Raw genomic sequence first — 72,089 nt, 5'->3', positions numbered from 1 at the left:
CAGTGAATCCAGGAGCTGGTTTCTTGAAAAGATAAACAAAATTGATAGATCGCTAGCAAGACTACTGAAGAAGAAAAGAGAGAAGAATCAAATAGATGCAATAAAAAATGATAAAGGGGATATCACCACCGATCCCACAGAAATACAAACCACCATCAGATAATACTATAAACACCTCTGTGCAAATAAGCTAGAAAATCAAGAAGAAATGGATAAATTCCTGGACACATACACCCTCCCAAGACTAAACAAGGAAGAAGTTAAATCTCTGAATAGACCAATAACAGGCTCTGAAATTGAGGCAATAATTAATAGCCTACCAACCAAAAAAAGTCCAGGACCAGACAGATTCACAGCCAAATTCTACCAGACGTACAAAGAGGAGCTGGTGCCATTCCTTCTGAAATTATTCCAATCAATAAGAAAAGACAGAATCCTCCATAGCTCATCTTATGAGGCCAGCATCATCCTGATACCAAAGCCTGGCAGAGACACAATAGAAAAAGAAAATTTTAGACTAATCTCCCTGATGAACATTGATGCAAAAATCCTCAATGAAATACTGACAAACCAAATCCACACATCAAAAAGCTTACCTACCATGATCAAGTCAGCTTCATCCCTGGGATGCAAGGCTGGTTCAACATACCCACATCGATAAACATAATCCGTCACATAAACAAAATCCACATGATTATCTCAATAGATGCAGAAAAGGCCTTCAATAAAATTCAACACCACTTCATGCTAAAAGCTCTCAATAAACTAGGTATTGATGGGACGTATCTCAAAATAGTAAGAGGTATTTATGACAAACTCACAGCCAATATCATACTGAATGGGCAAAAACTGAAAGCATTCCCTTTGAAAACCAGCACGAGACAAGGATGCCCTCTCTTACCACTCCTATTCAACATAGTGTTGGAAGTTCTTGCCAAGGCAATCAGGCAAGAGAAAGAAATAAAAGGTATTTAATTAGGAAAAGAGGAAGTCAAATTGTCCCTGTTTACGGATGACATGATTGTACATTTAGAAAACCCCATTGTCTCAGCCCAAAATCTCCTTAAGCTGATAAGCAACTTCAGCAAAGTCTCAGGGTACAAAACAAATGTGCAAAAATCACAAGCACTCCTATACACCAATAACAGACAAACAGAGAGCCAAACCATGAGTGAACTCCCATTCACAATTGCTACAGAGAGAATAAAATACCTAGGAATGCAACTTACAAGGGATGTGAAGGACCTCTTCAAGGAGAACTACAACCCACTGCTTTCAATGAAATAAAAGTGGACTTAAACAAATGGAAGAACATTCCATGCTCATGGATAGGAAGAATCAATATTGTGAAAATGGCCATACTACCCAAGGTAATTTATAGATTCAATACCATCCCTATCAAGCTACCGCTGACTTTCTTCACAGAATTGGAAACAATTACTTCAAAGTTCCTATGGAACCAAAAAAGAGTCTGCATAGCCAAGACAATCCTAAGCAAATAGAACAAAGCTGGAGGCATCACACTACCTGACTTCAAACTATACTACAAGGCTACAGTAACCAAAACAGCATGGTTCTGGTACCAAAACAGATATATAGACCAATGGAACAGAACAAAGGCCTCAGAAATAACACCACACATCTACAACCATCTGATCTTTGACAAACCTGACAAAAACAAGAATTGGGGAAAGGATTCCCTATTTATTAAATGGTGCTGGGAAAACTGGCTAGCCATAGGTAGAAAGCTGAAACTGGATCCCTTCCTTACACCTTATACAAAAATTAATTCAAGATGGATTAAGACTTAAATATTAGATGTAAAACCCTAAAATCCCTAGAAGAAAACCCAGGCATTTCCATTCAGGACATAGGCATAGGCAAAGACTTCATGACTAAAACACCAAAAGCAATGGCAACAAAAGCAAAAACAGACAAATGGGATCTAATTAAACTAAAGCACTCTGCACTGCAGAAGAAACACCATCAGAGTGAACAGGCAACCTACAAAATGGGAGAAAAATTTTGCAATCTACCATTCTGACAAAGGGCTAATATCCAGAATCTACAAAGAACTTAAACAAATTTCCACGAATAAAACAAACAATGCCATCAAAAAGTGGGCAAAGGATATGAAAAGACACTTCTCAAAAGAAAACATTTATGCAGCCAACAGACACATGAAAAAATTCTCATCATCACTGGTCATCAGAGAAATGCAAATCAAAACCACAATGAGATACCATCTCACGCCAGTTAGAATGACGATCATTGAAAAGTCAGGAAACAACAGATGCTGGAGAGGATGTGGAGAAATAGGAACGCTTTTACACTGTTGGTGGGAGTGTAAATTAGTTCAACCATTGTGGAAGACAGTGTGGCGATTCCTCAAGGATCTAGAACTAGAAACACCATTTGACCCAGCCATCCCATTCCTGGCTATATACCCAAAGGATTATAAATCATGTTACTATAAAGTCACATGCACATGTATTTTTATTGCAGTACTATTCACAATAGCAAAGACTTAGAACCAACCCAAATGTCCATCAATCAAAGACTGGATTTAGAAAATGTGGCACACATACACCATGGAATACTATGCAGCCATAACAAAGGATGAGTTCATGTCCTTTGCTGGGACATGGGTGAAGCTGGAAACCATCATTCTCAGTAAACTATCACAAGGACAGAAAACCAAACACTGCATGTTCTCACTCATAGGTGGGAGTTGATCAGCATGAACACTTGGACACAGGGCAGGGAACATCACACACTGGGGCCTGTCATAGAGTGGGAGGCTGGGGAAGGGATAGCTTTAGGAGAAATACCTAATGTAAACGACGAGTTAATGGGTGAAGCAAACCAGCATGGCACATACATACCTATGTAACAAACCTGTGCGTTGTGCACATGTACCCTAGAACTCAAAGTATAATAATAAAAAAAGAGAAATACATAAATGTCCTTGTTGTTTCCGGAAATATTTGGGCCACTGATTCTCTCTTGGTTGTAAGTTGACCTGCCAAACAAAGAGTTCTGTAATGTTTATGTTATTATTGAGAAAATACTTATGAATTGCTTTAAGAAATATAAGACGATAATATCAAAAGATAATCATCTCTGGGTGGCTTCTTCCTAGAGAAATTTTAAAGCAAATATCTGCAGCAGTGCTCAGTTTATGCCTTTTACTGTGTACAATAAAACAAGTAACAACAACAATATAATCCCTGAATTATTTACAAAAAAAAACCTCCAAGACATTATAGTATTTGGAGCAGTACTACAATGAATAGTCTTTCATGACTCACAGATACTTCATTTTCCTGTGAGCTCTGAATAATTTAAAATTTTATGTTAACAAATACCACTATAAAAATTAAAATTTTGATTTAAAAAACATGACCATCAGTGTGAAATACTGTTGAGCTATCAAGTGATAGAAGGACTGAGAATTGTTCATTTCCTTCAGTCACAGGAAGACTTTGGTTTTAGTGGGTGATAAGGATGGAAGTCAGATAAGAGTGAGTCAAATTGTTAATTGGCGGTGAGGAAGTGAAAATAGTAATATTTTTGAGAAGTTGTAAAGAAATAGATAGAAGGCAGTTGTTGGTTTTTACAAGTTTTCTGGCTCTGGACCCTTCCCAGTTCTGACCACCCTTTTTCTTTCCCCTAACCATCCTTTGCATTTTTATAGCTATTTAGAAGTCACTGGTTTTCAAAAACCACAAATGCATCCAGCCTAGGGAGGAATTGGAAGTTTCCACACAAGGCCCCAAAGGCATCGTTTCAGATGCACTCAAATGTCTTTTTAGTAATACAACTGTTTTTTAAATATCTCATAAATAATTCTACCGTATTAAAAATAGATGAATTTTGAGCTGCTCTGATTTAAATAAGTATGGAGGGCCTGAAGCCCCAAACTCAGGCCCTCTACTTGACTTTCTGAAGTATCCCTTAACAGGCATTTCTAAAAACCCCCATGGATCCAGGGAACTCAGGTTTAAAGTCACCGTCTCATTCACAGGTTATTTGGACAGAAAGATAATGACTGTCAACTCCTGATTCTGAGGGTTTTATTTTTCTCTCCAAGGGCTTCTCTTGGACGTTACTGAGAAATGCCACTTGTCAACAAATATCCTGGGCTAGAACCAAAATAACAGATTTTTAAGATAACAGAGATCCTTATGAAGGTCAAATTCAGCCAAGCACCATTTAAATGTCACCCTGTTCTCCAAAATATCATCGTGGCAAGAAATTCCATTTCATACTAGATTTCTGTGCTCTGTTCTATTTTGGCCATCACTCTATGGAAGCTTGGAATGCCATTTCATACTAGATTTCTGTGCTCTGTTCTATTTTGGCCATCACTCTATGGAAGCTTGGAATGCCATTTCGTACTAGATTTCTCTGCTGTGTTCTATTTTGGCCATCACTCTATGGAAGCTTGGAATGCCATTTCATACTAGATTTCTCTGCTGTGTTCTATTTTGGCCATCACTCTATGGAAGCTTGGAATGCCATTCATACTAGATTTCTCTGCTGTGTTCTATTTTGGCCATCACTCTATGGAAGCTTGGAATGCCAGGGCAGGAAATGGGAGCAGAATGCATGTGAGAGAACTGCAGTACTTGTAGACTGCACAGTGCACTGCCTCCCTGCTTCCCCAAGGACGCCGGAGCATGCCAGCAGATGAAGTCTGAATAGTGTCCCTTTTTTGACAAAGTATAAGTTGTGTGGGATCTTATAGAAATGACAGCAGCATAAATAATAGAAAATAACATATATTTATTTGTGCAGCCCAGAGTGCATGAAAGAGCTGCCCAAGTGAATGGAGCCGGGCATTCAGGACTTCTTTCTGTTAGTAACTACTGCCTGGCAGCGGAGAAAATCATTCTGCTGGGTGAATGAATGCAGGTGTGAAGAAACAGAGAGGGAGAGAAACCACCTTGTACTGGAATAATAGCATATGCAATGTCCTTAAATAGTTCATACTCTTCCTGGCAAGCACAGAAAAGCCCAGAAGAAAAATGAGGAGAAAATAAATCATATTACTTCTCAGTAGCTTTTCAATATGGGTATTGTTCTCCTCATCTCGTAAATGAGAAAACCGAGGTTCTAAGAAATTGAGTGACGTGTCCCAGGTCAAAGAGCTGGTAAGAGGAGAAACTAGGATTTTTCTCATATCATTTTTAAAATGTTCTAATTACAACAGTAAGTTTAGAAAAAAGCATTCATCAAGAGTGTCACTAAGAGAACACAGGGCTTCCCTTCCTTAAGCCGTAGAAATAATACTATTCATGGTCTCCTCATGTTTGTTGATTGAAATGGGTCAGCTTATGATATGGTTTGGGTCTGTGTCCCCACTCAGATTTCACCTAGAATTATAATAGTCCCCACATGTTGTGGAAGGGACCTGGTGGGAGGTAACTGAGTCATGGGAGTGGGTTTTTCCTGTGCTGTTCTTGTGACAGTGAGTAAGTCTCAGGAGGACTGACGATTGTGTGAAGGGTAGTTCCCCTGCACATGCTCTCTTTCCTGCCACCATGTAAGATGTCTTTGCTCTTCTTTCATCTTCCACCGATTGTGAGGCTTCCCCAGCCATGTGGAACTATAAGTTCATTAGACCCCTTTCCTTTATAAATTACCTAGTCTCGGGTGTGTCTTTATTAGCAGTATGAGAGCAGACTAATACAGCTTACGGGCGGCATTTTTATAACATCTCTGCTAGTGAGCCTAAAGACCAGAGCGATGATCACGAAGTAAAATCTGAGGTGCTAACAAGAGGGTGTCAGAACATCTCATTCCAAGCTCAGAATTCCAGTCCTGCTGCCTGTTTTGCCACCATTAGAGCTTTTAAAAAGTTCTTGACTTTTCAGCTTTTGTCTTTGTTAAAAATGCAAAGGTCCTTGGTAAATTCAGCTCACTAATCTTTTCTTTAAACTTTAGTTATTCACAATCTTTTTTTTATCTTTTTTTAATTAATAAAACAAGTTTATTTGAAGAAGCAATTATTTGTATTATCAAATTATATATACATGTATTATACAATGTGCAGTCATAGATATATATATATATAAATTAATCTAAAAGTTAATCCAAAAATCCAAGAAACCCTAACACAATAAAATTATTTTGAGCTCTTAAAAAAGTTATCCAAGTTTAACAAAGAAGGAAACAACAGACACTGGGCTCTACTTGAGGGTGGAGGGTGGGAAGAGGGAGAGGAACAGAAAAGATACTTACTGGGTACTGGGCTTAATACCTGGATGATGAAATAATATGTACAACAAATTCCCATGACATGTGTTTACCTATGCAACAAACCTTCACATGTACTCCCAAAACTAAAATAAAAGTTAAAAGAAAAAGTTTTCCAAGTTTAAGGACCATGCTCGTTTTCTCTGATTATTCGCAACTCAGTTTCTCAAAAGACATAGTTACCAGAATACATGTACCTAACCAAAAATGTCTAAGTAAAAATAGATGACAGAGATCTTCATAGAATTGGAATCTGGGAAGAATCTTCCAAGTATGTAACATGTCAATGATATAAATTCACCAAAAATAATCCAAGAGAAAACCCAATGAGCAAATCAAGATTCGACAAGATAGATGCAATTGAAGGACTAGAAAAAATAAAGTTCAAAATTATTTGTCCTTGTTAGTCACAAATATTACTTGATAGTCCCCTAAGCAGCAACAGTATTTCCTTTGTTTGTTTGTGCATGTGTGTGTTTATTGACACATAATAGCTGTATAGTTGTTATGAGGTACATGTGATTTTTGTAACAATTAATTACACATTGCATACAATGTGTAATAATCAAATTAGGATAATTAGCATAGCCATCACCTCAAATATTTATCATTTCTTTGTGTTGGGAATATTACAAATATTTTCTTCTAGCTATTTTGAAATATACCATAAATTATTGTTAACTAATGTCATCCCACTGTGATTTCAAACACTAGAAATGATTTCTTCTATCTAACTGTATGTTTGTACCCATTAACCAACCTCTCTTCACCTTTCCTTGCCCCCACCCTTCCCAGCCTCTGGTAACTATCATTCTGCTCTTCACTTCCATAGGATCAACTTATTTAGCTTCCGTATATGAATGAGAATATGTGATATTTGTCTTTCTATGTCTGGCATATTATACTTAACATAATGTAAGTTTCACCCATGTTGTTGTAAATGACATGATTTCATTCTTTTTCATCCAGTATATATGCCACATCCTCTTTATATATTCATTCATTGATGGACATTTAGGTTGCTTCCATATCTTGGCTATTGCATATAGTGGTACCAAAAACATGGGGGTGCAGATATCTCCTTGGCATACTGATGTCCTTTCCTTTGGAATTATGTCCAGTAGTGGAATTGCTGGATCATATGGTGGTTCTATTTTTAGTTTTATGAGGACCTTCCATACTGTTTTCCATAGTGGCTGTGCTAATTTATATTTTCCACCAATAGTGCTCTAGTGTTCCCCTTTCCCCACGTCTGCAGTATGTGCTTTTTTTTGTCTAATTGATAATGGCCATTTTAAATGGAGTGAGATGATATTTCACAGTGGTTTTGTTTTGGATTTCCCTGATTATTAGTGATGTTGAACATATTTTCATACACCTATTGGCCATATTCATATACCTGCTTTTATGTCCGCTCACCTGAGATCCACTGTTATAGTCTGGGTTTCAATATCATGCTTGCAATATCATTCTATTTAGCATGTTACTTGAACTGAGATTGGAAACGCTATCCAATCAAAGAGGCTTTTCTTTCCTTTAAATCAAACGATTCCTAATCAGTGGTTTGGCAATGTTTGGAGATAGTTTGGTTGTCAAAACTGGAGGTGTAATAGGAAGGCAGGAACTACTGGCATGCAGTGGCAGAGGCCAGAATACTACTAAAACTACTAATATATATAAAAAATATCTTTTTTGTGAAATGTCTATTTAAATCCTTTGCCAGTTTTTTTAGATGGGGGTCTCACTGTGCTGCCCAGGCTGGTCTCAAACTCCTGGGCTCAAATGATCCTTCTGCTTTACCTTCTCAAGTAGCTGCTGCCCATTTTTAAATCCAATTATTTGTTTTGTTTTTGCTTTTGAGTAGTTTGTATTTCTTATATATATTAATAATATGTTACTTTATATTATTAATTCCTTGTCAGATGGATAGTTTGCAAATATTTTCTTCTACCTGTAGGTTGTCTCTTCACTTTGTTGATTGTCTCCTTTGCTGGGCAGAAGCTTTTTAGATTGATGTAATTCCATTTGTCTATTTTTGCTTTTGTCATCTGTGCTTTTGATGTCTTGCCCAAAAAATATTTGCCCAGACTGATGTACTGAAGCATTACCCCAATGTTTTCTTCTAGTAGCTTCATAGGACTTACATTTAAGTCTTTAATCCATTTTGATTTGATATTTATATATGGTGAGAGATAGGGGTCTAGTTTCATTCTTCTGCATATGAATATTCAGTTTTCCCTACACCATTTATTAAAGAGGCTTTCCTTTTCCCAATGCCTTTTCCCAATGTCCTTTTCTTGGTGCCTTTGTTCAAAAACGAATTGATTGTAAGCATATGGGTTTATTTCTGTATTTCATTCTCTGTTGTTACATTGGTCTAGGTCTTTGTTTTTACATGAGTATCATGCTGTTTTGGTTACTACGGCCTTGTAGAATATTTTGAAGTCTAGTAATGTTATGTCTCCAGCTTTATTCTTTTTGTCTGGGATTGCTTTGGCTACTCAGGGTCTTTAGTGGTTCCATACAAATTTTAGGATTGTCTTTTCTATTTCTGTGAACAGTGTCATTGGTATTTTGATACGAATTACATTTAATCTGTAGATTTCGTTGGATTGTATGGTCATTATACCAATATTAATGATTCCAATTCACCAGCATATAGCTGCAATCTTTTGTTATGTATTGTGGTGGTATTACCCAAGGCTAAGGCTAAACCTTGATATCTTGTAGTGATGTTAGATGGGGTGTCGAGGGGGTAGGGTACTGGAAGGGAACTCCCTTACAATTAATTTTCAAAGAACTAAAATTCACATGTGAGTAATTAATTAAAAGACCTGGCTCTATTACCATGGCATATTTGGCATGGCCCCTCCTACTTTTTCACATATTTCCTTTCATCGTGTTCCTTTTTGGCTATTCCTCTGAAAAAGCACTTTTAATTACCATCTTAACTGGATTTTATGAGAATAAAAGTGTTGGAAATTGGCTTCACATGAACTAAATGTCCTACCTAGGAAAGCTCCTATTTCCCTGTTACCTCACGAGGGAGGATTTATGTGACTGCCTCAGCTGCCCTAACCACTGTCCAGGGTTCTGATATACTTTGCTTGGGCATAATGGATGCTGAAGAAAACACCCCGGGGGAAACTGCTCTTACGTCCCCTCACCTGAGATCCACTGTTAGAGTCTGGGTTGCAATATCACGCTTGCAGTATCATTCTATTTAGCTTGTTACTTGAACTGAGATTGGAAATGCTATCCAATCAAAGAGGCTTTCTTTCCTTTAAATCAAATGATTCCTAACCAGTGGTTTGGCAATGTTTGGAGTTAGTTTTTGTTGTCAAAACTGGAGGTGTAATAGGGAGGCAGGAACTACTGGCATGTAGTTTGCAGAGGCCAGAATACTACTAATTATACTAAAATGCACAAGACAGACCCCCACAACAAAGAATTATGTAGTCCAAAATGTCAATAGTGGCAAGGTTGGAAAATTTTGCTTTAAGTAAGAGGATGGAACATCATCACTGCTCCTCTTCTGCCATGATGAGTTAGGAAAGCTTCTAAAGAAAGGAGCTTTGTGGTTAAGAGTTTGAGCACTGAGTCGTGGATATGAGACAAGCATGGATTTTACTCTCAGAGCTGCCACTTGTAAGCTCTGTGATCTTAGATAAATTACATCACCTCAGCTGGGTGCGGTGGCTCATGCCTGTAATCCCAGCACTTTGGGAGGCTGAGGAGGGTAGATCACGAGGTCGGGAGTTTGAGACCAGCCTGACTAAGATGATGAAATTCCATCTCTACTAAAAATACAAAAATTAGCCAGGCACAGTGGCAGGTACCTGTAATCCCAGCTACTCAGGAGGCTGAGGCAGGAGAATCTCTTGAACCCGGATGGCAGAGGTTGCAGTGAGCTGAGATTGCACCATTGCAATCCAGCCTGGGTGACAGAGTGACACTCCGTCTCAAAAAAAAAAAAAAAAAATTACATCACCTCTCTACAAACCAGTTCTCTTATTTGTAAGATTAACAATAGTATTACTTTATTGAGTTTCTGTGAAGAATCATCAAATGCATACAAAATGCTTGACACACACCCTGGCAAATGGAAGCCTATTTTGGCTATGATGATTGTTACTCTCTAGCAAGAGCTTTACCAACTTTCAGTTCAGTACACTCAAACCAGACAGAAATAACTCTTGATACAAACAAGACCCAGATCCATAAACCAAAGAAAATCCCTCAGTCAATTTTACAAAATTAACTATTTCTTAGCTCACCATTGCTCCATGATCCCTTTCTGATGCCAAAGGGGAATATGAGGGATGAGAGTGCTGTGACCAATTTGGCACATCACTAACATTCACACCTTCTTTTATCACACCTTGCTGCTGTGAAGCAGAGGGAAAGTAAGGATAAGTGCATTGAGTGCAAAGGTGAAACAAAGATGCCTAAGACACGATTTCTGATAAAAAGACTCAAGGGGTTGCTTTAGAGTGGGGGAACCAAGCCATGGACAGAGAAGCCTGAGACACAGCAGAAGATGGTAAAGTGCCAGGGAGATGAGGCCAGGATCCAGAGAGCAGTATAGGAGTTCCAAGGGAAGACACCTTCTCTGGGCAAGGAAAATTTTGAGAAGGTAGTAACATTTGGGCTGCATCTATTAGGTTGGTGCAAAAATCATTGTGTTTTTTTTTGCCATTACTTTCAAAGGCAAGAACCGCAATGACTTTTGCATCAACCTAATAAAAATAACTTTGGTAAGTGAGGATTTGGAGAAGTCTGTCCAGACAGAAGGGATGATCTGAGCAATTGATTACAGAGAGGGAATAAATTATGAGGCATAGGGAGGATATGATTGAGTTTAAGATAGCAGGTGCACCACTTATGTGTTGTGAGATAAGGCTGCAAATATAGGTGGGGACTGGGTTGTAGGGAGTCATGGATGTTACACAGTCACTGCTCTTATAGATCTCACGACCTCCACTCAGAAAGTCACCATGCAAGAGATTAAGTGCCCTCCTAAAGGCAGGCATAGTGTACTGTGAGAGGATGGAGAAGGAAGGGTCTGCCTCACCTACCAGAGCCAGGGACAGCATCACAATTGAGGTGACTGTTTAAGGTGAGACCTCAAAGATGGGTACAGACTTTTCAAGGAAAAAGAAGGAAGCTAGATGGTTATGCTGAGAAGATAATCTAAGCAGAAGAAAAAGAAACTCCTAATCTAAGCAGAGGAGGGAAAGTCATTTGAAATAGTTGAGCCAGGAGTGGGTGTGGGTGTGGGGCAGAGGGGGAGACTATAAGGTGGACTGGAGCAAGATCACAAAGCTGCTGTGTGCCCCATTCAAGAATGTGAGCATTTCTCTGCAGTGACAGGGAGCCACAGAGCAGGCTTAGGATGGGGAGCAATAGGGAAGATTTGTTTTTCAGTAACATTGCTCTGATGGCACTGGGAAAAGTGGTTCGAAGAGGTAAAGGCTATGTGAAAAGAAGCTAGCTTGGCAGGTTTCATTTGTCACAGCCCAGGGGAGAGGAGAGGAGAGGAGAGGAGAGGCTGAACCTAGCAGTGCTAATAGGGAGGTGGCAGAAGGAACTGAGTTTTCAGCAAGTAGAATTTTCCTAACTTGGTGATTGATAGAAATGAAGGTAGTGGCAGGTGAGGGTGGAGAGCACAGGATTGGAGATGACTCAGACACACACTATGATCATTATTATCACAGGCTTTTGCATCACACTGTCTGGGTTTGAATACTGGCTGTATCACTTACTAGTTCAGTCAAATTACTAAGCATCAGCTTTTCTATTTTTAAATTGGGAGTGATAAAAACAGGACCAACTTTATATGGTTTTTGTAGGACATAATCCAAGAAAAACACTTAGTACAGTGCTTGGCACATGGTATAGATTCCATAAATAGTACAATATTAGTTCCTCCTTCTCTTCCTCCTTCTCCTTCATTCTTCCTATTAATAATTTTCAATCATCATCTTTAAGAACATCATCATTATTATCATTATCAAAATCATCATCATCGTCATCAACATCATCATTTCTAAATGGTTCTGGCTCGATGGTAGAATGGTGAAGTTATTCACTAAATAAACAAATGCAGTAGGCAGCACCAGAGAGAATCATCATCGAACGTTTCCAACATAATGTGACCATCAACCAAGTCTAAGCCGAAGTGCAGCCACTGTCTAGTTTCATGCTTGTATAGGTAGGAATCAAAAAGGTAGACTAAACTTACTTTATACGTACTTTTAACTTTAATGAATTAAACTGAACACTCATGGCAGAGGAAGATAGAAAGCCAAGAGAAAAAAAAAAAAAGGAGAAAATGGGAGAGAGGGGAAAAAAGGAAAATTTAAATAGTAGAGCTAAAATAACTCATCCAATAAACATTTGCCTTGTGGCTAGGGACAAGAAATGAGTGTCCACATGGAGTTTGTCGACATGGCATTCAGTGTCTAGAGGTACACACATCTTAGATAACATATTCCCAAGCATAAACTGACCCCTTTATCTGTGCCCAAATAAAAACAGGGCTGTGTCATCCAATGCTGGTGTATTGGACCTGTGAAATGGTGTAGTTTCCAACATGCCATTTTCCTAAGAAATTTTATAGGTGATTTTCAATGCATATTATTTTTGTTTTATGAGCTGACATTAAAAACCAACCCCTAAGTAAAATGTTATTCTACTCTGTATTCACTTTTATTTTGCCTTAGAATATATCTTATCCTGAGTGTTCTGCTTAAAAACTTCTCCCACAACGTAATGCTTAATACATTGCTGTCATGCTAAAAGTACTCATGTTCAATTCATATTTGACGACATGAATGAAATCTGCAGCAAAGTGATCAGGCATATTTTCATTCTGGAATGTAAAACCCCAAAGATACTTCCTTAGCAAAAGTAGCTTGAGAATTTGTTTTAGTTGGAAGATTTGGGAGTGAGGGAGGTTGCATTAATAAAAGTGTTTGCATTAATGAAGCTACTTGTCTGGGCTTTCATATTTGGGACCTCAGATGAGAGATACAATGACCAATCATTCATTGTAAATAATATCAATTATATTTCTTTTTATACTTATACTTTGGATGAACGAGGTTTTGGTGATCACTACGTCCCAAATATCCACATTAAAATGAATATTTCTTTCCTCTCAGTGATCTTCCCTAGAGTCAGGTAAGCCTGGATTCAAATTCTGGCCCTATTTATTCCTAACTGTAGAACCTTAGAGGGTTACTGTGACAACTCAAAAAATTTAATGACATAATACATGAAAATACCTTGCTGATAAATGCAAAGTTTTCCACAAGCATTAGTTGCTGCTGCCCCGCTGAAGCCTCTCAACCTGGCCACAAGGTCAGTTTTAGATGGAAGGTCTCTGATCCCAAGTTCAAGAGGCTTCAGTAAGGTGGTTCATGGGGCAGCCTGTGCTATGGGTAGCTGGAGCTATGCACAACTATGATTGTTCTGCTCAGTTCGCTTTAGAGAAATAAAATCTTCCCCAAATATATGTCATAATTTTCCCAATAAACTTGAAGTTGACCTCTTGGGTTCTTTCTACCATCTCATGATCAAGGAGAGAGTTTTGAATCACTTGTTTAATCTCAGGTGCTGGCTGACTGATCAAGTTATTCAAACTGAAACATGAAGTTTGGCATTAGAGCTGTTTGGTTTGGTTATGCCCATTGATCAAATGCACTGCATAAGCACCACATTTTCTCTTTCATCCCATGTTCTGTAGATGTGGCCCACCTCAGTAGGATTTTTATCAACATCAAGATAAAATCATATATAAGCACATGTACATCATGTAGGTGTACATGGCAGAAATGAGATGGCCACCTCTTTGCAAAGGCTCCTGGAAACCCTCAGACTGCGCTGCCATCTATTTTATCCAAAATGGAGGAACAGAGTCAATTGTCTTTACTTTTTAAAAATAAAGAATAATAAAAGCAAATGACTCAAGGACACTTCAGATATTCTTTAGGTTAAGAGCATGCATTGATTACCTGAAGAACAAACACCATTTATTCTTTGCCGATCATTCTTTCTTACCAAGTTTAGATGGATTGTATTCATTCTAAACCAAATGATTAATTAAACTGACTGCTTGAGTTCTCCCTTCTTCCCTTCAGCTTTGGTGGTAATTAATCATGGCTATTTCTGGCTTTTAATAGCATTAATGTTGTGCTTTACTATATTATTTTGGTTGTCTCTTCGAAACTCAATTATGTCAGCATACAATAATGCAGAGGATAGGTTCAGAAATGTAAATTACCCTTGATTCACTCCTTCCCTGAAAGGGAGCTCCTGGAGTCTTTCAGAAGAATGCTTCCTGTCATTGAATGTGACGTTATCCATTAAGACCCAGGTGTCTGGAGCTTTTTACAGTGCTTTCAATAGGAGGCCAGATTCTTTGGGCCATGAGAAGCATGTCCTTGAACAATGGTGAGCAATTTCCCTATTAAAAGAGGATTTAAGAGCTTCTGATCAAGGGGCAAGGACATCAAATAGGAAATATCACAAGGATCTTAAATTCACTAATATAATTTATGTTGAAAAGTATCACATATTTTAAGCCCTCTTTCAACATAAAATGTTTCTAGTTTAAGATGGTGATTTTGCCATTCTGAACTCTCCTGAAACTCTTATAAATATTTGGAGAGTGAAAAAACATATTATTATAACACATATACAGACACCCCAAGTGTATTACAGCAGCAGTAGGTCGTTTCCCAGTGTTTAGAAGGCCTATGGTGATAAAAAGAGACTTCTGATGGGTGGCAGATGCTTCCACACACATGAAAGAGAGAAAACCTTTCCTAGTGAACTTTAGGACAGCACTTTGTCCCTTCTCTACTTTTTGAACAAGATAGCCAAGGTCTGTGTCAGCAGAAACTCTAAGGCCATCACAGTGTATTTTGTAGGAAAAAAAACGCAGAAAGCAGAAGAGGCTGGTGGTAGAGTGCTGAGGTTTGGGAGCTACACTTCCAACCAGTTAACTGTAGGCCAGAGAGGAAACAGGAAGATGCGGTGCAGGCTGGGGAATGTAGCTGCTCCTGTATTTCATCTCTTCTACTGGTCAAAGAGGAGCGAAGGTAGGAGAAGGAGGCTCAGCTCTATCCTGGTTTGCCCATGAAAAAGAACATCTTGGAACCGTGAGAAATAAGCTAGTAGCCAGACACTTTAATTTGTTCTCCAGTCTCTACCTGAAAAGGGAATACCACTCACATCTGAGGATACACCTGTGAGCTCTTCTGCTTAATATGCCTGTCTATTATTAGCATACTATGAAATGAACTTTATGCTTCAACTGTAATCTTTTGGATTGGTTGAGAAAAATTTATTTTTCCCCTTGGTCCACTTAAATGGCACAAAGAACCTGTCTCTCAGTATATAAGCAAATTCCTCATAACCAGGAAAATGGGTCAGCAAATTACATTAAAGATTAAAAATCAATAATAGTGACAATATAAAGCAAACTTTAGTCTGACATGACCAGGCCTTCTTTATCAATGCTAACAGTTTTCTCCCCTTCCATATCTCCCCATATCTTGTTCATTAGGATATTTTCCAGCCCAACCAAGAGAACACTAGGTTTTCTTTCCTTATTTTCCTCCCTTTTTCTGTAATTTTCTCTACTTCAGAAGCTGGGCACCGATAATGCACTTCACCCATTCTATCCTTAGTTGTAAGATGGGTGTAATAGTAGGATTACAGTGCAGTGTAGTTTTGAGTACTGATACACTGCAATGCACACAGGACACTTAGCACAGGGCCCAGCACATACAAACACCTCATATCAGAAAAACCTAGAAAACCTTATGACACAACTATAATTCTGGACCAGGTCACAGACATTGCTTAGCTATAAAAGGCCTGGCCTACATTCAGTTAGAAACAGAAAATCCAGACCTAAGGGCAATTTAGTGGCAGGAGCAGAGGAAGTGCATCCAAGAAGCCTGGGTGTCCCCTTGACCACAGCTTGTACAGTTTCTATCCCTCTTCACCATATTCTTTTTGTTCAAATATCACAAGTCCCCTTTCACTCATTAAAGAAAGTCAGGCTTGCTTCTCTTTCCTTCAGAAATCAAAGTAGAAACTAACCCACATGGTCCACAGAGCATTAATATCATGGTCACTAAGAACTAGGAATTAATTCTCTAGCAATCTGCTGTGGACATGCTGAGCAGGATCTCTTTGGGCCCTCATCTCTTCATCTGACCAACTACCTGGAGAATTTCTCCATCTGCTACTGTGGCAAATTGCTGCTTTGATGTGAGGATGTATAATCTCTATCTTAGTCTATTACTGGTTTTTGTTGTTGTTGTTGTTGTTTTCTTTTTTGAGACAGGGTCTTGCTCTTTTGCCCAGGCTGGAGTGCAGTGGTGCAATCATGTCTCACTGCAGCCTTGACCTCCCAGGCTCAAGCGATCCTTCCACCTCAGCCTCCCACATAGCTGGAACCACAGGCATGTGCCACCATGCTGGCTAATTTTCTACTTAATTTTATTTTTTGTAGAAACAGGGTCTTACCATGTTGCCCAGGCTGGTCTCAAACTCCTGGGCTCAAGCGATCCTCCTACCTTGGCCTCCCAGAGTGCTGGCATTACAGGTGTGAGCCACTGCACCTGGCCAATTGCTATTGAAATTATCTTGCAATTCTGCCCAAATGGTTTTGAGCAGAGATCTATCCGGACAACATTACTTGTTCAAATCCTAGTGATTTAACACAATAGAAGGTTATTTGTCACTTCCTTCAAGTATAAATCCGGTATCCCTCAACATTGTACAGTTCTTTTTTAAGCAGTGATTTTAGAAGCCAGCCTTCTTTCATCTTGAACAAGGGACTTCTAAAGCCAGCAAGTGTGTCTGTGTCAAGCTAGTGGAGAGGGAAAGAGCTTTGATGGGTCAGGCTTTGGACACCAGACATTACTTCTGCTCACATATTATTTGCTAGAACTTCATCACACAATCACACCAAACAAGGAAGTCTGGGAAATATCATATAATATCTGCACCCATGAGAGAGGGGAAATAGTTTCAAAGGCCCCAGACAGTGCCTTCTGGCTAACATAGTCTAGAGAGAACTTGCCTCAATCCTGAGTTTGCATCTAGCACACGCATGTCACATACTCTTTAAACCTCTGGAGAATACATATGGAGTCAGACAAATTCACAACCATACTTAAGACCCCGTGGAACATCCCATCTATGAAAATTACTTATTTCAGGAAACAGAAAAATAGGATGAGAAATGCCATTCTCTGTGAGCCAGAAGACATGGTCTCTTTGAAGAAGCTACGGAAGCCACAAGGAGAGAAAAGTCTGAGAAGGACACAGGGCTGCAAATAGCACTGCTGTTAGAAATAGTACCACATACAAAATATTGCATCCTGCTTTTTCACATACATTTGTGTGATAAATATTTTCCCAGGTCATCCAGTACACTTTCACGGCCTTTGGTGGCTTATTTCATACATCTGAAAATTTACAATTGAGACTTCCCAGCCTGCTTCATTTTCTTCCTCTGCAAATGTTTAGTTATGATCACTTCCTAATGCTTCTTAATATACTTTAGAATTTAACATACACGTGTATATTGGGAAACGGATATCTTATGGTATTGAATCTTCTTATTCAAGGATATACTATATTCCTCAATTTATTCAGGCTTTCTTTTGGGCCACTTAATAAAATTTGAACATTATTTTCATACTTTTGTATATTTACTCACTAGTAAACTTAGGCAAGTCACTTAATCTTCTGAAGTCTGAGTTTTCTCTTCTTATTGGGATTAATAATAATAACTATATAGGAATCTATTATGTGTTAAATGGGATAATATATGTAAAAGCATTTAGCATAATGCCTGATGTCATAACTGTTCAATAAATGAGTGCAATTGTTACAATTATTGCTAGATTTATTATCTATTTATTTATTTATTTTTTAAATATATTTTTTTGAGAGGGAGTCTCGCTCTGTCACCCTGGCTAGAGTGTAGTGGCGTGATCTCAGCTTACTGCAACCTCTGCTCCTGGGTTCAATCAATTCCCCTGCCTTAGCCTCCTGAGTAGCTGGGATTACAGGCATCTGCCACCCTACCTGGCTAATTTTTCTGTTTTTAGTAGAGATGGTGTTTCCCCATGTTGGCCAGGCTGGTCTTAAACTCCTGTCCTCACATGATCCACCCACCTCGGCCTCCCAAAATACTGGGATTATAGGCATGAGCCATCCCACCTGGCTGATGTATTGTCATTTTATTTGTCCATGTATGTAAACATTTATGACTACAGTCATTTCCCTATATTTTCTAATTAGTTTTTAGAGGTAAAGAGGATTTTTTGTATATTTACTGGATTCATGATTTTTCTAGATTCTGAATATTTCTAATAGCTTAGTTGATTACCTTGGTTTTTCATGCAGGCATTAGAAAATACTATTATAATAATAAAAAGGTTGGATCTTATTTCTAATACCTAAACTTTATTTTAATCACTATTACATTGCCTGAAACTTCCAGAACAATGCAAACTAATAGTAGTGATAGCAGGTGTACCTGCCAGTGGTAGTGACAGCAGGGTGTCTGCCTTATTCCTAGGTTATAAAACATGAGAGGCATTTTTGTTAAAGTGTAGTATATGGTCCTGCTTGAGATATATGATACTCATCATGTTAAAAAAAATCAACTTTTACTCCTATTCCTTTTTGCATGAGATTTTTCTAATTTAATGTTGTATATAGTTTGAAATATATATATATATAAATATATATATACTTTGAAAACTATAGAAAATAGCATTGATTTGGCAAATATAATTTAGGAATTTATTGTAAGGTGTTATGTTTTTACAAAATTGAGCTAATAACATTTTGAGTTAGTAGAGTTGAACCATTTTTACATCAGTGGAGTAAATCTTACTTGGTTTTAATGTATTTTTACAATAAACTTCTGGGCTTGAATTCTTAATGTTTATTAAGAATAAATGGTTTGGTATAAATATGTAGGATTAGACTATAATTTTTAAAATTCATTATTTGTCAGATTTTGGCATTGGGTTTTGAGGAATTTATTAAATGATTTGGAACTTCTCTTTGCCTATGTTCTAAAACAGTTAATATAATGAAGAAATGATTTTTTTTTTTTTTTTTTGAGACGGAGTTTTGCTCTTGTTGTCCAGGCTGGAGTGCAATGGCACGATCTTGGCTCACCACAACCTTTGCCTCCCAGGTTCAAGTGATTCTCCTGCCTCAGCCTCTCAAGTACCTGGGATTACAGGCATGTGCCACCATACCTGGCTAATTTTGTATTTTTAGTAGAGACGGGGTTTCTCCATTTTGGTCAGGCTGGTCTTGAACTCCTGACCTCAGGTGATCCTCCCACCTCAGCCTCCCAAAGTGCTGGGATTACAGGCATGAGCCACCATGCCTGGCCTGATTTTTTTTAAGTTTGAAATAATTAACCCATAAAACCGTTTTGAATTGGCACCTTTTCCAAAAGAACTATTGGGTATCATTTACCATTTCTTCTTAGTTTATTGTTTTATTCAGACTTCCTTTTTTCATCTTCAGCCCATTTATAAGTTATGTTTTTCTAGGAAATTATTTCCTTTCACCAGGATTTTTTTAAATAAGGGAGATAGGTATAAGTATACTTTTAAAGTAATTTTTAACTAAAATTATACTTTTAGTTAAAGTAATTTTTAACTAAAAGTATTAAAAAGTTAATAATTCTTTTTTTTTTTTTTGAGACAGAGTCTCGCTCTTTCACCCAGGCTGGAGTGTAGTGGCGCATCTCGGCTCACTGCAACCTCCACCTCCTGGGTTCACACCATTCTCTTGCCTCAGCCTCCCGAGTAGCTGGGACTGCAGGTGCCCGCCACCACGCCCGGCTAATTTTTTGTATTTTTTTTTAGTAGAGACGGGGTTTCACCATGTTAGCCAGGATGGTCTCCATCTCCTAACCTCATGATCCACCCGCCTCAGCCTCCCAAAGTGCAGGGATTACAGGCGTGAGCCACCACGCCCAGCCAAAAAGTTAATAATTCTTAATATGAATTCCATTTTCCTTGTCTGAAAAATAAATCGAACGGATAGGACAAATTCTAGAGTCCATTAGAACTTTAACAGTTTATGTCTGTGATTGTTTAATTAAAGCAAGTCCTAAATCTAATGAAAAAATTAAAAAATAACTTTCTAGTGCTGGATGTATCTCTACCTTCCCATCTAAGTATCATCACTCAGACTCTTGCCATTTCCTTTCTTGAGACACTCCTGAGTTTCTTTTATTAAGTATCCTCCCCTCGAATTTATGCTGTTTCAATGCCAAATTTAGTTTCCTAAAACCAGTTTGCATATAATACCTGTTAGCATTCAGCCCACTCCCACCTAGCAGCACCTATTTTCATTCTTCTCTTCTTCAAATCCCAAGATTCCTCTGCTCTCTAAAGCCCTCTATGTGTGCGTTCGTGATCCTTCCCACCATTATGGTCTCTTTCACATGTATGGTCTATTCCACTACATTTGCAAGTGGCTTTGTTAGGCTATATTGTCTTCTTTCTATGCATATGTCCTGTTCATCTGAATTGATAATGTGATAGCGGTAGTGGTGGTGAGCCTGTAGGGTCAGGTTTATATTTGAAAGCCAAAGTCATTGTGCAGACTTGGCTGATGGCAGCCTTTACTGAGGGCCCTTGGAAACACAAATGTGACACCTCTGAGGCTGGAGACACTGTTTTTGATAGAACAGTTCCTTTGATTTCCTCTTCTATTCACCCAGAAAACCACCTCCACAAATATTTCTTGCATGGCAATCAGTTCCTAACCATTTAGGAAAGGGAAAAAATTTCATTAGGATAAACTAATGTAATATATGATATGATATAATAAATATAATACAACAAAAATACGCTTAAGCAGAGAGATGATTTAATAGCTCATGCAGAAATCAGAAGAGTATTCAGGCACTGCTCTGTGAAGAACTGTAGCTGGGCAGAACAATGAATGGCTAAAGTAACTTTTACTCTCCTTAGAAGGAAGACTATGGCTTTGTGTAAAAAATCATACCCTGACTTTTAAAGGCTGGAAGTGGACAAAGAATTTCTGTATGGGGAGCACCCAAATCTCAAAGTTTTGACTCACTTTTCTCCCTTCTATTACCCTTTTCCTTCTTGGTTTCCTCCCAGTGGCTACTAATGCCATAGTGAGCTCAAACAAGTTCAAAATTCATTGGTGATTTCCTCATGGAGCAGCAGAAGACAGGCTGACACATTTAAAATAAGACTAAGCCAAAGACAGAGAACAAAACAGAAACTAATGCCAAAAGTAACAACTGACTACACTTGTTTAGTGATAAAATCCCTCAGGATGCCTCTATGGAACTGAGGTCTCCTTTCATGAAAGGTTAGGGATGGAGTTTTAGTGGGAAGGAGATAATAGTTTGGAAACTGAAGGTAGAAACAATAAGATCAAATAATTCTAGAGTGTGGAAGAAATCTAAGCACACCCATCAATGTTTCAGGATAAAATCTAAATTCCTGACAGCAGCCCAAAAGACTTTGAAGGACTTGAACCTCTCTTTCCTCTTAGAATTCATCTCCTGCTTTTTCCTGGGCTTCTCCTTCCTTTCTAGCTATTCCAGCAGCCTTGTTCTTCTTCCAACAATGAAAGCTTTCTTCTGCCCCAAAGACTTTTTACTTGATATAGTCTTTGCTCAAAATTCATCTTTTCAGTGTGTTTGTATTTAGAGGCCATTATAGATAAAATAATTCCTCATCTTACTCTATTCTCTAACGCTGCACTGTTATTCTTCATAAAACTTAACATGACCTGACCATACTAATATTTGTGTTTTTATATTTCATACATCTCTTCCTCTGAAAAGAAAGCTCCGGGCTGAGAACGCTGGCTCACGCCTGTAATCTCAGCACTTTGGAAGGCTGAGGCCGGTAGATCACCTTAGGTCAGGAGTTTGAGACCAGCCTGACCAACATGGTGAAACTCTGTCTCTACTAAAAATACAAAAACCAGTCGGGTGTGGTGGCGCCTATAATCCCAGCTACTTGGGAGGTTGAGGCAGGAGAATCACTTGAACCTGGGAGGTAGGAGAATCGCTTGAACCCAGGAGGCAGAGATTACAGTGAGCCGAGATTGCACCACTGCACTCCAGCCCTGGTGACAGAGTGAGACTCTGTCTCAAAAAAAAAAAAAAGAAAAAGAAAAGAGAAAGCTCCATGAGGGCAGGCACTTTGCTGGCTCCCTTCAGGAGATGAGTACGGTAATAGTCCTTGCAATGTCCCTGTGACTACCAGTCTCTCCCTTCCAAATCATATGTGCATACACCATGATTAAATTAATATTCTTAGAGCCAAGTTGCACTCTCATGACTACATTGCCCAAAACATTTAATTGTTGCTTATTGCTCACAGAATTACATCAGAGTTCCTCACCATTGTAATTTGATTCAGTCCCAGACTAGCTTTTATAATATTATCTCTCAGCATTTCTCTGCAATTTATTTGAACCAAACTGGATTTTGCAAAGTGCAAAAAACAATGTGCTCTATATCCTCACTTTGTCTTTTTTTCTCCTCCATTCCATTGTGAGACTGTGTTTTACTTATCTCTGTGTGGCCCCAGTAGATCAGAGTGCATGATTTATGGCTAATATGCATTTATTGAGCACTTGTTGGTTGCTAGCAGACCAGGTGAATGCTGGATTAGAAATAAAGTAGTTAGCTGAGGTAGAAATTGTTATTAATTCCATTGTACAGATGAGGTTAGAAAACTCATCCAGGGTTACAGTGGTGGAGCTGGGATTCCAACCCAGTCACTTCATTACCATGGTCAATGCCATGGCCAAGACATACCCAAAGACAGATCACGAGAAGTTTTACTCATGAGGAAGCCACAGAATCTGGAGATATAACATCGCGTTATTTTTGGATGTGAATTTGGGGATTTCTGTTTTGTTTTTTTTTCCTCATGGTTGATAGAAAGAATTTATTTCTGAGCTTGACACATGTCTGTGCTGTTTTACCTTTTTGATGGAAATGATGTATCCTCCAGATTTACAAAACTGTTCTGGAAAATATGCATTCTACATTACTGTTCCGTTCAGTCACCTGATATTTTAAGCCAGTCAATAGTGCTTGTTTAAGACAATCAAGGGACCAGGAAACAATTAGTCAGGAGGCCTTGACAACCAGAGAGTAAATTACATTTATGAGCGCACTCTGCAGCCATTGCAAAAAGCTCTTTAATGAGAACGGGGGCTATTTGTTCTCGTCCATTAAACAGTGTCTATATGGATGCTTGTTGTTGGCTTGTGGAACCCTCAGCTTTTGTTTCTACAGATCAAAGTGGATATTCTTCATACATATTGTAGTACAGACCACTTGCAAGGCAACGTGAACTATAGTGGGCAGGGTGTCGACATTTCATGGACTTGGAATTCATATGAATCTTTCGAAGGCACTTTAGCACATTTTTATTAGCTATTTGACCATAGGATATAATGAAAAATGCATTAAACTTGAATTTAGGAGACTAGATTTTAGACCTTCCTCTCATGGTTTGTGATCTGGGAAAGTCATTTTACTTCTCTGTTGTAAAATAGGAGATGATAATTAGACAAAGTTTCTCCCACTTAAGAATTCTGATTGTATGTTGGCCGTATCATGGTGTGAAGATGCAAAACTACAGTTTGTAAAAATCTAATATAATTCATAGAGAGTCCTTTCTAGTTTCCTAAGCTCCAGAAAGATATATTAAAATATCTGAAACACCTGGTAGTTATAGTTAGGAGAGGAACTGGATTAGATGTGTTTGGTCAAAACCAAGCACTGGAGTCTGTTTCATGGGACGAGTTAACCTAAGTCTACGTGCTTAGACTGTGCTATTGTACTAGGAACAAGTTCCTTAGACTGTGCTGTTGTACTAGGAACAAGTATGTGTAGTATCTCTGATGTGGAGTAATAGAGAGTAATATGTCTCCTCAAATATCTTAAGGTATTCAGCCTTAGGGAGCATATCATTAGAATGCATGAAGTAGAAGTAAAATAAAATCCAACTCAAGCTGTTGTTAAAAACAAATAGAGAAATTTATTTAAAATGTTGTATACATTTCATCCAGAATTATTTTTTAAACATGTATTCATACAGTATATTTACAAATGCCCCTTGACTTATGATGCGGTTACATCTGGCAAACCCATCATGTAAATTGAAAAGATTTTAGGTTGAAATACATTTAATACACCTGACCTACTGAATATCATAGCGTAGCCTTGCCTACCCTAAACATTCTCAGAACACTTTCTTTTTTTTTAATTTATTTTTTTTTTTAAATTATTTTTATTATTATTATTATTATACTTTAGGTTTTATGGTACATGTGCGCAAAGTGCAGGTAAGTTACATATGTATACATGTGCCATGCTGGTGCGCTGCACCCACTAACTCGTCATCTAGCATTAGGTATATCTCCCAATGCTATCCCTCCCCCCTCCCCCCACCCCACAACAGTCCCTGAAGTGTGATGTTCCCCTTCCTGTGTCCATGTGTTCTCATTGTTCAATTCCCACCTATGAGTGAGAATATGCGGTGTTTGGTTTTTTGTTCTTGCGATAGTTTACTGAGAATGATGATTTCCAATTTCATCCATGTCCCTACAAAGGACATGAACTCATCATTTTTTATGTCTGCATAGTATTCCATGGTGTATATGTGCCACATTTTCTTAATCCAGTCTATCATTGTTGGACATTTGGGTTGGTTCCAAGTCTTTGCTATTGTGAATAATGCCACAATAAACATACGTGTGCATGTGTCTTTATAGCAGCATGATTTATAGTCCTTTGGGTATATACCCAGTAATGGGATGGCTGGGTCAAATGGAATTTCTAGTTCTAGATCCCTGAGGAATCCCCACACTGACTTCCACAATGGTTGAACTAGTTTACAGTCCCACCAACAGTGTAAAAGTGTTCCTATTTCTCCACATCCTCTCCAGCACCTGTTGTTTCCTGACTTTTTAATGATTGCCATTCTAACCGGTGTGAGTTGGTATCTCATTGTGGTTTTGATTTGCATTTCTCTGATGGCCAGTGATGGTGAGCATTTTTTCATGTGTTTTTTGGCTGCATAAATGTCTTCTTTTGAGAAGTGTCTGTTCATGTCCTTCGCCCACTTTTTGATGGGGTTGTTTGTTTTTTTCTTGTAAATTTGTTGGAGTTCATTGTAGATTCTGGATATTAGCCCTTTGTCAGATGAGTAGGTTGCGAAAATTTTCTCCCATTTTGTGGGTTGCCTGTTCACTCTGATGGTAGTTTCCTTTGCTGTGCAGAAGCTCTTTAGTTTAATTAGATCCCATTTGTCAATTTTGGCTTTTGTTGCCATTGCTTTTGGTGTTTTAGACATGAAGTCCTTACCCATGCCTATGTCCTGAATGGCAATGCCTAGGTTTTCTTCTAGGGTTTTTATGGTTTTAGGTCTAACATTTAAGTCTTTAATCCATCTTGAATTGATTTTTGTATAAGGTGTAAGGAAGGGATCCAGTTTCAGCTTTCTACGTATGGCTAGCCAGTTTTCCCAGCACCATTTATTAAATAGGGAATCCTTTCCCCATTGCTTGTTTTTCTCAGGTTTGTCAAAGATCAGATAGTTGTAGATACGTGGCATTATTTCTGAGGGCTCTGTTCTGTTCCATTGACCTATATCTCTGTTTTGGTACCAGTACCATGCTGTTTTGGTTACTGTAGCCTTGTAGTATAGTTTGAAGTCAGGTAGCGTGATGCCTCCAGCTTTGTTCTTTTGGCTTAGGATTGACTTGGCGATGCGGGCTCTTTTTTGGTTCCATATGAACTTTAAAGTAGTTTTTTCCAATTCTGTGAAGAAAGTCATTGGTAGCTTGATGGGGATGGCATTGAATCTGTAAATTACCTTGGGAAGGATGGCCATTTTCACGATATTGATTCTTCCTACCCATGAGCATGGAATGTTCTTCCATTTGTTTGTATCCTCTCTTATTTCCTTGAGCAGTGGTTTGTAGTTCTCCTTGAAGAGGTCCTTCACATCCCTTGTAAGTTGGATTCCTAGGTATTTTATTCTCTTTGAAGCAATTGTGAATGGGAGTTCACTCATGATTTGGCTCTCCGTTTGTCTGTTGTTGGTGTATAAGAATGCTTGTGATTTTTGTACATTGACTTTGTATCCTGAGACTTTGCTGAAGTTGCTTATCAGCTTAAGGAGATTTTGGGCTGAGACAATGGGGTTTTCTAGATATACAATCATGTCATCTGCAAACAGGGACAATTTGACTTCCTCTTTTCCTAATTGAATACCCTTTATTTCCTTCTTCTGCCTAATTGCCCTGGCCAGAACTTCCAACACTATGTTGAATAGAAGTGGTGAGAGAGGGCATCCCTGTCTTGTGCCAGTTTTCAAAGGGAATGCTTCCAGTTTTTACCCATTCAGTATGATATTGACTGTGGGTTTGTCATAGATAGCTCTTATTATTTTGAGATACGTCCCATCAATACCTAATTTATTGAGAGTTTTTAGCATGAAGGGTTGTTGAATTTTGTCAAAGGCCTTTTCTGCATCTATTGAGATAATCATGTGGTTTTTGTCTTTGGTTCTGTTTATATGCTGGATTACATTTATTGATTTGCGTATATTGAACCAGCCTTGCATCCCAGGGATGAAGCCCACTTGATCATGGTGGATAAGTTTTTTGATGTGCTGCTGGATTCTGTTTGCCAGTATTTTATTGAGGATTTTTGCATCAATGTTCATCAAGGATATTGGTCTAAAATTCTCTTTTTTTGTTGTGTCTGTTCCCTGCTTTGGTATCAGGATGATGCTGGCCTCATAAAATGAGTTAGGGAGGATTCCCTCTTTTTCTATTGATTGGAATAGTTTCAGAAGGAATGGTACAAGTTCCTCCTTGTACCTCTGGTAGAGTTCGGCTGTGAACCCATCTGGTCCTGGACTGTTTTTGGTTGGTAAGCTATTGATTATTGCCACAATTTCAGCTCCTGTTATTGGTCTATTCAGAGATTCAACTTCTTCCTGGTTTAGTCTTGGGAGGGTGTATGTGTTGAGGAAATTATCCATTTCTTCTAGATTTTCTAGTTTATTTGCATAGAGGTGTTTGTAATATTCTCTGATGGTAGTTTGTATTTCTGTGGGATCGGTGGTGATATCCCCTTTATCATTTTTTATTACATCTATTTGATTCTTCTCCCTTTTTTTCTTTATTAATCTTGCTAGCGGTCTGTCAATTTTGTTGATCCTTTCAAAAAACCAGCTCCTGGATTCATTAATTTTTTGAAGGGTTTTTGGTGTCTCTATTTCCTTCAGTTCTGCTCTGATTTTAGTTATTTCTTGCCTTCTGCTAGCTTTTGAATGTGTTTGCTCTTGCTTTTCTAGTTCTTTTAATCGAGATGTTAGGGTGTCAATTCTGGATCTTTCCTGCTTTCTCTTGTGGGCATTTAGTGCTATAAATTTCCCTCTACACACTGCTTTGAATGCATCCCAGAGATTCTGGTATGTTGTGTCTTGGTTTTCGTTGGTTTCAAAGAACATCTTTATTTCTGCCTTCATTTTGTTATGTACCCAGTAGTCATTCAGGAGCAGGTTGTTCAGTTTCCATGTAGTTGAGCAGTTTTGAGTGAGATTCTTAATCCTGAGTTCTAGCTTGATTGCACTGTGATCTGAGAGATAGTTTGTTATAATTTCTGTTCTTTTACATTTACTGAGGAGAGCTTTACTTCCAACTATGTGGTCAATTTTGCAATAGGTGGGGTGTGGTGATGAAAAAAATGTATATTCTGTTGATTTGGGGTGGAGAGTTCTGTAGATGTCTATTAGGTCTGCTTGGTGCAGAGCTGAGTTCAATTCCTGGGTATTCTTGTTGACTTTCTGTCTCGTTGATCTGTCTAATGTTGACAGTGGGGTGTTGAAGTCTCCCATTATTAATGTGTGGGAGTCTAAGTCTCTTTGTAGGTCACTCAGGACTTGCTTTATGAATCTGGGTGCTCCTGTATTGGGTGCATATATATTTAGGATAGTTAGCTCTTCTTGTTGAATTAATCCCTTTACCATTATGTAATGGCCTTCTTTGTCTCTTTTGATCTTTGTTGGTTTAAAGTCTGTTTTATCAGAAACTAGGATTGCAACTCCTGCCTTTTTTTGTTTTCCATTTGCTTGGTAGATCTTCCTCTATCCTTTTATTTTGAGCCTATGTGTGTCTCTGCACGTGAGATGGGTTTCCTGAATACAGCACACTGATGAGTCTTGACTCTTTATCCAGTTTGCCAGTCTGTGTCTTTTAATTGGAGCATTTAGTCCATTTACATTTAAAGTTAATATTGTTATGTGTGAATTTGATCCTGTCATTATGATGTTAGCTGGTTCTTTTGCTCATTAGTTGATGCAGTCTCTTCCTAGTCTCGATGGTCTTTACATTTTGGCATGATTTTGCAGCGGCTGGTACCGGTTGTGCCTTTCCATGTTTAGCGCTTCCTTCAGGAGCTCTTTTAGGGCAGGCCTGGTGGTGACAAAATCTCTCAGCCTTTGCTTGTCGGTAAAGTATTTTATTTCTCCTTCACTTATGAAGCTTAGTTTGGCTGTATATGAAATTCTGGGTTGAAAATTCTTTTCTTTAAGAATGTTGAATATTGGCCCCCACTCTCTTCTGGCTTGTAGGGTTTCTGCCGAGAGATGTGCTGTTAGTCTGATGGGCTTCCCTTTGATGGTAACCCGACCTTTCTCTCTGGCTGCCCTTAACATTTTTTCCTTCATTTCAACTTTGGTGAATCTGACAATTATGTGTCTTGGAGTTGCTCTTCTCGAGGAGTATCTTTGTGGCATTCTCTGTATTTCCTGAATCTGAATGTTGGCCTGCCTTGCTAGATTGGGGAAGTTCTCCTGGATAATATCCTGCAGAGTGTTTTCCAACTTGTTTCCATTCTCCCCGTCACTTTCAGGTACAGCAATCAGACGTAGATTTGGTCTTTTCACATAGTCCCACATTTCTTGGAGGCTTTGCTCGTTTCTTTTTATTCTTTTTTCTCTAAACTTCCCTTCTCGCTTCATTTCATTCATTTCATCTTCCAGGGCTGACACCCTTTCTTCCATTTGATTTCATCGGCTCCTGATGCTTCTGCATTCTTCACGTAGTTCTCGAGCCTTGGTTTTCAGCTCCATCAGCTCCTTTAAGCACTTCTGTGTATTGGTTATTCTAGTTATACATTCTTCTAAATTTTTTTCAAAGTTTTCAACTTCTTTGCCTTTGGTTTGAATATCCTCCCGTAGCTCGGAGTAATTTGATCGTCTGAAGCCTTCTTCTCTCAGCTCGTCAAAGTCATTCTCCATCCAGCTTTGTTCCATTGCTGGTGAGGAACTGCGTTCCTTTGGAGGAGGAGAGGTACTCTGCTTTTTAGAGTTTCCAGTTTTTCTGCTCTGTTTTTTCCCCATCTTTGTGGTTTTATCTACTTTTGGTCTTTGATGATGGTGATGTACAGATGGGTTTTTGGTGTGAATGTCCTTTCTGTTAGTTTTCCTTCTAACAGACAGGACCTTCAGCTGCAGTTCTTTTGGAGTACCTGGCCGGCGGTGTGAGGTGTCAGTCTGACGCTGCTGGGGGTGCCTCCCAGTTAGGTTGCTCGGGGGTCAGGGGTCAGGGACCCACTTGAGGAGGCAGTCTGCCTGTTCTCAGATCTCCAGCTGCGTGCTGGGAGAACCACTGCTCTCCTCAAAGCTGTCAGACAGGGACATTTAAGTCTGCAGAGGTTACTGCTGTCTTTTTGTTTGTCTGTGCCCTGCCCCCAGAGGTGGAGCCTACAGAGGCAGTCAGGCCTCCTTTAGCTGTGGTGGGCTCCACCCAGTTCAAGCTTCCTGGCTGCTTTGTTTACCTAAGCGAGCCTGGGCAATGGCGGGCGCCCCTCCCCCAGCCTCGCTGCCGCCTTGCTGTTTGATCTCAGACTGCTGTGCTAGCAATCAGGGAGACTCTGTGGGCGTAGGACCCTCTGAGCCAGGTGCGGGCTATAATCTCCTGGTGCACCGTTTCCTAAGCCCGTAGGAAAAGCACAGTGTTCGGGTGGGAGTGGCCCGATTTTCCAGGTGCCGTCTGTCACCCCTGGAAAGGGAACTCCCTGACCCCTTGCGCTTCCCGAGTGAGGCAATGCCTCGCCCCTGCTTCGGCTGGCACACGGTGCGCTCACCCACTGACCTGCGCCCACTGTCTGGCACTCCCTAGTGAGATGAACACGGTACCTCAGATGGAAATGCAGAAATCACCCGTCTTCTGCGTGGCTCACGCTGGGAGCTGTAGACGGGAGCTGTTCCTATGCGGCCATCTTGGCTCCTCCCTCCAGAACACTTTCATTAACCTACAGTTGGGGAAAATCATTTGGCAACACTGAAAACTATCGAATACCAGTTGTTTACCCTTGTGATGGCTTGGCTGACTCAGAGTTGTGGCTGACTGCTGCTGTGCAGCGCTGTGAGAGAGTATCGCTAGCCCAGAACAGATCAACATTTGAAATTTGAAGTATGATTTCTACTGAATGTGTATGTCATTTTTGCACCTTTATAAAGTCAAAAGATCATCACAAGTTGAACCATCATAAGTCAGAGACTGTATATACAAATGTATATGTATATTCGTAGTATATCTGTGTAATATACATACAAATATATGATTTGTATAGGTTGTATGATTTAACACATATGTAGCATGATATATAAATGGCTTTTAATCTTTTTTCTGGATTATATCTTTTGAATTATAACTTGGGATATGCAAAAGTATTTTAGTTCAATTATTTAAGTCAATGTACAGTAGTAATCTATTTTTAACTTCTCTCCATACATATATATGGACATTTAGGTTGTTTCCATTTGTTTGCTTAAAAAAAAAGTATCCAGTGGCCAGGCACCGTGGCTTACACCTGTAATCCCAGCACTTTTGGAGGGCAAGGCGGGCAGATCACTTGAGGTTAGGAGTTTGAGACGAGTCTGGCCAACTTGGTGAAACCCCATCTCTTAGCTGGGTATGGTGGCGCATGCCTGTAATCCCAGCCACTCGGGAGGCTGAGGCAGAAGAAGGTTGAACCCGGGAGATGAAGGTTGCAGTGAGGTGAGGTCACAGCACTACACTCCAGCCTGGGCCACAGAGCGAGACTCTGTCTCAAAAAAAAAAAAAAAAAAAGAAAGGAAAAAGAAAAAAGTATCCAATGAATTATTTGTCCACGAGGACAAAGAAGTTTTCCAGCTCAGACCAGTTGCATGGTAGGGGCCCTCTTGATTTGGCTGGCTGCTGGATTTTTGTGTGAATAAAAGTTTCATTCATTTGGGAGAAATGCCTAGTTGTGGAATTGTTGAGTAATATGGTAGTTGCATGTTTAATATTTTAAGAAACTGCCAAATTGTTTTCTAGAGTGGCTATACCATTTTACATTCCCTCTAGCAATGTATGAGTGATCCGTTTCTCTGCACTTCACCAGCATTTAGCATGTGTTTTTTGTTTTTTTTTATTTTAGCCATTCTGATTGATAGGGATGCAGTGGTATCTCATTGTCGTTTTCATGTTCATTAGTTTACATTTATATTTGCATTTAACATTATTTTAACTTACATTTATTTAATTGGTTAATCATACTGAACATCTTTCCATATGCTTGTCTTTGGCATTTCCTCTTTAATGAAATGTCTCTTCATGTCTTTTGCCCATTTCCTGATTGGATTATTTGTTCTATAATGGTCTTTTGTCAGGCATGTGGCTTACAAATATTTAATCCTAGTCATTTGATTCTCTTCATATGGGCTTTCACAAGGCAGAAGTTTAATGTTGATGAGATCCAGTTAATCATTTTTTCCCTTTAATGGACTGTCCTTTTGTTGTCAGTCTAAGAACTCTGCCTATCCCTGGATCCTGAAGATTTTCTCTCACTGTTTTCTTCCAAAAGTTGTTTTGGTTTTTTTTTTTTTTGGTTTTACATTTTACATTTAGGTCCATGGTCCACTGTGGGTTAATTTTTGTGTGAGGTGTCAGGTTCAGGACAAAGTTCCATTTTTTACCTGTGGTAGTCCAATTTGCTCCAGAACCATTTTGTTAAGACTATTCATTGAAGTGCTTTTGCACCTTTGTCAAAAATCACTTGAGCATATTTATGTGGGTGTATTCCCAAGTTCTCTGTTCTGTTACATTGATCTATTCTTCCACCAACACCATGCTGTCTAGATGACCTTAATATAGGGTAGAGTGGTTCCTCCCACTTTATTCTCCGTTGTCAAGATTATTTAGCTGTTCTAGGGCCTGTGCGTTTCCATAAAAACTTAAGAATAACATGGTCTATGTCTACAAAAAACCTTGCTGGGACTTTGATATAAATTGTATTAAACCTATAGATGACTTTGGGAGAATTTCCTATGTTGAATCCTCTAAGTTGTGAAAATGGTATGTGTCTCAACTTTTTTTTAGGTCACCTTTGATTTCTTTCATCAGTATTTCATAACTTCCAGCTTACAGATCTTGTACCTATTTTGCTTGGTATATACATGAGTGATTTCATTTCTTTTGGCATGATTATAAATGAAATTATGATTTTAATTTTGGTCTCCACACGTGAATTGTTAGTGTATAGACACATGATTGATTTTTATATATTGATCTTGTATACTGTGATCTACCTGAACTCAGTTATTATTTCTAGGAAATTTTTGTAGAATTTTTGAGGCTTTCTATATAGTTAATACTGTCACCTGGCAATAGGGACTATTTTATTTCTTTCTTTCCAATCTTCATGTCATTTATTTTTTTCTTGACCAATTTGCTGCAAGTAAAACTCCCAGTACTATGTCGAAAGACAGCAGTAACAGCAGACATCTTGCTTTGTTCCTGATCTTACTGAGAAAGCTCTCAGTGTTTCACATTAAGCATAATGTTAGCTGTAAGGTTTTTGTAGATGCTCAAGTTGAGGTAGTTCCTCTCTATTCCTAACTTGTTAATGGTTTTTATCAAGAATAAGTGTTGACTTTTTTTTTCAAATGCTTTTACTGTGTCAGTTGATAAGATCATATGATGTTTCATCTTTTGTGGATGTCTTTAGTGGATTACATTGATTGATTTTCTAATGCCTAACCGGTCTTACTTGGAATAGATCCCACTTCATCATGGTGTTTAGTTGTTGTTATTTTTTAAATATTTATTTATTTACTTATGTATTTATTTATTGAGATGGAGTCTTGCTCTTGTTGCCCAGGCTGGAATGCAGTGGCACGATCTCAGCTCACTGCTGCCTCCGCCTCCTGGGTTCAAGTGATTCTCCTGCCCCAGCCTCCTGAGTAGCTGGGATTACAGGCGCCTGCCACCACACCGGGCTAATTTTTGTATTTTGAGTAGAGATGGGGTTTTGCCATGTTGGCCAGGCTGGTCTCGAACTCCTGACCTCATGATCTGCCCACCTTGGCCTCTCAAAGTGCTGGGATTTGGCATGTGAGCCACTGTGCCCGGCCTAATTGTTTTTATACATTGTTGGGTTTGGTTTGCTAATATTTTGTTAATATTAATTAATTTTGTTATTATTAATCAATTTTGTGTAGGTTCATGAAAAATATTTGCCTATAGTTTTCTTTTTGTGTACTGTTTATTTCTGATTTTTTGATATCACAGTAATACTGGACTCATAAAAGTGAGTTAAGAAGTGTTCCCTCCCCTTCTGTCCTTTGAATCCTTCTTCCTCTTCTACCTAATTCTTTTCTGGAAAACTCTGTAAAAGGTTTTGCCATGTGGAGTTTTCAGTATCATTATTTCTAGGCATTCTGAAATTTCACTCATGATTTCCAATTTAACTCAAAAGTTTATTTAAGCATGATTATTACATTTTCCAGTTGGAAGGGTCATTTCATCTTCCAGTTTAAATATTAATTTCTAGTTTTAGAATGCTGTTGTCAAAAAATATTATTTGTGGTATTTCTAAACAGAAGGCTTTATTGTAGTTTTCTTTGAGGTCTCATATATAGTCATATTACGTGATTGAAAAGGAGGTTTATTTCTGTTTTAAAATTATGCTGTAAACTAAAATCTCCTGTGACTAGCATGTTTCCACTTACTTATTTTACAAAAATATTTAATATAATTTTTATTCTTTATGAGCTCTTTTTCAATGTGTTTTGTTAGTAGTTATCACTGTTTATGTTCAGTGTTGACTCTTCCACTTATTATTATAAAGTACCTTTATTTGTTTTATTTCATGCTTTTATTCCTGGATTCAGTTTTCTAATAGAAATAATCTATAATTTGCTTTACTTTTATTGCATTTTTTGGCATGCCGTTGCTAGCTCTTTTACCTTTTTTAGATTTTCTAAGTTATTTTGTTTTAGGTATGTCTGTTGTATGCAACATATAGTTAGGTATTGCTTTGTGATCAGAGACCAGATCTCAGAGCTTTTAACTTTTAATTAGGTAATCTTATTTAATTTGTGTACAGTGCTAGAATACATAGTTGCATTTTGTTGTGTTATTATATTATATTTTATTTTATGCATTTTCACTTAGCTTTTTTCTTTTTATGTACCATACATATTTCTCTGTATGGTTCAAATTGGCTTTGCTTAATTGTGTATGTGTGTGTGTGTGTGCATGCGTGCACACACGCACACACTTCCTAGGTTAACTTGGAAAGCTAGTTTTGTGATTTTTACATGATTTTAGTGTAAACATCTAGAATATTCAGCTATTTCTTTGTAGGGTATTAGTATGCCTATTATAAACAAATATCAAATTAATATATTTCCATCTCTACCGCTCCCTCCTTTCTTCCCTCTACCACATAATTGATTTTTCTTAGTTTTTTTCTAATAATTACATTTTTGTCTTTAAATACAATTTTACATCTGTTACTTGATTTATCAATTTTGACTTAACGTATTTTGCTTGCCATATTTATAGTTTCTTCCATTTCTCGCCACTTTCCTTTTCAAATTTTATTAGTTATTTTATTTGTATGCATTTATTGTATATCTCTTTTACATTCTGTTCTTTGGCCACTATTCCCGTTGCTGTTTCAGCTACATCCCTAATTCTTGCTTATTAAAATATTGTTTTTGTGATTGAGCATAATGTTCTGAATTCACACTGTATTTCTTTGAGGAGTTAGCAGACATTGTTTCATTTTATATTTTTGTGTTTAGGCCTGGGTGATTGTGTTTCTTCTTTTAGGTAAAAATCCTTTTGCCTGCATACTCAAAATACAGTGTTCTTTTTGTGTGTGTGAGACAGAGTTTCACTCTGTCACCCAGGCTGAAGAGCAGTGGCACTATCATGGCTCACTGCAGCCTCGACCTCCTGGGCTCAAGAAATCCTCCTACCTCAGCCTCCCAAGTAGCTGGGACCACACAGAGATACACACCACCTTGCCGGGCTAATTTTTATTTTTAAAGAGATGGGGGTCTCACTATGTTTCCCAAGCTGGTCTTGAACTCCTGAGTTCAAACAATCCTCCCACCTCATCTTCCCAAAGTGCTGGCACTACAGGAGTGCACCACCATGCCTGGCCCTCAAAATACAGTGTTTTTTATTTAGTTTTGAAGTCAGTAACTTTCTTTGCAAATGTCTTAGTGGTGATAATCCTGTTGTTGTTGTTGTTTTAACATAATATGCCCATCATCCAGTCTTTTTTTTGACTGTAGGTTCAGTGGTGATGGGGCTTCTTTTGTCTTCTACACTGTTGTATCCCTGTGTATAGAGCTACCTAGTATATAGGAGGTGCTCAATAAATTGTTGTTGTGGTTATGACTGAAACATTTTCTTAAATTATAATTGAATCTTTTTTCTGGTCCATTATACACCTGTATTTTGAGGGATACTAATATTGCTCATATTGAATAGCCTTCATCTTCCAAGTTTATTTTCTCTAGTCCTTTTAAATTCTGCCCATTTCAATTTGTTCGATTTTGTGCACCACGTATCTTGTTGCATTTCTACAAGTATCTCTTCTCCAGTTTCCAAAGGGAAGCTCATTTCCATAACAGTTTTATATTTTCTTCCGTTTTTTTTTCTAAGCTAAACTAACTCATTTTTCTCCTTTAAATGTCTTTTTCATAAAATTTCTCTCAACACTGGCATTTCTGCTTTCAGCAGTTAGTTTTAAAATGTTAATATAGTTGATGGTTGAACAATGCAGGGGTTAGGAGTGCTGACTCCCCACATGGTCAAAAATATGAATATGACTTTTGACTCCCCCAAAACTTAACTACTGATAGTCTACTGTTGGACAGAAGCCTTACTGATAACATAGTTGATCAACACATATTTTGTATATGTATTATATATTATATTATGATAAAGTAAGCTAGAAAAAAGAAAATGTTATTAAGAAAATATATTTACTTTTTATTAAGTGGAAGTGAATCATTACAAAAGTCTTTATCCTCATTGTCTTCACTTTGAGTAGGTTGAGGAGGAGGAGAAAGAGGGGGGGGTGGTCTTGCAGTTTCAGAGGCAGCAGAAGCAGAAGAAAATCCTCAAGTTACTGGACCTGCACAGTTCAAACCTGTGTTGTTCAAGAGTCAGCTGTATCTCATAACTTTTTCGACTTAATGGCTATGAGTTGTAATGCTTTTTTTCAGCTCTATGGCAACACAAGTATCTGTTATTGACATTTATTTTTCTCTGACTTTGGACTCTTTTAAAAAACTATTTTAGTTTCCACATTGTCATCATATTTTATTTTATGCTTATTTATTTCTTTTTTTCCCATTAAACAATATTGCACTACATGGCTTAGATTTGTTTTGCATAATTATTTGTCAGATTTGTGTTCTCAACTATTTTATGTTTGAATGAGTTGTCATCTTCCTAGCTTAATTATTTCAAGTATGGAGGGGTTTGGCCCCTATTCTGAGACAGTAACAATTTTCCTTGATTTCACATGAAGTCCTTAATGACAGGATTTTATGGGCAAAATGCTTAACTTTGCTTGTCCCGTCCTATCAGCAACTATACTACTGCTCCAAATTTATATTTTATTTTTTCTACTCCAGCTTATCTGAACACCACTTTCTGAAAACACCACTTGTTTGTGAATCCCGCCTCCCCCACTTTTCTAGTGCCAAGGTAAAGACAGTAGTTTCTATATTGAGCCAATTTTATTCCAAAATGGGATTGTTGGGCTTGCGTCTTCTCATAAGCTACCTAGTTTGGGAAACAGAGCACTACAGCCTTTTTTCGGTTCTGCAGCCACAGGTGTCTTGACCTCTTCCCACATATCCATGTGATCTTTCCAGTCTTTGCTCACCCTTCATAATATATGGAAATCAACTAATTTATAGCAAATGTGGAATTTCTGTTCTCCTTTTTCTTTTTGTTTGGGAGTTATTTCTGAGAAGAGGAAGGCAAAAACCTCTTTATTCTGTCATCTTCACACCAGAAATCTATCATCACTACTGCATCCTAAAAACAATGGCTGGTATTGAAGGGTCTTATTGGCCAAAGGCCTTGTTGCCAGGAAGTTTTAGGAGCCTCATCCTTCAGTATCTGGTGAAGGAATTAACATCAAACATGTTATTGTCATGATTCAAGATGTGAAAACGAGAAGGATGACTGTATGCTGCCTCAGCTTTTTAAAGAGAGCAAGCAGTGTTCAGATGGACTTGGCAGTATTTTTTTCTGTTGTGATTTTCCTGTCCTGGATAGGGAGGAGCTGCGTTCTGCTGTGTAGAGTCGAAATAATAGAAATAATAGAAAATTATAGAATCTGTATTACTCTGGCAGGGCTGCATTCCTGCCAGAGGCTCTAGAGGAGAATCTATTCCATGCATCCTCAAGCTTCCAGTGGCTGCCAACATTTCTTGGCTTGTGGTCTCACTACTCTGATCTCTGCTTCCATCTTCATTCATAGCACCTTCTCCTTTGGGTATTATCTTCCTCCATCTTTCTCTTATAAGGACACTTGTAATTACATTTAAGGTCCACACAGGTAATCCAAGACAGTCTCCCAATTTCAAATCCTTAACTACATCTTCAAAGATCCTTTAAAACAAATGTGGTAACACTTACAGGTTCCAGGGATTAGGAACTGATATTTTTGAGGGCCATTATCAGACTACCACACTATGAAAAACCCATTTTTTTTTTTAGACTGAGTCTCCCTCTGTCTCTCAGGCTGTGGTGCAATGGCACGATCTTGGCTCACCGCAACTTCCACCTCCCGGGTTCAAGCGATTCTCCTGCTTCAGCCTCCCAAGTAGCTGGGATTACAGGTGCCTGCCACCACACCAAGCTAATTTTTGTATTTTTAGTAGAGACAGGATTTCGCCATTTTGGCCAGGCTGGTTTCAAACTCCTGACCTCAAGCGATCCATCCTCCTTGGCCTCCCGAAGTGCTGGGATTACAGATGTGAGCCACCACACCCAACCCTCTAAAAACTCCATTTCTAACATCTCAGCCATTGACAAATAAACCACATTATGCCACACACTTTCTAGACACCTATAAATGAATCTTACCAAAGTTCCAACTAAAAGAATTGCTGGTTCTAATAGAGACACATAGCATTACATGAGCTAAAATGGAAAAAGAAACTTTAGAAAAAGCAAACAATCTTTCTCCTGTTACCTTTGTCCATTAAGATCCAGTTTTTATCTGAGATTGTCTATAAGACAGTAGAAACAAACATAAATGAGCTGATCCATCAAGAGGCAGATGTGTTTGGCTGCTTGTTGGAAGTCATCTAGAGTCAATGCCTTGAGTCTAGAAGACAAACGACTATAACCAACAGAAGCAATTAGGTAGTTAAAAGGATTATTACTTCTGCTAGACAGTGCCTTTGTCTTCTAAATGCTAGCAAAGTTGAAATTAAGAACACCAGAAAGTATAAAGCAATGCAACTGGCCCAAAGACTCAAATAAAAGAAACTTGAATTTAATTTATACTAAAATGTATAACTGAGCCAACAAAATTAACTCATTGAACATGAGAAAAATGTAACTGAAGGGAGGACAGTTTCCTTTTCCAAGGAGCCAAGCAGGAAAATAGTGTAGGGGAAGTAGGATTGGGATGAGAGATGATAAACATGAATTCTCATTGAATAAACAGCCGTGTGACTTCGCTTCTCTGGAAGTCCTGGCGTACATTTGAGGATAGGGCTATGATGAGGCAGTTTAAAAATACAATCTCCTGCAGTCATTCAAGTTGTAATAGTGATAATACTGGCATATCATACTTTCCCATGTAGTTTGTCCGGGAGCATGAACTTTTGGGTTTTACAAGCTAAATAAGGATAGAATATTGCAATTGATAATAACTAAGATGAGGACAGTTGAACTAATTGCAACTTTTATTTCTTCAATTGAGTAAAACATGGTGCTAATTGAGGTTGATAATATGGGTTCAGTTCCTCTGAGGGCCAGATGGTTTTGCTTAGTCTGGGGACAAGAGGCTGCCACACTGGTCCCCTACCAGCCATCTCTCTAATGTGTATCGTTGATCCTAGAGGAGGAGAAAATAAATCAGCGTCCATGCCCTGTGAACAAACACATCACTCTCATTATAGAATCCACAGCATTTACATAATCTCAGGGTTGAAGGGAATAGTGTGACTTTCAAAAGAGAAATTAGCATCACTATTATGATAATATTTTAAAACCTAGTGCTTACAATTATTAATTATTGGATCTCCTTTCTTTGAATGGAAAATTATTTAGGTTGGCATGATATGTCCATTAGGTTTTGATCAGAAAAGTGAAATCATGATGGCTTATATAGAACAGGGCACTCATTATATAAACAGTCCATGTAAGGCAATTACTTCTGCATCTATGCAGGACCTGAAGTCAGCAGGGCTGGGAGTCAGGAAAGTAATGGATGGCAAGTAGAGGAAGTACTCAGAAGCTGTGCTGGAATTTGCATCTGCCTCTCACCACCTCCAGGTCCCAACTTCTTTAGTGTGAGTGACCTGCTACAGAAGAGACTGCTGTCCTTCTACCATGAGCTGCACATGAACCTGGCCAGGATTTGGAACAATTGAAGGAGCAGGTCTGGCAGGAGCTAGAGGAGTTGAGGGCCCAGCTGCTGCTTCACACCAGTAAGATTAAGCAGCAGTAAGCGTGAGCTGCAAAAGCACCCAGTGCCGTGCATCAACCTTGAGAGTGTAAAAAGTTGGTTGTTGCTTCAAGTCTGCCTTTTTCTAAATTTCATAGAAAATTTCACTTGTAGACCTTGCTAACTCACAAATTTACAAAGTAAGAGGTTCAGGGAAACATAGTTTTGGCTTAGCTAAATTGACACAGCACAAGTCCACTATAGATGAAATGACTCTGATTTAATAAGTCTTGTAAATAAAGTTTTATCAGTTTCATATAGTATTATGTATATATAAAATGTATGTATATATGCATATAAACGTGTGTGTATTTATATGTGTGTGTGTACACACACACACGTCTCTTCTGTCAAGAAGAACGATTATGGATGAAACTGGAAACCATCATTCTCAGCAAACTATCGCAAGGACAAAAAACCAAACACCGCATGTTCTCACTCATAGGTGGGAATTGAACAATGAAAACACATGGACACAGGAAGGGGAACATCACACTCCGGGACTGTTGTGGGGTGGGGGGAGGGGGGAGGGATAGCATTAGGAGATATACCTAATGCTAAATGACAAGTTAATGGGTGCAGCACACCAACATGGCACATGTATGCATATGTAACACACCTGCACATTGTGCACATGTACCCTAAAACTTACAGTATAATAATAATAAAATAAAATAAAAAGAAGAACAATTTTGCCATTTTCTCCCAAATTACTGGATGTGGACTCACTCACTTGGGGCAGGTGGGTAATCGACACTTTCTTCCAGTTGTATAAAGCAGGGGTCAGCAAACTATAGCCTCTGAATCAAATCTGGACCACTATTTCTGTAAAAACAAACAAACAAAAAAACAAAATAAAGCAAAACCATACCAAACCTTTTATTGGAACAAACCAGTCCTATTTCTCATATATTGTCTATGGCTGCTTTCCCATTACAACGGCAGAGTTGAGTAGTTGCAAGAGTGACCACATGGCCTGCAAAGCCTAAAATATTTACTATCTGCCCCTTTACAGAAAAATGTTGCTGATCCCTGGTATAAGGCCCTACATTAAGTTATTTTGACAGGTGCTATCCTGAACCTTCCTCAGACAGCTCACAGCTTCCTATTCTGGTGACCAGAAGTAGGTGACAAAACAGTTAAGCCCTCTTCTTCCAAATATCTCCTCCATTAATCCAGTTGTTTTAGTACACTTCAGAAAATGCCATACTGAGATTAAGGCAAACTTCCAGAAAGCATCTAATAAAACTGCCAATATACCATTAGGTTTTCTACATTCACATTAAAATTGATTAGAGTCCACTGAACCAATTAGTCAAGTTCACTTAGTGAACACGGTCCTGTCGAAACAGAATGCAGAGGAGGAAGCTGGTATTGGAGGTTCAGGATTGTGAGCCAGTCTGTTCAAATCTCAAGGCTTTGTTTGGGTTTGCCAGACTTACCTTGCCTCTTACAAAGTCCTTTGTAGGGACATGGATGAAATTGGAAATCATCATTCTCAGTAAACTATTGCAAGAACAAAAAACCAAACACCGCATATTTTCACTCATAGGTGGGAATTGAGCAATGGGAACACATGGACACAGGAAGGGGAACATCACACTCTGGGGACTGTTGTGGGGTCGGGGGACGGGGGAGGGATAGCATTAGGAGATATACCTAATGCTAGATGACGAGTTAATGGGTGCAGCACACCAGCATGGCACATGTATACATATGTAACTAACGTGCACATTGTGCACATGTACCCTAAAACTTAAAGTATAGTAATAATAAAATAATAAAAAAAAGAAAGCTATGGGTGCCTGTGACTTGTGGCCAATTTATGAGAGAATTGATAGTAGAATGCAATTTCAACTTCTTCATGTCGTAATTTTGTTAAGGACCAGCCTGTTGAGAAGAGAGACTGCTTTCTCTCTCAAGGTATGCCAGCTACAAACATCAGTCTAGGAAGACTCAGAATTGTAAAAGAACACTTCTCATTTAAATCAAAGCAATTAAGTGAGGATGTCTGCACCCAGGGTATAGCTGTAAGTCCATGTATTTGGCAGGTTATCTGTAACTCCATCGACTACATGCTGTAATTGGGCAGTCAGTGCCGCCTGTTCAGCCAAGAAGTCAGTCAATGGTCACAAATTTTGGTGGGGTTTTTTGTTTGTTTGTTTGTTTAATAGATCTCTGTCACTTTTAATTTCTTGGCCTTCATTCATCCCTTATTGTTTATGCAGCATGGTTCTTGTTTAGGTACCTGAATTTATCTCTGTAAATGGAAAACTTTATTAATAAGAAACAGGTGAAATCTCAGGAGTGTTCCTCCTGGGAGGTGACTTTTAACTCAGTGTGAAGCTAACAACATGGTAAATAAAGGTTATTTCTCAAGGTCTCATGGGCCAAAAATTAGAACAAAAGAAAGGTCTTGTGTTAACTATTGCAGGGACTGTTTGGTATAGCTGTACAGGTTACTACTGCTTCAAACCACTTTATGAGCAGGAATGATTGTTCACACTGCTCAATTATAGGGCTCAGTGTGTGTATTTCGAGGTTGCAATAATTCTACTCCTTGTCCAGGGTTTTCAAATTAGCCAGAACTCTTTTGACTTTAATCCTTGATCTTCTTTTAATGTCCCATTTTCTACTGCTGTGATATCCAATCTTAGAAACAAAAGCTCAGTAGAAAAATGCCCAAAGCATGTGAGAAAATCTGCATAGCATATAACTGCAGAAACTTGTGGTTTCCAAGGAAATGAAATGCCAGGAAGTCACTTAGGTTTCAAGAATGCAACGCTTAATCCAAGTAATCCAAAAGCAATCTACTTGGCAACCTAATTGTATCGTCTTAGGAGGAAACTGCAATAGTGTTTGTTTGCATTTAATTGCCTCTGTTTAATATGTTTGTGTTGTATTCTTTTCTGACTCTGTTCCCAATCTAAAGGTCCCTTGTAATATTTGACTTAGATTTCCACACTAACCCAGGGGATTAAACTTGGACTCACATATGATAGGACAAGCAAGCTCTTATTTTGTGTCTGTCAGAGCTGATGTCAGTTTCTAGAAACAATCACTTTTCTTGGACAGGTAGAAAGAAAAAGTATAGATGTAAATTGACTCAACTGCTGTGTTCTACTTAAGTATTGAAGCATCAGCAACACACATAGAGAAAATTCCCTGCCCCTCTTTCTCCCATTATGTGAGGGTGGAGGATTCTAAGAAAGTGATCCATCTTCTTCAGTGCTATGCAACAGAGAAATACTTGTTTAGTGGTTAGATTTTGATATGAGTTCTCTTCCTCGATATCAGTGACAGTGTAATTTATACTTAATTGGAAATACCACAGTTGCATATTATTCCTGAGGTTTTTTGAGATACCTCAAAGGAGTTGGGTGAAGGTTGAGGCCAGGAGTTACTTTTGACTAACAGGAAAATCACACCACAGGTCTTGAATTCAAATACTCTTGCTGATGTGGAGAAATGCAGACATTACTTTTAATCCTAGGATCCTAGGTAAGGGTTTTTCTTCTATCTTGTATTCTACAATCAAGATGGAATTTCAGTTCTTGCAAGACTTATCTTTATCTCCTCTGTTTTCACCATAGTGATGCTACTACCCCACACAGATAAAGACAAACTTCCCTTATTCAGAAAATCCTACTTGTATCTTCAACTTCTAATCATAGTTTTGAACATGTTGCAAATGCTCAATACTATTTGTTAAATAAATGAATGGGATCAGTATTCTGATATGTGGTGAAGAATCACATTTTCCCATATTCAGGAAAGGAGAACACTGTGCAGACCATATTAATTTCCGTTTTAGAGTGTATAGTTTGGAAAAATAAAGACATATAACAAGTGGGCCATTGGGTCAAGAGTGATACTAGAAATGGAAAGGATGGAGAGAGATCATTTATTTCCTCTTTTTACATTTTTGGATTCTTTTTCTTCATTATAGTAAGAATATACTACATTTTTAATTTTTAAAATAACCAAAAAAACTTCATGTTTAACATTAAACTTTATTAAAATGAATAATACATCCATAAAAGGGAATATAACAAAAGTTCCTCTTGACTAAACTAGGCAAATTGATAAAATCTAGAGCACTTGATATCAGTTAGGGTGATGTGGTTGCACTAAGCCATCCCATGCCTCCATGACTGGTTCCGTACACTAATACGGGACAGGGTTAATTTGGGTTGAAATGATCTATTTGTTATCTTTTCATTTTTTTTCCTCTATGTGACCCACTTTTGGGCTATAGTAAAAAAAAATAAGTAAACAAGTAAATGAAACAAAAAAGAGAGAACTAATTAAAATACGTAAAACTAAAGTGGTAGTAGCTAAGGTAAGTAGCTAAGCTAATATAAGGCAGTAATAAGAAATGCTAGCCCTAGCAAGAGGAACTTCAGCTCAGCTTTGCACTCTGCCCTTGGGGTTAGTCAGATGACCCTCTGCCAGAAGAAATGTCAGTAATTCCAGGAAACTAAGCTTGTTTTTCTTGCCCTAGCTTCCACCCTAGTAAAATTTTTGACCTCCAGATTCTGCTCATTTGAAAGTCATAACTTGGTAATTGATATAGAATATGGATATATGAATTCCTAAAAGAGATGTGAATTTGGGGAATAATTTTTCTACTTAAGAGAAAATAAATCAATATATTAAACCAAGAGAAATTTCTTACTGTGATTGTCCTTCCACGTCCAGATGAGACAGAAGATATACTGATAACACACTACTTCTTAAGAAGTATTTCAACAAGAGGATGATGGTTGAGACTGTAAAGATTTTGAATTAGAGTACATTTCCCAAGGTAATAATTTTGTAAAACTAGGCCTGATGGTGTGCATCTCTAGTCCCAGCTACTGGGGAAGCTGAAGCAGGAGGATCGCTTGAACCCAGGAGGTTGAATCCAGCCTGGGCAATATAGTAAGATCTCATCTCTAATAATAATAATAATAATCATAATTTTGCAATTTTCAAACATCTATTCATTTATTCATCTAATCATTTGTTCATTAATTCAACAGATGTTTATTGACTGTCCATTAAGTATTTCCAGAGTGGGAGACAGAGCCATGAACAAAAAGTATCTCTGTCCTGCCATGAACAAAAAGTATCTCTGTCCTGGTGAAACTTACATTCTAATGGGCAGTGAAGAATAAACAATGAACAAACAGGTTAATCAGTAATATGTCAGATTGTAAAAAGTGCTATGAAGTATAATACACAGAGTAAGGGGATAGGGACTTTGGGGAGGATTGATTTAAATGGTTTGATCAGAAAACCACCCTGTGATCTGATCTCACTGACAAGGTGACTCAAATCTCCTGTTTAGTGGTATAGATAGAGAAGAGATCTGAAGACTACGTTCCTGACCACCTCTGCCTTTAGAGGCCAGGAAGATGTGGCAGAATTACCTAAGGAAACAGAGAGTTGGCACCCAGTCAGTGAGGAATGTCCTGCATGCACACAAAGGCTGAATTAACTTGGTCACACAGGCCTGGGTGAGGCTGATCTGTAGTGGCTCAGCAGCTGTGTGTGACATTAGCCCACTCCGACAGGCTGTCTATGCTCTGGCAGGGGTCTATGAGGTGATATTTTCCCGAACTATGTCTTCTGGGTGCTGGAATTTTGATTGCTATGTCAATTTTGACCCAAGTATTTCCAGTTTCTTCTTAACCATACCAGAACAAGATTTTTTAGTTTGTCATTTTAAAAAGATAATAAAAATGATTTGTAAGGTCAGAACTTAAAACATAGGATACACATGTGTAACTTTAGAAAACAGTAATTTAAACATAAATATCTTCTGGTGTTAACCCCTAACCTTCTTCATTGTCCAACAAGGTAGGGGTGAGGAAACAGCTCTCCCATGACTGTTTTTGTTTGGTCACCCTCCTCCCACGTGGATTGTAGCTCTTTTGTGTATCTTCCTGTTTCATTTTCCCACAATGGCCTCTCCAAACTAACCATGTTCGTATATTCAGGTTGATATGGATATGTCAAGCAATTCTCCGCTGTCTGACATTTGGTCATTTGTTCTGTAGTCTTCACTAACTGTCTTTCTAAAGCTCGGAAGTATGTCTCTAATAAACTGGTAGGCCCATGAACGTACGGAAACGGGAAATCTCACTCTCTTTCACTCTGTGTTCTGTAAAGATGCCAGTCACAATTATTTGATAAGACCCATAAATGGCATCATCTCCTGGATGGCAATTTTATACATGTCCCTGAATGATGGACAGATGAAAACACCTTTAAGTTGCTGTTATTTCAAAAAGAGAATCTTCCCCAGAGAAAAATAATAAGTACCCAAATAAAACAAAAGTGTATCGTAGTGAAAAGACTTGCACTCTGGAGGAAACATCAGGCTGTCCAAGTCACAGGAAGCTCTGGAGAGCTTATCTGGAGTCACTTGATGGAGGCGGTGTTCAGAGAATTGCAGGGGAGTGGTGGGACTCAGAAACTGCTCACCCCTCTGACATCTTTATGCCTTTCAAAAGAGCTGGTGAACTTGCCTAACATTTGTTCAGCCAATCTGTGCTGTCCAAAAATCACTATCTTCTCCACTTAGAGACAAAAGGTGTCTGCCTTTATAGCTTTTTTCTGACAATTTCCTGTCAGGCACTTGCAAAGCTCATCAGACACGCAGACAGGAGCCTTTGACAGAACAAGAGTGACATTTCAAAGAAAGAACGATGATAGGATGCCTCACAGCACACTCCAGAAATAAGCACCTTTGAAAGGTACAGTGCAAATTTCAGAACATCAGCCTGGTATTTCACCGTGGAGCGCTATCCACAGAGTCCTTTCATGTGGCTCAACATGATTAAATTATGTCGAAGTTGCAAATGCCAAATCACAGAAAGGTGAATTTGAAATTCTTATTTTACAGCTCCAAATTAGTGTGGACACTTCCCATCAAGAAGGACATTTGTTTCACTTGAGTTCTTGGCACAAATATTGCTCTTTTATGAACAAATTGCTGCTGGAAAAATGATATTCCCCACAGGTAGAAGTCAGGTATTGCTTTTACATTCTCAAAAACTAAATGAATATGTATTTTTGATAGCCGCTTTAGAAATGCCTTCCTTGCAGGGTGTTAGAAACTATAGTTACCTCGTATTTGAAATACTAGGCCTTAAGTACCAAGAAATAGCTTGCCCTTTCCGTAATACAGAATTGAGCAGGAGAGTAAGATGCTGTTAGTGGCTAGATTGCCCATTTGGGAGGTATGCGGCAGTGTGATTAGACTCCGTGAGGGCAGAACCAACACTTTTGGCTGCTGTCTTCATGGTCACGTGACATTCTTACAGATGGGCTCCCATATTATGCTGGCACAGCTATTCTGAAGGGTCTTGGTGGCAAGAACGTTGTTATACCAGCTTCCTGCCTGGAATGAATTCACACACACCTACACCAGTGGTTTTACCTTGTTCATTTCCTCCAGTAAATTAGGTTGGGAGTTTTGGTTTCAATCACAGATTCAACATGCAATCTTTGAAAATTTCTCAACTTCCCTGAGACTCAATTCTTGAAGCAGCAAAATGGAGAAAAATGATTTGATCAACATATCCCATCGTGCAACTCTTCTTCTCCAATGTCTGCCCACCTCAAAGTGAAAACGGAAGGTCTTATCCTTGCCCATAAAGCCAAACAGGGTCAGGGCCCCACCGTGTGGCTCCTGGTGTGCCCTCTGTCACTTCCACTTTTCCACACACGGGCCTCCTTGCTATGTTTCAGATATCCTCACAGTCTCACGGGGATTTCACTCTTGCTGTTCCCTTTTTCTGGCAGGCTCTTCTCCCTAACATCCTTTCTTTGAGGGTCTATTCACCCTATTTAGAATTGCAGTCACCCTGCCTTTCAGCACTCTCCCTCTGAATTCCTTGCTTTGTTTTCTTCCATAAGATTTATATATCAGACATACTCTATACCCTACGTGTTGCTTATTTATCTACAAATAAATACAGACATGTACACACAAAGATTTTATTATTTACTCATCTGTCTCGGGGCCAAGAATAGTGCTTAACACACAGTAGGTGCTCCATAAATATTTTTAATGATTATATAGTCATCATTTTTATAGATCTCAGAAGTTTCTTACTTAATTTTTACCTACAAAGAAAAGATCACTTTAATCCCCATTTTAGAGATGATAAAAATGAGGTTTAAAGGCACTGAAGATCCTGCAGCTGGTGTACGGTTAGCTAGGACATACCTTCCATCTCTTTTGAATTCAATTCCATATTCCTTTCGTGACATTTTTCTGCCTCTTTACAGCTTGACAGATCGCTGTGAGAATTCAACTTACAATGATGCAAAGTCTTTGAAAATGGAAATGTTCCATTTTCATGAAAGGCATTCTAAATATTATTTTTCTCTCTTTGTTTTTTAATGAGAACATAAGACAGGCTGGTTTTAGAACCTAGTTATATTTCCTTCACATTGATTTTTGACAAGCATAGGCTGAAATATCTCCCCCATGTTCACTGACTCATTAGGAGATGCAAATTCAAAATACTATAGCACGAGATGATGGAGAAGATGATGGTGAATAGGAAAAGATGAGGAGCCATGTGGCAATAAAGGCATTGTCTTCCTTGTTTTTCCCCTTTGAGAAATACCAGCTGTTTCCAGGCACGGTGGCTCACGCCTGTAATCCTAGCACTTTGGGAGGCTGAGGCGGGCGGATTACTTGAAGTCAGGAGTTGGAGACCAGGCTGGCCAATATGGTGAAACCCTGTCTCTACTAAAAATACAAAAATTAGCTGGGTGTGGTGGTGCATGCCTGTAATCCCATCTACTCAGGAGGCTGAGGCAGGAGAATTGCTTGAACCAAGGAGGGAGAGGTTGCAGTGAGGCGAGATGGCACTATTGCACTCTAGCCCAGGCAACAGAGCAAGACTCTGTCTCAAAAAAAAAGAGAGAAATACCAGCTATTGGTATTGGTATCCTCAGTTGCCACCATCATGTTAGTTACATCAGCCTCTGGGTTTAGCCCGTGTCTCTCGGCCTAAGTTACAATGTGAGGGAGCATCTATGGTGCCACTCAGCCTCACCGTGGAGGGAATCGGGTCTGCCTTCTCTTGGTCTCAGTGTCTCCATGCACTGCTTATGTTGTTTTGCATCCTGCTTCACAGTTCTGTCTCGGGTCAGCAGTGGCTGTCACTCTGGGAATATGCCCTGCTACTTCTCAGGTGGGAAACAGAGAAATATTCAGCAACCAATCATCCTGTCGGTGAGCATTCATTAATTACCTATAAGTTAAGAATGAGGACCAGGCACCCTGCTAGGCACCCAGAGTGACAAATAAAATAGCACACCTCACCACAAAGGAACCGAATATAGTTGGAAATATAGCTCCATGCCTGCAGTCACTTACATTCTAACATGAGAAGTGTTTATGAAGGGCAACCTAGTGTGAGTCATCTCCGCTATTCCAACCTCTGCATATGCGCATGCTGCCTCTGTTTCTAGCCCATGCTAACCTTGAAAAAAGAAGTTGGCGACTCTTGGGTTTTCCCCAAAGAATTTAACTCAAAGATCAGAGTAAGAAATGCCGGCTTTCCAGGGGATTTTATTGAGGAAGTTGATGAGGGGCTTACATTAGATAACCTTCAACAATGCGAAGATCTATCCTAGGCAATACTGTTTTCCAGAATCTCTTTCTGTTTTCACAACACTGGTGGTGGGAGGGCTTTGGTCTGTAGACCCAACTCCCACGCCCGATTGACTACAAGTCTAGTATATAGTAGATTCTCAATCATGTTTACTGAATCAATAAATGATTGATTCAGTAAATGAATAAATGACTAGAATGTGAAAGTAATGTTTTAAGCAAATCGATTTTTCTAAATCTCTTAAACTCTAGAACTCATTGAAAAGACTTTTCTGTATGCAAAATCTGAATTCTTAAAAAGCTATAAGTAAAGCATTTTTAAATGAATGAAGGGCTCTTATATGAAATTATTTTTTAAAACTAAGAATGTGTTTGTAAAAAAATCAGTAAATAATTAACAATTTCAGCAATGTAATGAGCCTTTGTAAATTTGGATTTTCTTATATAGGATTTGTTCAAAGTTAAGTTCATATGCATATGATTCAAGATCTCACATCTCTCTTTCTTAGTCTGGAAGTTCAGGTTTACAAAGCATGACTATATTTCCTTGTAAACACCCAGGAAGTGAAAGCTGCCGATATCTAACTGAAATATTCGGAAGGGAGGGTGGGAAAATCAGCCAAAATGTCACAGGAGTGAGGAATAACTTTCAATGCCCTATCAAAGGAGCTCTTCAAGTTATGTATTGATCCCAACACAAGGGAAATATGCCTAGAAAATTAATTTGACATTTACGATCAATAGCACTCAGATGTCACTGGAGCAGAGGGTGGAAAAAAAGATGGCCTTAAAATTACAGTCATGAATTTATAATTAAATTAATGAATAGAAGTAATTTATTGAATTAATGTTTCCAGAGTCTAAAGAAAATCAGCCTGCCATAGCACATTACTGAAGGAATGAGGAGGAGGCATCTTAGCTTTCCAGATCAGTCTTTATTAACCCATCTATGCTTTGCTTTTTTATTTGGGCCTTTGTGCTTCAATTTCTGAAGTGTGGTCATTTTTCACCGTGAACTAACCGTTACACCTAGTGCAAAGATTGAGCCATTAAGGGACTCAGCTATGACAAGAATGAGCCCTTGTCTGTTGTCTCATCTCTGTCCAAAAGTCCTAGAGAAAATGCACTTTGTGTTTTGGTGGAGAAGTGAAAAACATGGCACATTTTAGATTCTCGAGAATCTGTATTGAATGAATGAATCAGACAGGAGTCATTGGCATCGGTTGCATCTACACAAGAGGACAATCTATATAGTGACAGGACACACTGAAAATAATGAAAAATAGGCTTAAAACAAAAAGACTGTGAATGCAGAGTTAGTGATGTGATAATATATACTTTGGGGCTTCTTTCTCAACTTGATGGATTCTTCCTTGCTTCCTTGCATGGTGTCTTCTATGCCTACACCGATTTTTTTAAAGACTCATCTGATCTCAGAGGTTTAAATACCATCCTTTTGCTGATGGGCAGTGCTACATCTATGGCTGTGAACTCTTCCTCCAAGTTTAAATACCTCCTTCACTCCTGTCTACCTAATGGCTACATTTTGATATTTAATAGGCACCTCACACTTGACGTGTTTCAAACCAAGGTTTCTAATTTCCCCTTCTGCAAAGATGCTACTAGCTAGCTAATGGCAACTCCATCCCTAAGACAAAGCCATCCTTGACTCCTTTTTTCAAAATCACAACTCATATGCAATCTACAGCAAATCCTTGCCATCAAAACACATACAAAATCTAGCTAATTCTTTCTGTTTCCTCCTAGCTCTCTGCCTCAAGCCATCATCTTTCATTGGGTGGTGCAAGGGCTTCCTTACCATTCTCCCTGCTTCTGTTCTTTCCCATACCCAAGCCTCCCTATAGTCTTTTCTCGAAACAGTGCGGAGAGATGATCCTTTAAAAACACAGGTGAGACCCTGTCCCTCTTCTACACTAACGTCTGTGGTGTCCTCTCACCTTACTCAGATTAAACGGCAAATTTATACAACGGCCCATAGGGGCCTATGTGAGCCGGGTCATCTACAGCCTCACATGTTTCACCTCTTTCTTTCTTTCTTTTTTTTTTTTTTTTTTTTTGAGTTGGAGTTTTGCTCTTGTTGCCCAGGTTGGAGTGCAATGGCACAATCTCGGGTCGCTACAACCTTCTCCTCCTGGTTTCAAGGAATTCTCCTGCCTCAGTCTCCCCAGTAGCTGAGATTACAGGCATGTGTCACCATGCCCAGCTAATTTTGTATTTTTAGTAGAGACGGGGTTTCTCCATGTTGGTCAGGCTAGTCTCGAACTTCCAACCTCAGGTGATCCACCTGCCTTAGCCTCCGGAAGTGCTGGGATTACAGGCGTGAGCCACTGCCCCCCGCCCTCTTTCAACTTTCCTTCCCTTTCATTCTCTTCTGGCTAAAATAGTCTGCTTGCTGTTTTTTGAATATGCCAAGCATATTCTCACCTCAGGATATTTGATCGTGCCATTTCCTCTGCCAGGAATTCTCTCCCTACGGATAAATTGGCTTTATTACTCAGTTCCTTCAACTTTCTGCCCATGAATCATGTAATCAGGGAGGCCTCGCCTGACAACCCTACATAAAATGAAAATAACAGAACCCCCTCCCCACTGTGCTTTGCTCTGAATTTTTTTATCCTTCTTTGCTTTCTGTTTCTCCATAACTCTGGTCACCATCTAACCTACTCTTTATTGGCTCATTTTATTTATAACTGGTATTTCCTCACTGGAATGTAAGTTCCATGAGGACAGAAACATTTCTGCTGTTTATGTTTATAGCTGTATTTCCAGTGTGTGAAACAATGCTTTAATATATATGTTTGGACAAATTAAATGAATTACTATTATTGATGTAGGACTGGTGAGCCCCAAGTGTGACTTAGCCTGTGAGGGTTCTTGGCTTCACCCAGGAAAGAATTCAAGGGTGAGCTGGTGGTAGGGTGGAAGAAAACAGCCTTATTGAAGCAGCAGTGTTACAGCTCTGTCACTGCTCCTGCAGAGCAGGCCTGCCCCATAGGCAGTGAGCTGAGAGTAGCAGCTCAGGGCAGTTCGCTGTCAGATTTATACCTACTTTTAATTGCATGTAGATTAAGGGGTGGTTTATGCAAAAATGTCTAGAGGTGTTTTACATGTAGATTAAGGGGTGTTTATGCAGAAATGCGGAAGTCACTACTGGGTAATTTCTGGGTCATCAGGTCATTACCATGGAAAGGGGTGGTAACTCCTGGGTGTTGCCATGGCAATGGTAAACTGGCATGGCACACTGGTGGGTGTATCTTATGGAAGGCTGCTTCTGCCCCATCCCTGTTTTAGTTACTCTTTGATTTGGTCCCATGTCCAAACCCTGCCTCCAGAGTCGAGTTCCACCTCATACCTCATTATCATCCATTCTAAAGCATTGCAAAGTAAAGCTGCATTTGCCAATTAGAGGAGGAGTCTCAACTTTTGGATTACTCAGTGCAGTTGTATATGTGATTGTGTAATATTTCATGCTGCACAACAGTTTTGCTCTGGGTTCCACCTTTGAATTTTTATTCACTGATATATTGTCAAGGAATTAAACATTTTTTTCATAGTTGCTCTAGTACATGATATGTAATGACTATTGAATGAGATAATGTATGTTTCTACATGGATAATTTGGATCCTTAAATGTTCAAGGGTCTTTTTAAGCCATACTAGCTTAAATTTGGTATTTGGTAAACCAACAGTGCTGATCTGCTGATTTTAGATACTCCAGGAAATACATTCTTTTCTCTTCTTTTTTTTCTTTTCTTTTCTTTCTATTTTCTTTTCTTTTCTTTGTTGAGATAGAGTCTCACTCTGTCACCCAGGCTGGTGGGAAGTGGCATAATCATAGCACTACAACCTTGAATTCCTGGGCTTAAGCTATTCTCCTGCCTCAGACTCCCAAGGAGCTGGGACTACATGTGCATGGTACCACACTTGACTAATTTTTTTTTTATAGAGACAGGATCTCACTACATTGCTCAGGCTAGTCTCATACTCCAGTCTCAAGTGATCCTCCTGCCTCGGTCTCCCAAAGCAGTGTGATTGCAGGCATGAGCCACCATATTTGGCCTCTGTCTCCATCTTTAAAACATTTCTTAGGCAGGCCTGCTAAAATTGTTGGTAAATTACCAGCAACAATTTGAAGCTGATTGTTGGGAGCAAGTCCCCCCCCAAAACTGGCCATAAACAAAATCTCTGCAGCACTGTAACATGTTCATAATGGCCCTAACGCCCAAGCTGGAAGGTGGTGGGTTTATGGGAATGAGGGCAAGGAACACCTGGCCTGCCCCGGGGTGAAAACCACTTAAAGGCATTCTTAAACCACAAACAATAGCATGAGCGATTTATGCCTTAAGGGCATGTTCCTGCTGCAGTTAACTAGCCCAGCCTATTCCTTTAATTCGGCCCATCCCTTCGTTTCCCATAAGGGATACTTTTAGTTAATTTAATATCTATAGAAACAATGCTAATGACTGGTTTGCTGTTAATAAATATGTGGGTAAATCTCGGTTCGGGGCTGTCAGCTCTGAAGGCTGTGAGACCCCTGATTTCCCACTTCACACCTCTATATTTCTGTGTGTGTGTCTTTAATTCCTCTAGTGCTGCTGGGTTAGGGTCTCCCCGGCCGAGCTGGTCTCGGCAGCTAATAGTTGGTATCTGCTTCCAGGAAAATAAGAGAAGAAATCTGTGATGTCCTCCAGAGCTCAGCACTACATCCGGAATCATGCCAATAATTTTACTGGCAGGTAGATTCAGATGAGGGGACACTTGTCCCTTCTAGTCATAACCCACTTTGGCTCTGGTCTCTCCAGGCTACAAGAGGGACTATGGACAATGTTATATATCAAGTCTTCTCCAAAGATAAATGAAAACACACAGGCACATACATATTGGGGAGATACCTGTCTATGTGTCCAGAATGAATTTCTGGGCAGGTTCCAAGTACTAAAATCCATGCAGATGAAGTTATTTCAACATAGAATTGTATATTTTAGTTTCAGACGAAAGGGATATTCTCTAGAAATGATCGTGATAAAATGTGAATCAGATTATTTTGAAGGAATACCGAAATAGAATCATGGAGCCTTGTCCCTTACCTGGGTGACTTGAAAATTGAATTTCTCTTCCTATGTTCATTTTAAGAGCCCTCATTTGTCTCTATTCCAGCTACAGTGAACAAGGAGGAGCTTAACATGTTCTGTACTTTCCTATCTGTGATTTTGTTGATGGCCTCTGATGTTCTCTTCACCTAAAATGCTCTGTTTTTACAACTCCAAATACTATAGGTGTTTTCATACTAGTAAGTACAACTCAAATACTACCTTTTGCATGAAGCTTTCCCAATTTCCTCTAAAATGAGAATAAAATTAATCTTTTGTGTTCCTGGACTCTCATAATGTTTGTCTGTGCTTCTGTGATTCTGTTTTAGGCCTTTCTTGCATTGCTATAAAGAAATAGCAATGAGACTGGGTAATTTATAAAGAAAAAGAGTTTTAATTGGATCGTGGTGCTGCAGGCTATACAGGAGGCAGAGCAGCTTCCTGGGGAGGCCTCAGGAAGTGTCAATCACAGCAGAAGGCAAAGGAGAGCAGGCATGTAACATGTCAAAAGTAGAAGCAAGAGAGGAAGGAGGAGGTGCTACACACTTTTAATGACTAGATCTCACAAGAACTCAGTCAGAATCATGAGGACAGCACCAAAAAGATGATTCTAAACCATTCACAAGAAATCCATTCTCATGATCCGATCACCTCCTACTAGACCCCACCTCCAGCCTTGGGGAATTGATTTCTTTTCCTTTTTTTTTTTTTTTTAATTTATTTACTATTATTGTACTTTAGGTTTTAGGGTACATGTGCACAATGTGCAGATTAGTTACATATATATACATGTGCCATGCTGGTGTGCTGCACCCACTAACTCGTCATCTAGCATTAGGTATATCTCCCAATGCTATCCCTCCCCCCTCCCCCCACCCCACAACAGTCCCCAGAGTGTGATGTTCCCCTTCCTGTGTCCATGTGTTCTCATTGTTCAATTCCCACCTATGAGTGAGAATATGCGGTGTTTGGTTTTTTGTTCTTGCGATAGTTTACTGAGAATGATGATTTCCAGTTTCATCCATGTCCCTACAAAGGACATGAACTCATCAGTTTTTATGGCTGCATAGTATTCCATGGTGTATATGTGCCACATTTTCTTAATCCAGTCTATCATTGTTGGACATTTGTGTTGGTTCCAAGTCTTTGCTATTGTGAATAGTGCCGCAAAAACCATACATGTGCATGTGTCTTTATAGCAGCATGATTTATAGTCCTTTGGGTATATACCCAGTAATGGGATGGCTGAGTCAAATGGAATTTCTAGTTCTAGATCCCTGAGGAATCACCACACTGACTTCCACAAGAGGTGAACTAGTTTACAGTCCTACCAACAGTGTAAAAGTGTTCCTATTTCTCCACATCCTCTCCAGCACCTGTTGTTTCCTGACTTTTTAATGATTGCCATTCTAACTGGTGTGAGATGGTATCTCATTGTGGTTTTGATTTGCATTTCTCTGATGGCCAGTGATGGTGAGCATTTTTTCATGTGTTTTTTGGCTGCATAAATGTCTTCTTTTGAGAAGTGTCTGTTCATGTCCTTCGCCCGCTTTTTGATGGGGTTGTTTGTTTTTTTCTTGTAAATTTGTTGGAGTTCATTGCAGATTCTGGATATTAGCCCTTTGTCAGATGAGTAGGTTGTGAAAATTTTCTCCCATTTTCTAGGTTACCTGTTCACTCTGATGGTAGTTTCTTTTGCTGTGCAGAAGCTCTTTAGTTGAATTAGATCCCATTTGTCAGTTTTGGCTTTTGTTGCCATTGCTTTTTGTGTTTTAGACATGAAGTCCTTGCCCATGCCTATGTACTGAATGGTAATGCCTAGGTTTTCTTCTAGGGTTTTTCTGGTTTTAGGTCTAACGTTTAAGTCTTTAATCCATCTTGAATTGATTTTTGTATAAGGTGTAAGGAAGGGATCCAGTTTCAGCTTTCTACATATGGCTAGCCAGTTTTCCCAGCACCATTGATTAAATAGGGAATCCTTTCCCCATTGCTTGTTTTTCTCAGGTTTGTCAAAGATCAGATAGTTGTAGATATGCGGTGTTATTTCTGAGGGCTCTGTTCTGTTCCATTGATCTATATCTCTGTTTTGGTACCAGTACCATGCTGTTTTGGTTACTGTAGCTTTGTAGTATAGTTTGAAGTCAGGTAGTGTGATGCCTCCAGCTTTGTTCTTTTGGCTTAGGATTGACTTGGCAATGCGGGCTCTTTTTTGGTTCCATATGAACTTTAAAGTAGTTTTTTCCAATTCTGTGAAGAAAGTCATTGGTAGCTTGATGGGGATGGCATTGAATCTGTAAATTACCATGGGCAGTATGGCCATTTTTGTGATATTGATTCTTCCTACCCAAGAGCATGGAATGTTCTTCCATTTGTTTGTATCCTCTTTTATTTCCTTGAGCAGTGGTTTGTAGTTCTCCTTGAAGAGGTCCTTCACGTCCCTTGAAAGTTGGATTCCTAGGTATTTTATTCTCTTTGAAGCAATTGTGAATGGGAGTTCACTCATGATTTGGCTCTCCGTTTGTCTGTTGTTGGTGTATAAGAATGCTTGTGATTTTTGTACATTGATTTTGTATCCTGAGACTTTGCTGAAGTTGCTTATCACCTTAAGGAGATTTTGGGCTGAGACAATGGGGTTTTCTAGATATACAGTCATGTCATCTGCAAACAGGGACAATTTGACTTCCTCTTTTCCTAATTGAATACCCTTGATTTGCTTCTCCTGCCTAATTGCCCTGGCCAGAACTTCCAACACTATGTTGAATAGGAGTGGTGAGAGAGGGCATCCCTGTCTTGTGCCAGTTTTCAAAGGGAATGCTTCCAGTTTTTGCCCATTCAGTATGATATTGGCTGTGGGTTTGTCATAGATAGCTCTTATTATTTTGAGATATGTCCCATCAATACCTAATTTATTGAGAGTTTTTAGCATGAAGGTTGTTGAATTTTGTCAAAGGCTTTTTCTGCATCTATTGAGATAATCATGTGGTTTTTGTCTTTGGTTCTGTTTATATGCTGGATTACATTTATTGATTTGCGTATATTGAACCAGCCTTGCATCCCAGGGATGAAGCCCACTTGATCATGGTGGATAAGCTTTTTGATGTGCTGCTGGATTCGGTTTGCCAGTATTTTATTGAGGATTTTTGCATCAATGTTCATCAAGGATATTGGTCTAAAATTTTCTTTTTTTGTTGTGTCTCTTCCCTGCTTTGGTATCAGGATGATGCTGGCCTCATAAAATGAGTTAGGGAGGATTCCCTCTTTTTCTATTGATTGGAATAGTTTCAGAAGGAATGGTACCAGTTCCTCCTTTTACCTCTGGTAGAATTCGGCTGTGAATCCATCTGGTCCTGGACTCTTTTTGGTTCGTAAGCTATTGATTATTGCCACAATTTCAGCTCCTGTTATTGGTCTATTCAGAGATTCAACTTCTTCCTGGTTTAGTCTTGGGAGAGTGTATGTGTCGAGGAATTTATCCATTTCTTCTGGATTTTCTAGTTTATTTGCATAGAGGTGTTTGTAGTATTCTCTGATGGTAGTTTGTATTTCTGTGGGATCGGTGGTGATATCCCCTTTATCATTTTTTATTGCATCTATTTGATTCTTCTCTCTTTTTTTCTTTATTAATCTTGCTAGCAGTCTATCAATTTTGTTGATCCTTTCAAAAAACCAGCTCCTGGATTCATTAATTTTTTGAAGGATTTTTTTGTGTCTCCATTTCCTTCAGTTCTGCTCTGATTTTAGTTATTTCTTGCCTTCTGCTAGCTTTTGAATGTGTTTGCTCTTGCTTTTCTAGTTCTTTTAATTGTGATGTTAGGGTGTCAATTTTGGATCTTTCCTGCTTTCTCTTGTGGGCATTTAGTGCTATAAATTTCCCTCTACACAGTGCTTTGAATGTGTCCCAGAGATTCTGGTATGTTGTGTCTTGGTTTTCGTTGGTTTCAAAGAACATCTTTATTTCTGCCTTCGTTTCGTTATGTACCCAGTAGTCATTCAGGAGCAGGTTGTTCAGTTTCCATGTAGTTGAGTGGTTTTGAGTGAGATTCTTAATCCTGAGTTCTAGCTTGATTGCACTGTGATCTGAGAGATAGTTTGTTATAAATTCTGTTCTTTTACATTTACTGAGGAGAGCTTTACTTCCAAGTATGTGGTCAATTTTGGAATAGGTGTGGTGTGGTGCTGATAAAAATGTATATTCTGTTGATTTGGGGTGAAGAGGTCTGTAGATGTCTATTAGGTCTGCTTGGTGCAGAGCTGAGTTCAATTCCTGGGTATCCTTGTTGACTTTCTGTCTCGTTGATCTGTCTAATGTTGACAGTGGGGTGTTAAAGTCCCCCATTATTAATGTGTGGGAGTCTAAGTCTCTTTGTAGGTCACTCAGAACTTGCTTTATGAATCTGGGTGCTCCTGTATTGGGTGCATATATATTTAGGATAGTTAGCTCTTCTTGTTGAATTGATCCCTTTACCATTATGTAATGGCCTTCTTTGTCTCTTTTGATCTTTGTTGGTTTAAAGTCTGTTTTATCAGAGACTAGGATTGCAACCCCTGCCTTTTTTTGTTTACCATTTGCTTGGTAGATCTTCCTCCATCCTTTTATTTTGAGCCTATGTGTGTCTCTGCACGTGAGATGGGTTTCCTGAATACAGCACACTGGTGAGTCTTGACTTTTTATCCAATTTGCCAGTCTGTGTCTTTTAATTGGAGCATTTAGTCTATTTACATTTAAAGTTAATATTGTTATGTGTGAATTTGATCCTGTCATTATGATGTTAGCTGGTTATTTTGCTTGTTAGTTGATGCAGTTTCTTCCCAGTCTCGATGGTCTTTACATTTTGGCATGATTTTGCAGCGGCTGGTACCGGTTGTGCCTTTCCATGTTTAGCGCTTCCTTCAGGAGCTCTTTTAGGGCAGGCCTGGTGGTGACAAAATCTCTCAGCATTTGCTTGTCTGTAAAGTATTTTATTTCTCCTTCACTTATGAAGCTTAGTTTGGGTGTATATGAAATTCTGGGTTTAAAATTCTTTTCTTTAAGAATGTTGAATATTGGCACCCACTCTCTTCTGGCTTGTAGAGTTTCTGCCGAGAGATCCGCTGTTAGTCTGATGGGCCTCCCTTTGAGGGTAACCCGGCCTTTCTCTCTGGCTGCCCTTAACATCTTTTCCTTCATTTCAACTTTGGTGAATCTGACAATTATGTGTCTTCGAATTGCTCTTCTCGAGGAGTATCTTTGTGGCGTTCTCTGTATTTCCTGAATCTGAATGTTGGCCTGCCTTGCTAGATTGGGGAAGTTCTCCTGGATAATATCCTGCAGAGTGTTTTCCAACTTGTTTCCATTCTCCCCATCACTTTCAGGTACACCAATCAGACGTAGATTTGGTCTTTTCACATAGTCCCATATTTCTTGGAGGCTTTGCTCGTTTCTTTTCTTTCTTTTTTCTCTAACCTTCCCTTCTTGCTACATTTCATTCATTTCATCTTCCATCGCTGATACCCTTTCTTCCGTTTGATCGCATCAGCTCCTGAGGCTTCTGCATTCTTCACGTAGTTCTCGAGCCTTGGCTTTCAGCTCCATCAGCTCCTTTAAGCACTTCTCTGTATTTGTTATTCTAGTTATACATTCTTCTAAATTTTTTTCAAAGTTTTCAACTTCTTTGCCTTTGGTTTGAATATCCTCCTGTAGCTTGGCGTAATTTGATCGTCTGAAGCCTTCTTCTCTCAGCTCATCAAAGTCATTCTCCGTCCAGCTTTGTTTCGTTGCTGGTGAGGAACTGCATTCCTTTGGAGGAGGAGAGGTGCTCTGCTTTTTAGAGTTTCCAGTTTTTCTGCTCTGTTTTTTCCCCATCTTTGTGGTTTTATCTACTTTTGGTCTTTGATGATGGTGATGTACAGATGGGTTTTTGGTGTGGATATCCTTTCTGTTTGTTAGTTTTCCTTCTAACAGACAGGACCCTCAGCTGCAGGTCTGTTGGAGTACCTGGCCATGTGAGGTGTCAGTCTGCCCCTGCTGGGAGTGCCTCCCAGTTAGGCTGCTCGGGGGTCGGGGTCAGGGACCCACTTGAGGAGGCAGTCTGCCCGTTCTCAGATCTCCAGCTGCGTGCTGGGAGAAGCACTGCTCTCTTCAAAGCTCAGATGGAAATGCAGTAATCACCCATCTTCTGCGTCGCTCACGCTAGGAGTTGTAGACCGGAGCTGTTCCTATTCGGCCATCTTGGCTCCTCCCTCAGGGAATTCATTTCAACATGAGATATTGGTGGGGACAAATACCCAAGCTATATCACATTCCTATTACTGTGTGTGTATGTGTGTGTTTGCATATCCCCAAACACATATATTTTATAATAATTTCATATCCTTTCTAAATTTGCAAGATTGTTGATTATTAGGGATCACTCATTCTTTTAACTTTCCACTCTGTGGATAAATCCATCATTCCTTGATGTCGCCTGTCCCCAAGCAATGATTATCAGTCTCTGCTTAGCTAGTTCTTATTGCAGTGTTACTCACTATCTCCCAGACAGCCTGCTGCTTTGGTGTGAACTTTGCACTCCACTGACAACAACTTGGGTTAGCCAGATACTTCTTCAGTATCAGAGCTGTAGCAAGGCTTTTGATTTGGCTGGTTTGGTAGAAAAATATATGAATACTAGCCTAACAATAAGACAGTGATGGCCCACAAAAGGATTTTTCTCCACTGACAATTGAGGGAGAAAATGTGCTGTAATTACCAGGAGCTCCAGGGAGGATTAGATGGGTGAGATGGTGTTCCAAGCGATTAAGGAATTTTTGAAAATGATCTTATTTATTTATTTACTTATTTTCAGGATTTAAAACAGCTGAACTGCAATAAACAAGTTTTCTAGGGGAGATTCTTGGGAAATGGCCATCAGTGTTTAAGTCCCAAATGCTGTTTTTAAGTGGATCCTTTGCTCTGCCGTCCCACTGACCTGGGAAACCCTTTCTCCTGACTTCTAGCCCACTTTCTAATTTGTTGTAATTGCTTGCTGTATGCATATCTTCAATGCCAAACTGTAAGCCTGGAGAGGCCAGTAATCAGGGTTGTCCTGTCAGTCACTCTGTTTACTAGGCCAGCAATTGTTTGCAGACTGGAAAAATGGCTGTGTGTGTGGTAACAGTGTGAAGTGGGTTAACTGGTATTTTGGAAATTACTGAGTTCTTTTAGAAATGGCTGTTCACCAAGATATATGGTCCCCAAGTAAAACTGGGTCAGAACATGTCTCCTTTCTCTCCAAGGCAGACACTTAAAATGATACAGCTTAAAACTTTGTTTTTATAACTTTCATAGGTGTGTTAGGGTGAACAGTTTATCTGATAGGATGTCCAGAACTAAGATCATAGAGAATGGAAGCTGAGAAATAGGATGTAGTGAACAGTGGGGAAGGGTGGAATTATGTAGACACTTGACTAGACATTAATTTCTTTCTTTTTTAAAAATGTCAAATTTATTTTAGATTTAGGGGGTACATGTTTGGGTATATTACATGGGTATATTGTGTGATGCTGAGGTTTGGGGTACAAATGATGCTGTCACCAAGGTAATGAGCATAGTACTCAATAGGTAGTTTTTTAGCCATTGCCCCCATCCTTCCCCTTCCCCTCTAGTAGTCCCCAGTGTCCATTGTTTCTGTCTTTATGCCCATGTGTACCCAATGTTTAACTCCCACTTATAAGTGAGAACATGTGGTATTTGTTTTTCTGTCCCTGCATTAATTTGCTTAGGATAATAACCAGCTGGTTCCAAGTTACTGCCAAGAACATAATTCCATTCTTTTATATGGCTGCATAGTATTCCTTGGTATATATGTACCAGATTTTCTCTAGCCAATCCACTGTTGATGGGCACCTAGATTGATTCCATGTCTTTGCTCTCTTGTGAATAGTGCTGTGATGAACATACAAGTGCATGTGTGTTTTTGGTAGAATGAGTTATTTTATTTTGTTTATATACCCGGTAATGAGATTTCTGGGTCAAATGGTAGTTTTGTTTTAAGTTCTTTGAGAAATGTCCAAACTGTTTTCCACAGTGGCTGAACTAATTTGCATCCCAATTAACAGTGTATAAGCATTCCCCTTTCTCTGCAGCCTCTTAAACATCTTGTTATTTTTTGACTTTTTAATAGTAGCCTTTCTGACTGGCATGAGATGATATCTTATTGTAGTTTTGATTTGCATTTCCATGATGATTAGTGATTTTTAGCATTTTTTTGTATGTTTGTTGGCCATTTGTATGTCTTCTTTTGAGAAATGTCATCTGTGACAAATCCACAGACAACATCACACTGAACAGGCAAAAACTGGAAACATTTCCTTTAAGAACAGGAACAAGAAAAGGATGTCCACTCTCACCACTCCTATTCAACGTAGTGCTGGAAGTCCTAGCCAGAGCAATCATGCAAGAGAAAGAAATAAAAGGCTTTCAAATAGGAGGAGAAGAAGTCAAACTATCTCTCTTTGCTATCATAGGTATATGATTCTATACCTAGGAAACCCTAAGGATGCCACCAAAAAGTTCCTAGTCTGATAAATAACTTTGGTAAAGTTTCAGGATACAAAATCAATGTACAAAAATCAGTGGCATTCCTATACACCGATAATATTCAAGTTGAGGGCAAAAGCTAGAATACGATTTCATTTACAGTAGCCACAAGAAAATACATTGAAATTTATCTAACTAAAAAGTGAAAGATGTCTACAAGAACTGCAAAACACTGCTGAAAAAAGTATATATAATACAAACAAATGGAAAAACCTATGCTCATGAACTGAAAGAATCAATATCATTAAAATAGCCATATTGCCCAAAGCAATCTACAGATTCAATGCTATCCTATGGTACTACCAATGCCAGTTTTCACAGAACTGAAAAAAGTATTCTAAAATTCGTACAAAAGCAAAAACATGCCCGAATAGCCAAAGCAATCCTAAGCAAAAAGAACAAAGCCAGAGGAATCACATTACCCAACTTCAAACTGTACTAGAAGGCTATGGTAACTAAAACAGCATAGTACTGTTACAAAAACAGACACATAGACCAATGGAAAAGAACAGAGATCTCAGAAATATAGCTACATGCCTACAATCATCTGATCTCAACAAAGTTGACAAAAATAAGCAACAGGGAAAGAACTCCCTATTCAATAAGTGATGCTGGGATAACTGGTGAGCCATATGTAGAAGAATGAAAGTGGACCCCTACCTTTCACCATATACAAAAAGTAACTCAAGATAGGTTAAACACTTGAATGTAAGACCTCAAACTATAAAAATCCTAGAAGAAAACTCAGGAAATTCCATTCTGGACATTGGTCTAGGCAAAGAATTTATAATTAAGTTCTCAAAAGCAGTTATAACAAAAATAAGAAATGACAGGTGGGACCTAATTAAACTAAAGAGCTTCTGCACAGCAAAATAAACCATCAACAGAGGAAACAGACAACCTACAGAATAGGAGAGAATATTCACAAACTATCCATCTGACAAAGGTCTAATATTCAGAATCTATAAGGAACTTAAATAATTCAACAAGTGAAAGACAACCCAATTAAAAGGCAGGCAAATTACTTTCTTATTAATATTCTCCTAGAAACTATGAGGAAGTAAAAAAAAACTATAATGCTGAACTAGGTCATGTGTTTGGAAACCTCAATAGTGCAACCCAGTAATGTAATAAATAATTGACTTAGATATTAAATTGTTTGGAATAACAGTAAACGGGTAGAGGCTGATGAAGTAAATATCTTGAATTATTGCTTACCATGGTATGAATTGATTTAACAAATACGAATTGAATACTTACTTAGATTATCATAATAATAAATTCTTTATATCCATTAATTGATTTGATCTTTCCAGATATCCAATTAAATATATATTTTTAATTTTTAACTTATTTTAAAAGTTGACTAATAATAATTGTACATATTTATGGGGTACACAGTGATGTTTTTATACATTTAATTTATAGTAATTAGATGAGGGTAATTAGCATATCCATCATCTCAAACATTTATCATTTCTTCATGTTGAGAACATTCAATATTCTCCTTCTAGTTATTTGAGAGTATATATTATTATTAGCTATATTCATCCCACAGTGGTATAGAACTTACTCCTCCTTTCCCTTCCTTCTACCTACTCTTTCCAGCCTGTAGTATTCTCTGTCCTACTTTTTACTTCTATAAGGTCAACTTTTTTCTTCTATAAGGTCAACTTTTTTTTTAGCTTCAACATATGAATGAGGACATGCAATATTTAACATTCTGTTCCTGGCTTCTTTCACTTAACATTAATTAAGACATTAATTAGAATAATGTCTTCCAGTTTCATCCATGTTGCTATGAATGACAGGATTTCATTCTTTTAATGTATGAATAGTATTCCATGGTGTGTTTCCACCACATTTTCTGTATCTGTTCATCTGTTGTTGGATACCTATTTTGAATCCATGTCTTGGCTATTGGGAATAGTGCTGCAATAAACATGGAGGTATAGAGGTCTCTTTCATATACTGATTTCCTTTTCTTTGTATAAATTCCCAGTAGTGAGTTTGCTGGATCATATGATAGTTCTATTTGTAGTTTTTTGAGGAATCTCCATACTGTTTTCCATAGTGGTTGTACTAGATTACATTCCCACCAACAGTGTATAAGAGTTCCCTTATCTCTGCTTCCTCCCCAGCACCTATTATTTTTTGTCTTTTTGATAGTAGCCATCCTGACTAGAGTGAGATGATACCTCATTGTGGTTTTGATTTGCATTTTCCTGATGATTAGTGATGTTGAGCATTTTCTTATATATTTGTTGGCCATTTGCATGCCTTCTTTTGAGAAATGTCTGTTCAGATCATTTTTCCCATTTTTAATTGGGTTGGAGTTTTTTTGTGCTGTTGCAATGTTTGATTTCCTTGTATATTCTGGATATTAATCCCCTGTTGGATGAGTAGTATGCAAATATTTTCTCCCATTCCATGGGTTGTCTTTTCATTCTGTTGGCATTTTCCTTTGCTATGCAAAGGAAACTTTTTAGTTTGATATAATCCGATTTGTTTATTATTGCTTCTGTTGCCAGTGCATTTAGTCTTATTCATAAAAGGGTCTAGTTTGATTTTTGTGTGGATATCCAGTTTTCCCACTGCACTTTATGAAGAGTCTACCCCTTCCCCAATGAGTATTCTTGGCATCTTGGTAAAAAAATCAGTTGGCTGTAGATAGGTGGATTAATTTCTGGGTTTTCTATTCTGTCCTATTGGTTGATATGTTTGTTTGTGCTTGTTTTTATACTAGTACCATGCTGTTTAGATTACTTCAGCTTTGGACTATATTTTGAAGTCTGGTAGTGTGATGCCTCCAGCTTTGTTCTTTTTGTTCAGGATTGCTTTGGCTATTTGAGGTCTTTTGTGGTTTTATACAAATTTTAGGATTTTTTTCTATTTCTGTGAAAGATATCTTTCGTATTTTTATATGGACTGCATTGAATCTGTAGATTGCTTTGGGTAGTATTGTCATTTTAACAATATTAATTCTACCAATCCATAATTATGAGATGTCTTTCCATTTTTTTATGTGTGGGTGTGTGTGTAATCATATTAATATTTTTACATCAACAGCCAGATAGAGGAAATACGTAATATTTTCTTAACAGATGTGAGAAAACTGTCTATGGCACGTTGTAGTTACAATTCATGAATATAATTATGTGAACATCCACTTGACATATCCTTTGTTATTAATGAAAGGTGTACAGAGCACATATTATATCACATAGCTTACAGACTTTTTGAGAAAGTACATAATTCATGTCTAAATTTTTTGCTAAAAATAACATTTTTAAGATAGAAGAGAAAGACAGATAATTATGAATCACATTGTGTTCAGGAATTACATTTGATAAATATTTAAAGTAAAAAGGTATGGAAGAAATTAGCCATATCATCTTAGATTCTGTAATGATAAAGATAAGGAAAAACATAAGATTGTTTATGCTAGTGTTTACAAAGACACATTTTGAGAACAGGAAACACAAGGGTATAATAAAATACTTATCTTGTATAAATACTGATACAATATTGATAAATATATAAATATTGATAAATTTACTTAAAATGAACAGAGAATAGATCTTTAAAAAAGATCTAATACAATAAGATGTAACTTTCAAATGAAAATGGTATATTCAATGGAAAGAAGGTGACAATGTTGAATTATCTGAGACTACTCCTCCCACTTTTTTCTGTCCCAAGAAAAGGCTTATTGCAAAGAAATATGCTTCCCCATGTGATTTTCATAAGACTTGCAGATTTCCCCTCTTTTTTTAAACCTATGACTAGGCCAGAAACAGGCTCTGTACATTCCCATTATTTGCCTCAAAAATAATAAGCTATACTGTTTGTACCCACCAATCAATCGGAAAAAAAAATACCTGCTAACTTGATTTGACTAAACTTTTGTCAGCCATCTCTCCTTCCTTAGGGCCTTGAACTGTGAGCCTTCCTCAGCCTGAGCCACCGTTGTAGTGGGGAATGCTGAATGTTTAGAGTCTCCTTTATGGACTCTCCCAAGAATCTGCTGAACTTAATTTAAGGAAAGGCATTCCTGCTTAACGGTTCCATTGCTTTAACCTTTTATTCCAGTATCCTATACCAAGTTTTTGTAGGCATACTTATTCCTCCTTATAAAAGAAAATCCCTTTCTGCCCAATCTTATGGGCTGAGAATTTTCCCTTTTATAATTTTCTTTACTTATTGTTATAATCTTTTTGAATAAAGCCATTTCTTAATTAAGTCTACATTTGTTTTTTATTTTACTCAGAAAAAAATTTAATAAGAAAAGTTAATGGAAAATGAAAAATAATATGATGAAACATAAATCTACTAAAAATAGGGTAGTTATAAATGGATTAGACATACCAATTAAAAAAATGAAAACTCTTAGATTAAATTAAAAACAAAACCTAAAAACTTGCCTGAAAGACACATACTTAAAACAAGAAGAGAAGGATTAAAAGTGAAGGGATATAAAATATCTCAAAGAAAATGGAACCAAAGGAAAGGTGGCATTGTATTCATAATATCTGAGTAAATAAAATTTAAGGCAGAAGTAGCATAATGTCCAAAGAAGAATATTATATACTTGTATAAGATATAATAAAACAGTGGCATACACATATATGCATCTAGCAATATAACCACCAAATATATAAAACATTGACTGGCAGAAATGATGACAAAAAGAGAGAACAGTTATCAGAAATTGTAACACCTGTTTTTAGAAATTAAGACCTTAAACTAGCAGAAGAAGCAAAGATTTTGAATACTAAAGAGTATTAAAAACAATCCACACTCAACAGAGGTGGTATTTTTTTAAACATATACAAACATTTGGCCAAAAAATAAAGGTCTGTATTAGGACATAACAGAAGTCTCAATAAATGCTAAAGAATCAATATAAGACAAAATATGGTTTTTATAAAATCCAATATTTTTGAAAACTAAATAATAAAGATTATTAAGTAACCCTTTGGTTAAAAAGGAAATATTAAAGAAAATTAAGAAGTTTTCAGAATTAGTGATCATAAGCATGTTAAAAATCAAATTTTGGGAAAGAGCTAAAGTAGTGCTTAAAAAAGATTGCAGAGCTATAAGTACAATTATCAAGAAAGAAGAAAGGTGCAAGGTAAATTATTTTCACACTCAAGTCAGAAAGTTAGAGAGCAAAAAACATATCAAACCCAAAGAAGCAAGAAACAAGAATATAACCAAGGTAAAAGAAGATATAACACAATTTAGATCATAAACAAATGATAAAGAAGTTTAGCAAATGGGAAACTGACTCTTCCAAAAGATTATTAAGGCATACAAACTTCTGTCAAGACTGACCAAGAAGAAAGAGGGAAAATATGCTAACAGGCAAAATAAAGAATGAAAAGGTAGAAGTAGCTACAAATTAAAAACTAAAAAGGAAGAAATAACTATTGAGATTTTAACATGTATTGTGAATTACTATAAGTAATACATTTGAAAGCCAGATGAAACTGGTAAATTTCTTAAAATTATCCATACAGTTTTAAAAGGTCACCTAAAACAGTGTAAGTGAATGAATGAGACTTCATTTTCCTTGACTCTGACTTGCAACAGGGATTCTAATTAGTTGGCTGAGTAAAATAATAAATGAATGGGGGAAGGATGATACTCAGATGTCCTCTGTGACACGGAATGAAAGTACAGAGGTGGTTTCAGAGTACTGTTGTGATGGTGAAAATGCATTGGAGGGGAATTGAAATGGCTGAGATTGAAATGGACAAGAAAAGCGGTTAGAGGAATTCCATGCAGGAGGAGGAATGATGTGGAGAGCAGGCAAGATGAATAGCTCTAAGATTTAAGACCTTTATAAAAACAGACTTTGAGAAAAGTGTTTGTGCAAACAACCACCACCAGCACCACAACAACAAAACAGATTTCCTTTTCATGAACCACTTTAATTTTGGGATAACTAAAGTAAACTTTTCCTTTTTGCCTTTTCATGCACTGCATCCTAAAGCCAATTTCCATGATATTAAAAGAACAGAATTACTAAGAGCAAGACAATTTTGGGCAACATTAAAATGCCTGAGGGAAATCTGAATAAATAAAGAAAGCGAGATAATGAAGGTAATCTTTTTCCTCCCATTGAGGAATGGCAATAGACTCTATATGCAAAAAGTGAGCTTGGAAAGAGAAAGACACTGTGGTGGCAATATCTTTCAGGAAATTGGCTAACAGGTTTATCATCATAAATTTCAGATAAAATTAAACGGAAAGCAGTCTAGTGGCATGGTGTGTTGTTAAGAAAGACATTCTCAATGGGCACTATTTCAAGGCATTCAACTCTGGTTGGGAAATGTGGCAGATCCAGGAGGCATGAGTTCCTGTGTCTGTGCCAGCTCCCAGGGTGCACAGCTGGCCTCCATCCTGAGAATATGCACATATGACAAAGACCATGATTTTGTAAGGAAAATATAGATCCTCCTCTTCTATATTTTCGGTTTGGGTTTTGAAGGCTTTGCTTTTTGAAGACTGTTGACTTTTTTATTCAACTCACTAGGGAAACCCAGATGTAACTTGGTCTGTGGTTGGGTTAACACCTATATTTAGGGTCTCAAGATTAATGTTGGGGAGGAGAAACACCTTTTCCTAACCCATCTAAGTCCATGACTTAAGCCCTGAAACAAAAGACAGACTAACAACAACAACAAAAAAACATGTCAACTTATTTAATATAAGTTTTATGTGACATGAGACCCTCATAAGGAAATGAAGGCCCTAAGAAACAGTTACTCTTGTGTTGTATTTATATGCTAAGTTTGATGACAAGTGGACAGTCGTAAAGAAATTGGACAAAAGAGATGTGATCTAAGGATAATGAACTGGGGGATACTTAGCAAGGCCATTTGTTCAGTTTCTTTCCACTGACCCTGTGTCTTCAGAGGCAGGGATGTTCCTTGCCTTTACTTACAGGGAGGGCACCTCTCTAATGAGGGTCTCATCCCCACTTCAGGGAAGGTCAGGAAATCCATCCTAGGTTTTATGATTTGCTTCAGGAGAGGGTGAGAATAACCCTCCTGCTTCTGTTGTTTTCTCAGAATCCTTCAGCTTAAAATACTCAATATTCCAAAGTGCCATTATTTTGAGATAGGGTGTCCTAAACCCCATTGCTAACTTTGTCTCCACAGCTCTCTCTTTTCTCTCCCATGACCAAAGTGCTCTTCAGGTGATATTTTCTCAATTCCCAAGCTTCACAGAAGTCTTAGAATTTAATTTTGTTCTCTTTAGCATCTGTCCTTTTCCCCTGACTTCTCCTCTGATATTAGATTAAAAAATCTTTTTGTATTTCCTTAATGTTTATGGCTTTAGAGCAGAGATGTGTGAGGTTAAAGGATGCAGGTTGGAAACAAAAATGTCTAAGATATCAAAGATGGTCTAATCCTTAATTCACTAAAGATAAATGGCTGTCTTATGCTCTGCATCTGGTGTCTCAGCCATGACTGACCTTGCTTTTCTAGAAAAATCTGCACACTCAGTCTGGGCAACTTGCTTTACCAAATCCTACTTCCTTTTGATCTGTAAAACCCTGAATGCTTTATGCTCCACTTGAACCCTACTCAGGCAAATTTTTAATTCACTTTGCTTTAGTTTTCCCACCTGGGCCAGTTGTTAGTACCTTCTGCTCTCTGAAGGAAGGTACTTTTCTATCCTATCATAGATTTATCTTTTGGCTTCAGAGCCTTTACTGTTGCTGACATTAGGTCAAATATTCTTTCTAAAATCTGTAGGTAAGTTAAATATTTGAAACGAGTATAGATAAATGGTTAATATATTAATGTATAAAAATGTTATGCAAATAGATGAGAACAAGACCAAAAGGAGAAAAGAGAAAATATAAATGCATAAAATATAAAAGATAATGGAAATGTGAAATATGAATGACTCTAGTAACCACAGAAATGTAAATAAAAATACTGAGATTAGCCTTTTTCTCATAAATGAACAACAAATAAATAAATTTTATTAATGTTGGAGTGTACTTTGAAATTGTTCTTCTTATAAATTCTATGAATATAAATTACACAAAACTTCTTAGGAAGCTAGTTAGTAATAAGACTTGATAACATTAAAAATATTTAACCCTTTTAAGTAGTTTCTCCCCTACTAACAGTTCACTCTAAGAAAGTAATCAGAAATGTTGCAAAAGACTAATGCATAAGCATATTCATTTATAAAAAAAATTTTAAGAATATTTAAATAAAAATATTAAAGTTATGATCCCACCAGAAAAAGTAAAATATTATTCCACATTTGAATATTATATTTATAAAGAATCTTAATGATATGAGAAAGTATTTAAAATATTAAGTGAAAAAGCAGGGTAATATAAGATATACAGTAAAATCTCAAATATGCCTGTTTTATATCTCTGTGGCTCCT

This window comes from Pongo abelii, chromosome 7, assembly GCF_028885655.2.
Source record: "Pongo abelii isolate AG06213 chromosome 7, NHGRI_mPonAbe1-v2.0_pri, whole genome shotgun sequence".
NCBI lineage: Eukaryota > Metazoa > Chordata > Mammalia > Primates > Hominidae > Pongo > Pongo abelii.
This window is presented reverse-complemented; position numbering follows the sequence as displayed.